The 66271-nt window shown below is 42.2% G+C and overlaps 2 protein-coding genes across 4 annotated transcripts in view; one reads left to right on the forward strand and one right to left on the reverse strand.

The window, feature by feature from the left end:
• Positions 1 to 6894, forward strand: part of ARID5B (AT-rich interaction domain 5B) — a 235607-nt gene extending 228713 nt beyond the window's left edge. For all 3 annotated transcript variants that reach the window (XM_044420400.1, XM_044420399.1, XM_044420402.1), the window contains one exon: positions 1 to 6894. This exon is cut by the window's left edge and continues 1367 nt beyond it. In XM_044420400.1, coding sequence (XP_044276335.1) covers positions 1 to 775 — 775 coding nt within the window. In that variant the 3' untranslated portion in view covers positions 776 to 6894.
• Positions 6895 to 16853: 9959 nt separating this feature from the next.
• Positions 16854 to 57810, reverse strand: RTKN2 (rhotekin 2). Its single transcript, XM_044420068.1, has 14 exons — positions 57757 to 57810; positions 52665 to 52864; positions 50013 to 50071; positions 45573 to 45626; positions 44387 to 44504; positions 42700 to 42903; positions 38753 to 38847; positions 37457 to 37563; positions 34082 to 34213; positions 27685 to 27850; positions 26826 to 26933; positions 23794 to 24313; positions 18916 to 18949; positions 16854 to 17012 (listed from the first exon to the last, which is right to left on the reverse strand). Exons 1-14 carry the CDS (start codon positions 57808 to 57810, stop codon positions 16854 to 16856), a joined length of 2010 nt encoding a protein of 669 aa, XP_044276003.1.
• Positions 57811 to 66271: the final 8461 nt, after the last annotated feature.

The following is a 66271-nucleotide window of genomic DNA, read 5'->3' on the forward strand; positions in this document are numbered from 1 at the left end:
CCTCTTGCATGCTTCAGTGGGACAGCCAGAGAGCAAAACCCTTTCCCAGTTCCAGACCTTGACCGGCACCCCTCTAAGCTTAGACTGTCACCCCAAAGCTTGCCGTGTTTCTCCCATGACGGTGGCAGCCCCCAAGAAGCATGGCGAGTCCCTTGTAAGGTCCAGCAAGCAGCAGAGCCTGAGGAAGATGGAAGGCATGGTCCACCCCATCCTAAGCCACAAAAACAACGCTCAGACTGTTGGGGCAGCTCGGCCTCTGAAGCGCAGCCTGGAGGATTTGGACAAAACCATGTCAGAAAAGAAGATCCGTGCTGTCTCGCCCCTTCGCTTGCCAAAGGAAGCCCCTGCGAAAGACAAGAGCCTCGAGCAAGAGGCAGAGGGCAGCAAGCCGGTGCCTGGCCTGCCCCCCGGGGGCATGCTGGAAGGCCACAAATTCCCCCTCTCAAGCCCCATCTTCACAGGGTTGTACCCAGGGACTTTGTGCAACCGCATCCCCACCGGGTACTCTCATCCTTTGCAGTACTTGAAAAACCAGACTGTGCTTTCTCCGCTCATGCAGCCTTTGGCTCTCCATTCATTCGTGGTGCAAAGACAATTTCTAACGTCCCCTGGAAATTCACAGCAGCTTTACAGGCATTTAGCTGCGGCAACCCCTGTAGGTAGTTCGTACGGTGATCTTTTGCACAACAATATTTATCCTTTGGCTGCTCTCAATCCTCAGGCTGCTTTCCCACCTTCTCAGCTGTCTTCTGTACATCCAAGCACAAAACTGTAGACCCTCCCCAATGACAACAAACAAACTACATTCCTTTAGCCTGTGGCGTCTTGCAAAATTTAACGCAAACACAAAATCTTTGTGCTAACCAATAAGCAGTTTAGTCCCTCATTGGTGAATGCTTCAGCTGTGAGTGAGATGAGACTGTGGTTCAGCTGGGCTTTGTATTTCACTTATGGCTCCCCGTCTACTCCTTCCAGGGCCATCTTGCATGAAAGGGTTTTGAAAGGACCCGTATCTTCCCAAAAAGAAATGTCAGAGCAGGTCAGGAGGCAAGTCAGGCTTTGTTGCTGGCCTCCCCTACCCCTATCACAAACATTGTGCGTTCTGGAGCACTTCAGACTGAAAAAGAAGCAGGTCTGAGGAAAAAGAAGGTAGGACATCCCATGCTCTTTAGATGTTACTTTTTCAAGTACCATTCTGGTTCCCGACTTTTCAGAATTCAGATCAATGCAGTGTACAGTGAAACTGCATCGTTTTAGCTTAACACTATCAAAACAGAAAAAATAAAGTTAACTTAGATGGTACATATCTACTTCAGAAACAAAACAAAATTGATTTGTGTCAAGTTCATCCAGTTCTGTTCTGGTGTAAGTTCTTGTTTCCAACTTGTCCCATGTGCTGTTTTTTATTTTAAAGAGGCTCTATTCATCTGCTACATCTTTTTCCTGAAAGAAAAAAGGGTTCTGGCTGTTGAGGGGCTTTTAAAATTTGCATCTAAGGTTGCTGTTCTTTTCATTGCTGTTTATTTTTAAGAGCAGCTTCTTGGAGTGGGGACAATGTCATTGTTTACAAAGCAAACACATCCATTCTCAGTGAACCTTTCTGATGGATAGACGCATACTGTAAATTGTGCGATGGTGCAGCTAGGCCTGACATCAGCTCCTTCTCCAGCAGCCGGATCCTGAAAGGTGCTGAACCCTTTGCCTTACCCATCTGAACGGTTCCCTTGTCGTACGGACGTTGCTGTTTTCCAGGCTGCTGAGATTTGCCTTTCCTGTCTCATGGGCTGTGAATTTGTTAAGAATTGTACTTAACCTTATCTAGGCTGTGAAACTGTCCTACATACCAGAGAGGGAACATGTTGAGGTCTGCACTGGCAACAAGTTACTCAATAACATTGGCGTCTAGAGGACCTTTCATGTGGGCTCTGAAGCTATTTCAAGAATGTCAGCCATCAGAAGAGAAAGGGAGGGCAGTATTTTAGTTAGAGGGGGCCTGTGCTGACGCTCGAGGATGGCTGCCCTTCAAGAGAAGTTGAACGACACGGGACAGTGCCGAATCGGTAGAGCTGATCAGGGGCAGCTTTGGCCTTGAGAACCGCTTGCGCTCTTCGGCTGGTGGTTCCCTGCAGTATGTCTGTCCCACAAAGCCTTTGAGCTTCTCATGTCATCCCCACAACCTCCTTTAAATGTGTGGTTTAGTATTAAACATAATGGCAGCTTAATCGACAAGCCACTTAAGCCAGAGTAATTAGCTTTTGACTCAACCAATGTTCCAGAACAATCATTTTCATTATTACTGTCATTACATTACATTTCTATCCCTCTTTTTTCCCCTCTTGCAAGGGACCCAGGGGAACTTTTAAGCCTGAGCATCCTTGCAGGCTCTGATGAGAGTTTTCCTGCTGAAAGCTCAAATGGTCTTGAGACCGTTATTTCACTGGAACAGCCTTGAGCACTCAGTTCATTGCAGGATCAGGACCAGCTACTGAATTTGAAGGAGACTCTAAAGCAAAGCCTTCGGTGGGGGTGGGGGGGGGGACCAAGCAGACTTACTGGCCTATTCCCCTTTCACATGGAGAAAGGGCACTTTTACCAAGTGCATGCGCACACACACACACAGTGTGAACTGTAGGAGTTAGGAGCCCTCAATTTTTTTGGATCTCAGCCGGCTTCTCTCTCTCAGTTGCTGTTGTCTTGACTTGTGCATGAACACCTAAACTGCAGAAAGGGAGATTTTTTTGCCCCCTCTGGGGTGGCAGTAGTGTGGGAGAGGAGCTCAAGCAATGGCTGGCAGATCCGTCTGCTTCACAGTCAGTCTTAGTTTTGCATGTGTTCATTCATAAGGCATGTCTGTTCCATTCCGGCATTGAATTGATTAAAAAAGACCTGTAAAAAAATTAAATACATATTTTTAAACACATTTTGTCAGAAAATACGCATTTTTCCCAAAGTGCACTCCTCTAAAGCCCTTTTATCCACAAATATGCCTTTTGTATGTATTGCTTGAGCCAAGAACTGCATCACAAAAATTGGAGAAGCAGGATAACAGTGTTCTAATCCGCACATCTGCCCACAAGATGCGGATCAGGTCAGTTCAGATTGGACTTTGGAGAGAATGGATTCCTCTGGCAACCCTCGGTCAAAGAGCTCTTGGCCTGTGCTCTGGAGTAAACAGCTGACAGCATAATCAGAGGATGCTTCTGCTGAACCATTTTGTGTTGCCCACAGTGGGGAGAGGAATATTGGGTCCTCGTGCCAATAAGAGAAAATGGCTGAGTGCACAGAGGTAAATCAGAGTTGCAGTTAGGGGCTCTTTTGGAGGCCACGGAGGAAGTGCCCACTTCCAAAAAAGAAAAGGAAATTCCCTGGGACCATGTTCAGCCCCCATACCATGGGTTCATTTACTGTCATGTAATGCGAAGGTAGGTAGAAGTTAGATCTCCAGAGATGTTGGACTTCAGCTCCCAGAGGCCCCTGCCAGCATGGCCAATGAGCAGGACTGCTGGGAGACTGCAGTCTAAAATGCCTGGAGATCGGCTGTTCGCCCACCCTTGTTAGGGTGCACCAGTACAATGGGCATTTCCGATCAGATTCCCATTGTGTTGACACAGTTGAGAGCTCAAGTCAAAGAAACAGCAGCAGCTTGCCCTGGCAGTAACCTGATACAGAGCGTGAAGAAACGGGACGTGTCAATGGAGGCTGTAGATGCTGGTCTCTCAGAGCATCCAAGGCCACCTGGTGTGCGCAGGCCGCCTTGGTCCCGGAGGCCCTTGTGGCTGGCCATGCAACATGGTTGTGAACTGCTGGTGCAGGGTAAACCCAGCTCAGCAGGAGTTGTGTGGGCGTTTACAAGAGGCTGAAATGGACCCCCTTTCCCCACCCACTTGCCAAAGCAAAAAGTCCCACGGAAAAACCATGCTGTGAGGGTGTGATTTTTATTTCTTTTGAGGGACTTCTCCGCCAGGGGCCTTGAAATATGGACAGGTACCCAGAGAGAGGCTGAACTTCGAAGCTTTACAATGTGAACATTGGTTATGATCTGAACCCATCCTAGATTGCAATTCAAATCATCAAAACTACTGGAAACAAGTGGAAACTACTTAATAACACCATGCATGCATGCCAGATAACCTATATTAAAATTTCCTGTGATATGAAGCCAATTGCAATATATAATGTAACCTATTTAATATACAAATCTGGTGAAAATCCAGAATAATAGACATCTACTGTTAAAGATCAATGTTATCTTCAATTAAATGCTTTTATGTTCTCGTGGTAAAACGATATTTACTGATGACGCATAAGCAGGCTAGTAGAATTTAGAGCATAAATGTGCCAATGGAGATCGTGTTTTTCTGCTGTGCTCCAAACATCAAACAAAAGAACAGTCACAATCCCAGTTGCTCAGATGCCACAGAAGGCATTGTTAGCAAAATTGCACTAAACCTGGCTGATGTAATCGTCAAGATTGGGGAGCGGGGGAATGGATGTTGGCAGGATTCTAGCAGCCTGCTTGCCCATGAACAGGATCACGTGCAGGGTACCAGGGAATGCGGTGCATCCCTGCTTCAGTCAGGATAATCTGCATGTAGGGTTGTCTGATACCTCTTGTCTGATGGGATATTCCTTGTTTTAAAAGGACTGTCCCTTGTTTTAGAACAGCACAGCTCCATAAAGCCTACACACCCTTACCAAGCAATCCGCTGGTTTCTTCGGAGAGGTACGCTGACCATCTACCCACTTCCCCTTCTCTGGAGAGGCTAGCATTGTGCAGCCCCTTTGCCCCCAATCCACCAAAATCACCAGCTTGATGTGCAGATGAGGGGGCGGGACTAGAATGAGCCTTATTTTTACAAGTTTGTTCTGGTATCTCATAATCCGTTAAGTCTTAACCTCATGTATTTATTTTGCACAAGTCCCATTTCAATTTTATTGCTTTGCTTAGGAAATGGTTAAGACTGTCCTAAAACATCACAATGCAGGGGTAATTAATTTTTCCCTTCCTTTGTTCCATAGAAATCTAGACTTTTTAAAAGAGAAAGTTCGTGATAAACTGGTCAAGTTGAGGGCAGATGAAGAGCAATGAGGCCAAAAAAAACCCACCACCAAAAACTAGGGGGCTGAGTATCTAAGAACTTCCTTTTTTAAAAGAAAGATCCATGATTTCCATTAAGGATAAAATTTTCCACTGGCCGATAACTATTTTCAATGTCTGAAATGGGGCTTTGTTTGAGTTCAAGGGGCCTTATTATTGAATGAAATTGCACAAGTTTTTCTTTGTGCAATCAAGCTATTGTTATTGGTAGGTTGGTAAAGGAAACGGTGGAATCTAATTGGCAACAGAGTAATAAATCTATTTACCAAGAGCTGGTTCCAAGAAATGTTGCAATTCCAACTCACTCTGTTCAGGATTTATTAAAGATTCTGAAGGCTGGGGAGATTAAAGACAAAGAAAACCATTTTTCATATAATGTCTTGTTAGAAAATACTCACTTTGGTGGCAATGGGGGCGATTGTGGGGGTTTTGCAGCTGGATTCTCACTTCAATCCTCAGAACAGATAAAGGAATTTGCTGTTTTAATCAAAGCCCCAAATGAAGTTAAGACACTTCCCCAGCTTATGAACTGCTGCATGAATCGTTAAACATGCAGGGCACAAGCCAGCAACCACGACCCAGGGCCTGTGTAATGCTTTATCTGGAGTAATGTGTTGGTTGCTGCCACATCACTCAGGGCCGTGTCTTCATGGACAAGAGGATCCAAGAAGCGTTTGTTGTGATTTTGGCCCTGTTTTGATCTGATTTGGATAGCAGGGTAGCATGGTTGCAGCTACATTACTCAGAAAGCACTGGCCTGTAGGTTAACAGGGGTGTCCTGGAATGCATAATCTTGTACAATCCAGACTGACTCAGTGGACGTCACTGGACGTCATAGGTATGACTTGAGAGCCACGCTGCCCCATGCCAGCGAAAAGGGGGAGCAAGCCCCTTCTAAAATCTCCTTGGAGAACGTCTTCAGCTCAGATTCTGTCCTATGCTGATATGTAGGCTAATGGAAGCTGGCATGTGGCTTCAGAAACGCTGGGGATTAGATCCAGATATAGTCATACATTGAATAGACCCATTGGCATCAGGGGGGTTTAAGTTAGCCATGGCAACTGAAGCCCCATTGATTCCAGTGGGTCTGCTCTCAGTGCGGTGAAATGCACATTCAGCCTTTGATGTGAGGTGTGCCTTTAAAGGGAGAGGGCGATTTTTTTACACCTTCAGTGTTTCACCTTGTTGGAGGGGTGGCTGTGAGCATGCTGAAACCGGGGCCCATTTCACAATGTGTGTCGCTTGTAGTGGGAAAATATTTCACTGACATGAGATGCACAGTATTTAAATTATCATCATAAGGCACTTCTGTGGTGTTTGCTGTAAATGTATTGGATATTCTACATGTATTCCCTCCCCTCCCATAGTTTTACATATGGTCTAACAAATGCCGCATAATCTACTAGCTGTTTATACTTTGTTTGGAAAGTTCCTTTGTTGTAAATAGTGTATACATTCTTGTGATTCAAGTTATTGTAGGTTATATGCTCTGTAAGGTGATTATTTGTATATAGAAAAAATGGCCCAGTAATATTATATAGTTTCCCATTTTTAAAAAAAAATAAAGGGTTATTGAGTAACCTTTCACATTAAATAAGTTTAAACACTACCAGAAAAAAAAGAAAAGCTGAGCCGACTATAAACACTCAATTTTTGTATGTTTTCCAAATTGTATGTATTAATGCTTTTGATACTGTATTATGTGCCAGTAGTTTCCCAATCACATAGCAAGCAAAAGATATTTTGTACTTTTTGATCCACTGTAATATTTAATAAAAAAAAAGTTACTATCTGTCCTCTTTTGTTCTTAATTTTTCCATCAACCCTCTGTTCACCCCATCAAAGGCAAATTCCCTGGACAGAAGCTTTCTCCCCGTGTGCACCTGTACGAAAGAAACGTAACTTCGCACTTTACCACAAGGGAGAATCAGTCTACTTGCTTACACGCAGTTGTCCCTCAGAGGAACAATGAGGACGGCAGGATCCACAGCTTAAAAAAAAATATTGGCCAAGAGAACGCCAATCCTGTGACCAGAAGAATTTTGCATCCTGTATGAATTATGAAAATGTATGTGGGTTTTGTTTTTGTTGCAAAATCTATTATGTACGTCTACTATCTTGCATAGTCTGTCCTACTCATGGCAGCCCAGTCTGCTTGCTTGAGTAGCCAGGGATGCGAAAAAGAGCTTCAGTACTTGCTGTGGACAAGGATAGGCTAGATAGCCTGATTTTGTTGGAGGCATCTTCCTGCCAGTTTCTCACCAGGCACAGCCGACACTTTTTCAAACTAAGAGCACAGTCGTAAGTGTGGTTAGAAAAGAAAAGCGGACAATTCCCAGCATGCCCCAGCAAGCGTGGGTTTGTGCCTGTCTAAAGACACACAGGATTGTGCCATACCTTGCACTGCTGTTGTCTGAAGCAGCATTTCAGGGTTAATCCCCTGTGCTGCCATTCTGCAGACTCTCGGTTCACAATCCCTGTTTTTAAAAAGCAAGCCCCCATTTCCATGTAGAGAAGATTCCTCCCTTCGCATTGACAGGATGAGTTTGCCCATTACTAGATAAAATTGTAGTGTGAAGAGAGGGAGTAGCCTAGGCATGGTTTTCTCAGATGGAATCTAGTAGATGGCATAGATATTATTATTATTATTATTATTATTAATATTATTATTATTAGAACATTTCTATGCCGCCCCTTGCCGAAGCCTCGGGGCGGCTTACAACACAATAAAATACAATACAATACAAAAATAACAATATAAAATTAAAATTAATAATATATATATATATATATATACACACACACACACACACACACACACACACACACACACGATATAAAAGAAGTTATAAAAGAAAAGTTATAAAAGAAAAGAAAAGAAGTCGCCCTGGCCAGATAAATAGAAAGTGATCGGCATTGAGAACATTCGACTGGATAACCAACAAGCAGTTCACAACCCTGGAGGAGTCGACTCATTCTGGGATGGCTCTTGGAGAACATCAGAAGCAACAGATCTCGTTCTAAGATGGAGCTGGCTGCATCCATCGGGTAGAGGGGGCTACGTGTCCACTGCAGTGTGGGCCCTGTGAGGGCGCGCCAGTTTTTCCTGAAGAGCAGCCAAGCGACGGTGACACCAATTCTCCACAATTTCTGTGCAGCAACGTGCCAGTTGCCTGTTGAAATCCAGACGGGGCATTGTGCTTGTGTAGCCCCTGCTCTCCCAAGCTCTGAAATAATGTAGTCAGTCTTGAAAGGGCACTGCAGGCAGTAGGACTGAAGCGGGAGTCCTCTTGATCCACCAGTGATGAAGTCGGGGTTACATAAAAGAGAGAACTGCCTCACACCATGAGCAATCGATGTGCTACATAAAAGAAGATTGGCCAGAATGACGGTCCACTGTCAGATGGCCGTCTAAAATCAAATCCTGCCTTGATCGTAGGCCTTAACAAAAACACATTATTAAAAGTATGAGTTTAAAAGAAATACAACAAAAACCATTCCAACATCTGTAAAATTCAATCAAGAATCACAATAGAGCTTTCTGTTACTATTATGATCATCTGCAACATACCTTTTGATATATTTGTCCGATGCTTTTTCATTTATAAACTATCCCGAAAATGGTTTACAAGATCAGAATAGAAGCCTCTCTGATGAAAAGCAACAGCATCCCATGATACTTCAACAACACTTAGCCATACAATAAGCGTTTCAGTAGGCCAGTAAAATACTTCAGTGCATTCGATGCTATACTACAATTGAACAATCCACTAGGATGTTTAGCTTGCACAGGTTGTCCATGCGAATCATCCCTTGCTTGTGCTTGGCTATGACTATTTAGCATATTTTCTTTACAGATTGTATTGGCAACCTGTATTTCCTCCAAGGAGCTAGATTTGTTAACCTCCCCCATTTTATCTTCACAACAACCCTGTGAGGATGAGAGAGAGTGACTAGGCTCATGTTGCTCAGTGAGCTTCCCGGCAGGTTGCTGAACTGAATCCCTCGCACGGTCGTTCCATTGCTACATGATCCTGAGTCACTGTTTAACTACTGCCCGGTGCTTGCAGAAGAAGAAGAGGCAAAGGAACCATCTTCTGAACACTGCAATGGCGTAATGCCACCCTGGTGGACGCTCTGGGAACAATGAAAGTGGATGTGCTTCTGCAGGCGGTCTCTGTCGGATCATGGCCACTGTACCATGTTAAAAGCCGGCAAAGATAAGCTAGCATGTTTTTGGTGCCTTTCTTTACAAGAGAAAATGCAAACATTTTGCCACAAGATGGCATCGTGTGTGCCCTGTGGACAAAAAAAACAACAGAACAAACCACCTTTGCAAAAAGATTTTGCTTCCTTTGTGAAGCCTATCATTTTTTTTCGGGGACATTTAATTCCCCAGACACATTTTGAAATGTAAAAGATGTCTCCGTCTGGCAAGGACAGTCCGTGTGCAAAAGCAGCAAATGTGTACACATAGCTGCACAACTGTAGATGCACTCCCAAGCCGTGTCTTTCAGGCTTCATTGACCTGAATGGATGCACATTGCCATGCAGAGTGACTTGTTCTGCCCACATCTGGAGCTGGCTTGCAGCCAGAGCCCTTTAAGATCCTTGAATGATAAAAGCCCATCTGAGTTTCCATTAAGGACTAAAAGGCCGCATGCTTGCATTTAAAAGCAGCATTGGAGTGATGCACATACTTTAAAAAGAAACCAAACTCATTTATCTGCCCTGATAATTTTAACAAACCTGTTAAAAAAAAATACTCGGATGGGAGAAAGTTGCTCTTTAAAAATCACAAGCTGTTTGTAGAAAAAGAGGTTGTTTAAGGACCTTGAATGGAATAGAGAGAGAGGTCCTCACTCTGCCTCACACCCACACCTTTGTGGCTACTTAGAAGGAGAGAGATGGTTGGCATTTCTGTTTCGGTAGCTGTTCTCCTGTCCCTAGCCAGGACCTTCAGCGTGTGTCCCCTTCCATGCACTAATTTCAAGATAAAATTCCTGGTCAGTGTTGTTTGGCAACAGAGTGCTATGAATAAGTGAACGTGTGTTCAAGGACCAGCAGCTCCTAATGACAGCATGACAGCCAGAAACCTCTCTTTGTCGACCAGCAGCTCCCAAATGGAGAATGATAATAATTAAAAAAATCTACAACCAGAAACTGCTACAAGTGCAGTTTTGCAAGAGAAAGTCTCCTTTGCCACAGGTTAGGAGCTGACCTAAGATTTCTGCATCAGAAACGCACACAACACCCTCACTGGATTTCAACATTGCAACATGCTTTTGCTGCAGGATTCTGCAAGAAAACTGAGAATGGCCTTGGGCTGGTAACTGTCATTAGGAAAATACATTTTTTAAATTATTCAGTGTAAAAATCTTGGCATTTGGACACTTTGTGCACTAGAACATTCAGTAGCAGAAACAATGTATGTTGGTTGCCACAGTTGTTCTTGCTGCATAAACAAACTCCTTGGAGTCCAAACACTCTGCTGCTGAACCCTCGCTCGCACCACAAAATCAGTTAAGCTCTGAAGCGACAGATAACACTGCAGGCTTCAGGGGCTTGCAGCTGGCCTGTAAATCCTGACATTCGTTTTTTGCAAGCGTTTACCAGTAAATATCAGTTAATGCAAGTAGCCCTGCTTAAGTCCAAGGAGTCATGTGTTTGCTTGAGTCTAACATGGCTCTTAGTATGTCATACTGACCATTGATGGTCTTTCATCTTATAAACATGGATTTAAGCTTGGTTGGAGGGATGCGTAATGCACCCATCACTGTTTTTGTTCTTGGTCAGCAAATGCGCCTGTAAAAGATTTCAAGATTATAGCCAACTCCTGAGAAGGAAGGACTCACTGGAGAAGAGCCTGATGCTGGGAACGATTGACAGCAAAAGGAGAAGGGGACAGCAGAGGATGAGGTGGCTGGACGGAGTCACTGGGGCAGTGAGCGTGGGCTTGGGTGGACTCCGAGCGATGGTGGAGGACAGGAGAACCTGGAGCAATGTTGTCCATGGGGTTGCGATGGGTCGGGCACATCTTTATGACTAGCAACAAATAGCCAACCCCACCCCACCCCACCCCTGGTTGTTTGAGAAATGGGAGGTAGGAATCCCTGGTACCCCAGTAGCAGAACTGGGGCTGCTACTGAAGAAGTATAAAGTGAAGTATTTATGGGCATTTGGGAGGGTGTTCAGAACCCTCCCCTGGAAACTGTTTTTTGAAATCATGGGGAGCGAAGTAACAGTGAGAGAAGGATTTGGTTTCTTTTCACATCTTCCCCTTATGCACAATAAATTGCCTACTCATGAGAACACAAGAAGAGTTCTGCTGGATCGGGTCACAGGCTTGCTTCCAGGAGTATGAAGGGGAGTTGTTCCACATCTTCCAAATAGTACACATCTTTCCATGTTCCTCACCTTACATAAGCATTTTTTAAGGCAGAAAACGCCTGGCATTGTACCCTCTCCTCTTCACAGAATCACTGGTTACGTTAGTTGCCCTCTTCTGTAGTTTTCCAACACTGTAGTGTCTTTTTGAAGATGTGGTGACTGGAACTGTCCACAGTTGGGCTGTTGACTTATATGTATAAGGGTCTTGTGATAATGACAGTGTTTTTTATTGTTGTTTCTTTCCAATGACCCAAGAGATGCAAACAAGTTGGCTGGAAACCACAGCCCTTGCTGTATGCATTGAAGGGGCCGCAAAGAGCTCAGGAATAGCAGAATGAGAGGAAGTGCCGTCCACCCATCATATTGCGTGGTCAGCTGTTCCTGGCAGGGATGGCACGTTGCTTCAGCAGATGCGGAAGGAGACAACTTTCCAGCCAACCCAATGGCTACTCCTTGTTTCAAAGAGGGAGAAATGCAAAATCTTGTATCTGTGGGCTTCTTTACAAAGACTTGGAAAGCAAATGGAGCAGCTTCAAGATTGATAAAAGTCCACTGATGTGGTATAAGCTTAGGTATAAGCAGATGTGAAAAGAAGCCAGATTAACACTGGTTTATCCATCCCTAGTGAAACCTGCTGACAGTTTCAGGATGTCAGTCTGAAGGATGGGCCATAGATCTTGGTATGTTCACGTTCAGCTGTTCAGCCGTGTCCAACCATAAGCGATCCTATGGGCCAAATCTCGCCACATTTGCCCGTCCCGTGGCACCTCTTTCGCTGAACTATGCTCTGGCCCGCACCCTCTTTGATGGCGTCCAACCAGCTCGCTCTTTGGCGGCCCGGTCTTCTTGTGCCACTGAGCATTCCAGGCATTATCTCTTTTTTCTAATGAGCTTGATTGCATGACATGGCCAAAATAAACGAGCCTCAGCTTGCTGCCCTGGGATGTGCCTGGTTCAATATGCTCCAACACCTGCTTGTCCATCACCCCTGCCGTCCACGGAATGCTCAGGAGCCTCCGCCAACTCCACAGCTCGAATCAGTCAGTAAATAAAAGTCACCCCGGATGATCGACAGGGTTAGACATGCAGATATTTCTCAGGGTACACAAGAGACCTACATAAAACAATGGATGTGAAACACGCTTCCTAGGAAGTAAACATCAGAGAACCTACTTCAATACTTGCAGGTAAACATGTCTAATATCAGACTATGTATGTATCAATTAAAGAGCAAGGTTATTTATATACCACAATTCCTTAAAGCACTTGTCTTTCGCTTTCTATTTTCAGGTAACATTTAAAACTATCATATGATTCCAGGTCAATTAACTCAACCACTTGATATGTGCATTGCAGGGGAAGGATTATTTTCTCTGTCATGTAAAGGCCGATGTTGTATTGAGACGTGATGGCATTTCAAGCACATCTTTATGTGGCTCAGACACTGCAATCAAATCAGGCGGATGCTCCTTAAGTACTTTGAAGATCTCAATCAAGAAAATATGGAGGAGAGTGCAGCGGCGGCGGTGGGGGGGGGGTGTGGAATGTTGCTTGACAAACTGCGTCTTGAAATACTTCCTTGTTCAAAGGAAGTATTAGCAATTAAGCAGCAAACCATGCTCTCTCCAGAGGAGGTGGCTGTCAAAAATTTCCTAAAACAAATGCTTGCTTCTTCACTGCAGCCTCGTTTTAGTGAAATATTGTAAACAGAGAAATGGGAAAGAGGCGCATACTTTATAAAACACTGCAGACTTTCAGAAGGAAACAAACCCAGGAAATGTTACATGTAGAGTTATTGGTGTCCCTCTGGCACAAGTAATTAATCCAGAAGGGACTTGTGTGTGTTGACAAAGTACAGTAAGAACTTCACCTGAAAGGAATAAAGTCCTAAGCAAGCATGCATGGAATTGTACTGTAGGCTAATTTCTCATAATTGTTACAATTTGTGGGAAGTAACGCCATCAAGGCTTTTGTGGAAGGGCTGCAGCCATGTGTCATTCCACTAGCATAAAGCTTCTGCTGATGTTTCCGTCCTTGCACAAGGATCAAATCCAATAGATTGGTTCCAGTTGCACAACAGACGCCATTGCACAAAGCTGTTGCACAATCCAGGTACAAGCCAAACTGCAGAGGAGTCATGCCAGTTCGTCACACTAGATGCTGATTGGGCCAATTCTGAGTCTTATCGAACGCTGTGCTAGTGCAAAAGAAACACACGTGTGGGTACTGTTCTGCTAGCAACCGCGATCTAACCTTGCACAATCCCTGCAGGACCACCAGAGAGAGGTGGCTGCCAAAGTGTGTGCACGCTGGTGTGAGCTGGGGAGCAGTGTCCTGTCTTTGGGGGGGGTGTACCCCGAAGCCTGCCCAGCACCTCGTGTGTGTACCCCGAAGCCTGCCCAGCCTGTTGACCTGCATCCAACAGAGGACAAATTCCTGGAGAAAGAGTCTATCCATGGCTACTGTTCTTGAAGGTTTAGTGCCACCTCCAGTATCAGAGCAAACACAGGTGGGAAGGTGCTGTTGCAGCTTGTGCTTCCCAGGATGACTGCTGTGTGAACAAGAATGCCAGAAAAGATGAACCCTTGCTCTGCTCCAGCGGGGTTATGTCCCTACAATGGCCTGTTCTCAGACCGTAGCAACCTGTGAGCCCACTGCCCTTCTGCTTGCTTTCTGGACAGCAAACGGCAGTCACCTTCTAACTTTTGGCTTCTGGCTGTGGGCAAATCCACCAAGGGGTTCGACAAGACTGGAGGTTTTGGCTGGCATTGTTCACCTCTTTCTGGATAAAATTAACCTGCTGATCTTGGGGTTGCCTTTGGCCAAGTTCTATCATGGACTGAGGGGTGGTGGAAGCTCTGAGTAAAGGACGCACACTGCAGCCCCCCCCCCCCCCCAGGAAGAAGGGCATGCGCCCCCCCCCACCCCCCCCCCCCCCACTTTTGTCTGCTGAACATGCAGCTTCTTAACCACCTGGTCTGCCCTTTGAATGCAGCTGTGAAAAAAGAAAACTGATCAGAGCCACCTGATAGCTTTGGAAGGAACGCAGGTGAGATACAATGCAGTGGCTGGGCTCACTTGTCCTGCCCAGCAACCCTGTGTGGCTGCCACAGTTCACAGTTCGTTCCATCCATCCATCCATCCATCCATCCATCCATCCATCCTGCCTGTGTACCTGACAATCAGGCCCAGAGTAGCGCTTCCTCCTTCCCACCTTCTCATTCCTTCTCAGACACAAGGAGACAACAGAAAGGTGTCCAAGGGCACCCCGGAGCCTGCAACTACTTCATTACCTCTCTCTGATTGTGGCAGACCAGACCAGACCAAACCACCCGAGGCATCACAGGGTGAGGACTGTATCCTGTCTGTATCAGACTGAATGGCGGTGATTCAGCCAGTTCTAGCTGCTAGCCAGAAAAGGGAGATCAAGGTATTTGATGGAGTATGTCAACGAATATGTCCGTGCCCATTTCCATGCCTTGCGCTATTTACCTCTCAACAGACTCAATTTCAGCTTGCCACCAGGGCTTCAACAAAGGACAAATGCATCCCAAATCCACTAGCACAACCTTCGTATAAACAGAATGAAACAAGGTTTGAGTGAAGTGGCAGGTGAAGGAGGGAAAAGTTATTTCAAGGCATGTTGTTTTGTTCATGCACGAATGGCCATTTAGGGATGTGTGTATGGAATGCATGTTTAACAGGCCGGGATGACGACATGAGGGCACAAGCCAGTCAGCTACAGACGCCACCAACTTCAGCTTGAACATTCAAAGTAGCCTCTCACACCCTTTGCAACCCATCATGGGTTATTTGTGACTCATCCAAAAGAGGACACCAGAGATCACTGGTTTGAGTAACCTTTGCACATGCTGACTTCTATGTATATATGCAAATCCAGGAAGAATCTGGGTAATTCCAGGAGAAAGAGCATCTTACCACAATGTGGAAGGGGCAACTGTGGCCGGGCGACTGTGGTGCCTTGCTCAGCCACTGGTCCAAGCGCTGTTGATGGGCAACATCAAGTATCTTCTGATGGGCCTTTCCACCGGCCAAGGCAGTCCCTTCTAAAGGAGAACACGTGGCCACCATAAGAACAATACCAGGGCTTTCTCTTGTTCCCCCGTCCTTTGTTTCAGGGCTAATGGGATCCTTCGGCAGGCTGTCTGCTGCATGTCACATCATGTCTGCACCATTGTGACATCACAACTGCCCGTGCTGTTGCTGTGGCTACCCCAAGCGCCACCCCCCCACATCTCAGCTGTCCCCCTTGGGCAATGGCTCTGACCCACCGCTGGAGGTTTAGCTGGCAGTGGCTGAATGACAACCAAGCAACGCCATCCCCTCAAGGTGTTTTCTAGTGCCCAAAGGACAACATTCTGCTCTGTTTATATGGAGGACTGGTTTTCTTCACAGCCCTGGCTGTATTCTTGCTGTTTGCACCCATGCACAGAGCTTGCCTGAAGCATGAATGTGGCAAGCTCTTCCGTTGGAAGGAATTGTGGTCCGGGCTCTGTATACACTGCTGGATTTCAAAGTAAGTTTGACAAGAACTCAAATGAATTCAGCAGCCCTCCACAACTGGTAGCACTTAAATATGTGCTACACCATGCAGTTTTCATAATAATGTGAAACTTTCTGGTCCAAATAGGCCCAGACAGCAGCTGACAATAAAAGCACTAAAATATAATTAAAGCAAAGCGCCAAGGAACCAGGAAGGAGTAATCAGGAAGAACACAGGTGCGCCTTGACAATACCTGTAGGAAAAATAATTTGGTCAAACCCTTGCTCTACAGTAGAGGCAGCCTGCAACTTCGCGGTGTGTTCAGCTTCAATTGCCCTTGCAGAATTCAAATGCAGCTGTAACATGGCTCCTTGCAGATCTTACTTTGATTTTTATCTCACTGTATCGCAAGACTTGGAGAACAGTAAAGCACCGACTGCAAAGTGTGCATGCAACTTAGAACATTGGCAACTCACATAAAATGTATGTATGCTTTATGTGCACAGTATAACCTATAGACAGCTTTCATCTGATCAGTTCTTAACAGGCAGTTGGGTCTTTTTCTATAGGGTTCTAAATGTTGACTGGAACCCGTCTTCCACTACAGCTTGTAAGGTATCATGCAGGAAAGAACTTTTCAGCACAACAGGTATAGGGAACAGGCATTCAAAGCATCCAATGAGGGATCAGGGCATGGTTAGCTTTTAAGAAATGACATTTCAAAACCCTTTTAGGTATTCTGACACTGTAATATAGTGTAAACCCTTAAAATTTACATCACTCAGTGTAGAAATTTAATTTGGTTTTCAAATGAAGGCAGGGAATGTGAAAATTCTACTTTGTATATGGTAAAAGCTTGAGTTACAAACTATGATCAATTGCAGTGATATCAGCATTAGCTTCATAGATTGTTGCCAGTGGAAGCCATTCTGTTTGTGGAGCCAGGACGGGGTCAGCCCCTTCACCTAGTAACCCCCTCAGGCCCTGCAAAGTTTTCTCTGTAGCAAGCAGCACGGAGGGCTACAAGGGGAGAGGAAAATGTCCCTCTGGGCTCATAGACTTCCACTACTGTGACCTTGGCTTTAATTCTATGCAGGGCACCTTCTATGCATGCTTGTACCCTTCCTTCTGCAGGTGGGGTTGACCAGATCAGAGTCTGGCCTAATGGGATAAATTGAAGTCCATAATGGCTGTTGAGGATGTTGAATAGGTTCAGTAGAAAAAGACTCATGGTGAACCTGCATCTATGCCTGCTTTGGGTCTTTTACCAGAGACAAACCACAGAAAGAAGCTAGTTCCTCACAGCCTGCTCGCATGTTGTAGGGTTAACAACTGCCCCCTACTGAATTCCAAAGTTGCGTTGCTTTCTGTCGTAAAGTCGCCCCTATCCCGTTTGCTCCCACAACCCATTCCAGGAGCTCAGGACAAGTAGTCATAGCTTTGGAAAACACTTTAAATAGTAGTGTTTTGGAATATGGTGCATCAGGTCAACTTGAAAGATCAGCAGACTTAGTGCCCTCGTTGATATAGTTATAGACACTATGATTGCTGTCTTGAAAAATGTTTAATGATCACTTTCTGTGGACTACAGCCAATGTATTTTGATGTTCTGCAGACAAACTTTAACATACATTTGTGCTACACGTATGGGAGATCTCAATATAACCATTTGGTAGTGGTTCTATTAAGATATTATCCTATCTTGTTTCAGTATAATCCCTTGAAGCAAAACTGCTGCAACTTTGACTGCAATGGGATTTTCATTAAATCATTCATCTGCACTGCCTTCCAAAGCACCATATCCAAAAGAGGAAAATAAAAAACCCATCATACTTCAGCATTCTTCATAAACTCATAAAAAAAACCCAGTTTTCCTCAGTCTGAAGTATCTGCCAGACTTCTTGTAATAGTTTATTACAGTTAGTTGATGATAATTGGTGCATCGTATACCATGGTCTGTTTCTTGCCTTTAAGAAGCAAAGGCACTTGCAGTATTTCATAGAGCAAACTGTTTCTGCTCCCTGAGCCCAAGAAAACAGACTGCTTTAAGATAGATCTGTTCATAACTCCCTGTATGGAGGATGCCTAGTTTAGGCAGCAATTGCATTTCCCGTGGTTAAACAAGCTTAGCATGGCAAAATTTTGTAGTATTAATTTTTAAAATGTATTCCTTTAAACAGCCATGTGTGTATATTTGGGGATCCTGACTAAGGATCCTATGATATGCAATAAAACTCAGCGTATGGTGCTATTATCTGAGGTACAATTGTCAAAAGATGAAGTACCCCAAATAATAGCTGTTTTGCTTTTTCAGTAAAAAAATCACTCAGAGGCAAACCCGCTATCTCCGGGGATATGTGAGCACATATACACACACGGTTAAGCCATTTAACCACCCAATGGTAGCTACTCTGAATCGCAAAATACTTTTAAAAAACCCATTGGCTAAATTATATGAACTGCTTATTTGTTCAGGGCCCCTTTACATACCTTGGAGAATTCAAAAGACAACAGCACAGTTGGAGAATATTGTGCTCAGTGAAGTATGTTAAAATGAGATGAATGTCAGTTTATATAGTATGTCCAATTACTTTTATGAATATTTCCTTTTTTAGTGCCATTATAGCTACAGACAGGCTATTAGGGCTGTAATTAACATTCACTATTGGATAGCTTTATCTTTTTGCCTTGTTGTTAGAGTGAGGCCAACATACGGTTTACTCTGCAGTTTTAGCCCAGGGGATCCACCCAGCAGATTGGAGAGTTTACGAAATTAGCTAAGCCTAAAATAGTTTCTTTATTTCACAGAGGTCAAGGAAGCATCGTGTATAATTCTAAAAACACACTTGAAAAAATATAGATAAGAACTAAAACTGAAATAGTTTGTTGGGTCAGGCTGCATTGACTGGGAAAACTGGGATACTTTAACATGCAAAAAGCTTTGCTTGTCCAGCACAGTCAAGTGTGCCAAGAAGAAATCACCATTTCGGACCTTCCTGTTCCCTCTTTCTTGGAGACTAGTACAGCAATAACTCCTGTAACGCATATGAAAGTTTATTGTCTAATAACCTATTCATACCACAGTATACAATATTCAAGTTTAACCATTTGTTGACAGGTTTTAGAATGACAAACAATACACATGCTAGCAGCAAACCCAATGTCTACTTGGTTATCAACAGGCATTTCAGGCTAAATTGCTCACTTAGCTTGAGGAATACATAAAAATACATTAATCCCTAATGTAATTTAAAAATGTAAACAGACTAAAGGTTAAAACACACGTGTGCAAACAGAAGTTAAAACAGAGTACCCATGCCAGGAGGTTAGTTATAGTTTATAGCTATAAAAAGTCACTTCATTCGTTCCAAGTTTCAAGGCAGTTCCCCTACACAGCTAATGTGGTTTCCTCTCTTCTTCATTTAGTGAGACCAAAGGGGCATATTGACCCTAAGCAAACCCCAGAGAACTCTCTCACATCCCCTCAGACAAGTGCACTTTTTAATGGAGTTAACCTTTCTCATGTTCTGTCATCCAGTAATAAGCCATGGAAGGACATGATTATGGGAGACGGGCATGCATATGTAACTCATCCCGTAAAAGCTCAATCAAAACGAGGTGCGTGCATGCGTGCATGTGTGTGAGTGTATACACCTTTGATTCAGTAGGGAAATTTCAATATTATCACGGATCATTTTTATCCCATCCTTCCTCCCATCAGTCTACCGTGATGTAACTTAAAATCCCATTTCATCCTCACAAATAGGCTCGTGCAGATGGACTGGGAGGAGATTATTGGTCTTAAAGTTGTCCAGTGAGCTTTGTGGACTAGGATTAGTTTGAATGATCCTAGATCTTTTGCACATGAGTAAAATCTTTCCCAGAACTAATTACAGTGAGGCCATACTCACTCTAAGTTTGAACTACAGGTATTAGCTTTTTAGAAAAGCAAGTGGCAAAGAAATTATGAGATAAACCTAAAGGACCCTGGTTGGCAAACATACAAAGGGAGAAAAATACCCTCTCTCTCTTCTAGGTAAAACTATATCACAATTTTTCAATTTGTATGTGACTCCTGGTAATTAAGTGCTTTGTTTTCTGTTCTGTTCTCCATGATGCTTTGAGAACCATACACGAACTTCAGACTATCCTTCCCCTTGCACTCTTGGTGCTGCTGAAAGGATACAGAAACCTTATTGTAGCTGCAGCAGAGATAACAAAGATGCACGAGAAGCTCCAGGAAAGGAAATTCTTGCAGCCATACTACCTAGCACTTTGAGGGTCAGCAGTAAGACCTGCAACAGCACCTGGACACACCTCGTCCTGAGTGACGAACACAAAAGTTGTCCTTTACAGTCTTAAAGGTGTGTGAGCAATCAGGCAGAACTGAGTCCCACTGCAGCCTAAATTATTTGAAGGAACACTGAAGGCACAACCCAGGCTGGACATCCATTTTCCCCTGTTAATACTACCACTTGAGTTTTCCTCTGGTAATATTTCAGAACCAAACTACACATGCTGTTATAGAAAAGTTTGCCCCCTCAAGTTTTAAAGTTGAGTAGTGGTGTAATTTAAAGCCTCCCCCTAGAAGTCCCTACCAACTAGATTTACTTCTGGTTTTGGGAGTCCAGCTAGGAGGTAACATAACTCAGGATCAAATGGACCGGGTTCAGATAACGCAGTCACCCATCTTTCAACAGCAGCTCACAGATGGCCAACAGATTTCATCCATCCTATACTCAGCCTGGTGTAGGTTTCTGTGGACAGTTGTTCAACTATGTTATTATTGAAACATGGGATATAGTGTTGTCTGAGCCCAGCTGAAGTAACAAACCATGGTCACACTTCACAGGTTGTTTGTGGTTAACAAGCCATGGCTTGTTAGTGCAGTCAGGTTCAGAGAACACCATAACCCACATTTCAGCAATAATCTACAGTTCAGGGACAACCTGCACTCGATTGTTGAGTGTGTGTTACTGTGTTGCCAGAGCTCAGTCACTGTGAGCTTAGGAGTGACAAGGACAGGCAAAGTTCGGGACCTCCCATCATCCTGTGTAGCTCTTTATATTACACACTGTACCTCATCCTGCCCATATGGATGCTGCAGACACTTGTAACCTGGGTCCTGCATGCGTCTCAGAAACTAATCAAGCGTCAGGAATTTCAGTGAAACTTGTGGTACTATTGCAAGATCACGGTTTTGTTTAAATTGTGCCGGACTGCACCAGATTGTTCCCCGACTATATAATGGGGCTGGCTGCTTCATTATCAAAATGTGTACACGAGTGTCTCAGAAGCTACTGCTTGGATGGAGACGGTGCACTTGTTCAGCCACGTAAGAAGAATACAGCCTCCCCTCCACCTCCCATTCAGCTGTGTTTTGACATTCTGGCAATACAGTAAAAAGCAACCATGATCCCTCTGCCCCCTACACAGGGTTTTTTCTACCATTTCTGAATGTAGGCTGCACATAGATAGGTCCCCTGATGGGAAGATTCAATAGTTTGACTATGTGGATGAAAATACAATATAATTAACTTCAGAGGATAAACTCTGTGGCTAAGAGCTGCCTTACAAGTTCAGTCGGAGTTGCAAATGCTTTAGAACTGCATTTGCTAAAGCAAGGCTTCCTCTATGGACATATTTCATGGAGATTCACTGCGCTATTGCGGCTTGCTAATCAAATAAAGATGTAGGAATTTGGAATGCTTTGCACATTGCTAATCTGTAGTTCAAGGCATGGAATAAAAGCAAATATCAATAAGCTCAGCATATTCCGGAGAGTCTTAAAATTGAGAAGATTGCTTAATTGGCACTCCCTACTGCTAACAGAAATATGCCAATTAAAAGGATTCTACTATACTCATTAAGGGATTAGAGAGCATTAATGTCATGCTAACCCTCTGCTACATTATCTTTATTCTGCTCTGTAAGAATACTTTAAAAAAGCAGGTGAACATGAGATCACAGTTCCTCCAGTTCCTCCTAACAATATCATATACCTTGTACATTATAAATGGTATTTGGCATCATAAGAAACTAATACATAGACTAAAACCGTACCTGATCAAATTTCATTAAGACATTTTTCATATAGTAAAACTTGCATTCCAGGCAACATCACCCATATTTACTGCCCATGATTAGGAAACAAAAATGTAACATGTTGCCATTTCCTTGTAAAACCCAGACACTTGCCAGAGAAAACACCAGCATTGTATCCATGCCTGATCACCAGCAAGCAGAATGGAAATGATTGGCAGAGCGATTTCTCCTCCTGTGCGCCCACCAAATTTGCACCAGGGAGCTTCTGTGGCAGATTTGGGAAGCATGAGCTGAGGAGGAGGGTGAGCGGAAGTCTACTCATACACTTATCTGGAATTAGGAATTTCAAACGGGCCAAAATAGTACCTTTAACAAAACACTTGTATGTTACCTGTCTCAATCAGTGCTCTGAAGAGGCTGCAATTTTATTTGAAAATATATATGGGCACTTCTTATAATCCAGTTCTGCAGGAATCTATTTTCCTGCAGATAAATGTGTCCTATTTTCTACTGTTGATTGTATAGATGGTTTCACATAAGGACAGACATTTATTCCCATACCACACCCTGACACTTAAGAATTAAGAATCCTGTTGCTGACCTTTAAGGATATGGGGGGAAATGTTTGCAGGCCAGAGCGGCATGTGGTGCCCTTGAACAGCCTGCCACTTGGCTCCACCCACCGCATCATGCATATGCAGCTACCACCTACGCAAAATTCCTGCTGCACAAAGGATATCAGGACAATGAACACATTATGTAAATTAGTCAGTTATTCTAAGAGGCTGAATAGGTAAATAAAAGTCCAGAAGTTTTTTTAAATGAAGGACTTGAAAACTATACCCAGGCTTAATTTAACGGGTAAGCTGAGGTACGGAATTTGGGAAGTCTTGGCACCCTAGGACCGCAGCGGAAGGCCCTGGAGGAACAGGAGTGACAAGTGCATAAATTTTGTGGCAGAGATCTCTGCAGGGCTCTCAGATCTCATCTGACATTGCTCAGTGCGCTTTGGAAGCCCTGTGGCAAAATCAACCCCAGCTGCATGGCACTGGAGCTGGACGAATGGGAGGGTTAGAACAAAGCGGCTGGATGGGGCAGCGGAACAGTAGCCAAGCCGGCCTGCAGGCATCTAACTTCCCCTGCTTAGGTGACTCGCGTTCAATGAGAGCGACAGCGGAGCATCTCAGATAAGACAAAGGTGGTGGCAGCCTGTGGATGGTCCCGCAAACTTTCATGGGCAAAGCCAACCAAGATGTGACTAATTCTGGTAAAAGAGTTAAGTACCTTGTTCAGTAACTAAGCAGAAAAATTCTTGTTCAAAACATTTTGGCAAATTTCAGACTGCACATTTGAAATGCAGGCTGGGGGAAAGGTAAGTGTTGAAGTACAACCATCTTATAAAAATGGTACAGTCACTTTGGAGTTGTTTTAAGGCTTTCCTTAGGATGTTCATTTTTAAAAGTCACAGATTTATACCTTGCTAAAGAATTTTTTTACAACAGTGGTAATGGCAAGCAGAACAGAATTTTTCAGGGTAGTGGTGGTCCCTATTTCCTATCATTTCTACTATCTTGAACTTTGACTGCATGTTGCAAAGAAATATTTGAAATACTTCAGGAAGTCTGGTGAAAGATTTTGGTTAGTGATAAAATTGTAAACATGGATAATGAAACATCCCCCCTGCCTCCTCGTTCTCTCACTCTGAAGAAACCCAAGCGTCGGTACAGCTGATGGGATCTGGGATCAGCCATCAGTCTCTCTGATCAATTTCTGCCTCAGTGCAGGGATGGGTTTGTCACCACAAGCAGCTTTTCTGGCTGAAGGGGCAGGGCCTTCCCTGTCAGCGGAGGTACCTTTTTGACAAGAAACTGGTTTGTGAGCAGCTGCCAGAGGTTGCTTGAAGAAAAGCACAGAAGATAAACAGGAATCAGGAGAATTCTTCCTACACAGGAGAGGAGAATTATTCCAGATGTTTTCCTTGCCCTGCTGATTTGATGTCTGCTTTGCTAAGGTATATGGCGACTTATCAGAGGGTGGAAGGGGTGCTCTCCTCTTTTTGCCCTTCCCTTCATGAAGGTTCACATCCTCCTCATTTGCTCCTGAAAGCCTGTTTTTCTCCACACGCATCTGGTGAGAACCATCAAATATTGCAGCCCACGAGGGAGGTGCGTCTTCTTCTTCTTCTTCTTCGCCAATTAGCAACCCCCCACTGGCTTCCTCAGTTTTTTGTTGCATGATGTTAATTACTGCTTCATGTTTTGCTGGGGAATCGATGCCTATCACATTTAAAAGACAACATGAAGTGCTTATTAAAGCGATTCTTAGTTACAACGGTGATCGCAATTTTTATATGTTGCACCCAAAAAATGCACACTTGCATGAAAAAAAAGAATTGTCAAAAGCAGTAGAAATTCTTCTGTTTCCACACAACTATACTATGGCAATCTGAGCAAGAAAAATGTATAGTATTATGAATACAGCTCATTATATTTTTACTGTCCAATTGTTAAGTGGAATACTTTACCTTGTAAAACCAGCAGCAGGAAGTTAAACTACTGTGAATTTTCATTAATGTTTTAATGCATTTGTATCACTGAGCAGGGAAAGGGAGAGACTATATTGAATGCCAATATTTCACATGAAGTTCCTTTCATTTTGATGAGCATAAATGTGGATTAGTCAGTTTCTTTACACATTATAACACAGCATCCAGACAGCACAATCCCAGTTCATGGTTGGCCGCTAATTTACTTTTTAGCCAATTCAAATATTAGACCCAATTCAAATATTGTTCTGCTTAGACTCCATAACGTATCAGTTCCTCCCCACACACCCGCCCAATATCCTCAGAAGCAAGGATAACCAATATGTATCTTCTAGTAAACAGATATAATATCTAGTTTCACCACAATGTTGCCCAGAGCAGTAAGGGAGCAATCACATGGCCCTTAGACAGCATCTTAAGGCCTGTGGGATATTTTGGATTCCCTGGGCCAAGCCTGGATACAGTGAGGAATCAGAGGGTCAGCCCTGTCTGCCTCTCAGACAGTATGGAAAGAACCTTGTTGGAACTTGATCCCAGAGAAGGGGGTGCTTTAGTGGGTGGGGAGGGAAGACCGGAGAGGCCAGGATGCAAGCTATTCTCGGGCTCCCTGGCCTCCTTTTCTCCCTTCTTGATGCATCCTAGTTCCACGGGCAGCAACAATGCACAGTGGGAAGCATGGGGAGATGAAGATCGCTTCTGCTGCTTTTCCCACCCAGCAGAGGATGCTCATAAGCTTCCAAGGGCCAAATCTTCCTCTTTGGTGCTTTCTTTGTGTTGGAAATTGCACTCAAACACTAAGCAATATGTACAGAGAAACATTCAGGTATTTATTGTTAAGAAGTTGGCATGTTTTAAAATCCTGGTCCATGTTTCTGGTCTTGTTGATATGTGCCATCTAGTCATCTCTGACATGTGGCGACCCCATGAATGAAAGCCCCCCCAAAATGTCCTGTCCATGACAGCACTGCTCAGCTCTTTTGCACACCAATGAAAAAGAGATTAGAAGTTTTCCAAAACCTGTCCTTTAGAGGGAGAACTGATGCTTTTCAGTCTCTAGTAAATGGCCCAGAGGTCCATGGCCAATCGAAATAGACAACAGAGGGATAGATGGGCCAACATCTATCCCACAGAAAACTCAGAGCTTCTATCCTGTGTGGAAACAAACTTTCTTAAGAGTCTAGCTTTTGAGGAGTGATGCTAAGATGGCACTAAAACTCCCTGGCCCCTGTGTGTGCAAGTGCGTGTATGTGTCGGTGTTTTCAGTAGTAAACCACTAGCCAATGTGAGTTCTGTTTATAAAAAGAGCAAACTTCTCTTGACAGCACAACAGCAAAGACAAAATGTTCACATACACAAAGGAGCTGGGTAAAAGGCACTTGGAATCTGGAACCATTAGGAACTCTCTTGAACCAACTGTTCAATGTTCATATGGTACACCTGCCTTGAAAGCACATTCTTTATGACCAGCTGTAATTCTTACAAAATGGGAAATTATTTTGTGGAAGACTGCTAAGAGCATCATTAGCATGTTATCACAGGCGTTTTGAAAACTTCAGTCAGAGTCCTATTATATCCACCAAATGCAATGATCAACACATTTGGCAAAACCACATGGGAGAGTTTCTGAGACTGTTACTGCTTTAGAATTCAGGGATGTGCATGTTTTCTTGAATGTTTATTACTATGAAAGGTCCCCACACAGAGATTTATAACATATTAAGGAGAAGCACAGGCTATTGCTCAGAGGCAGTTTTCTGTGTGCAAGGTCTCCTTTCCTTTAAACAAGGCGCATTTTTTAAAAATAATTTTTTTTCACTCGAAGTGGTATATTCCCCAACGTACTCTATCATGCAATATTGCTACATATACACTTTGGTTCTTAATCTGCCCTGAAAGTGTTTTAACAACTGGTCCTGTAAAATTATTCAACATTTTCATACCACTACTCCCACCAAAACATTCCCCCCATCCTCGTTTTCTAGCAGTTCCTTATTCGAATTCACAATGAATCTGATCAAAAGATGTGTTACATCAGTCATTAAACTTCAATTGCTTTTCTCTGTGATGCCCAAGAAAAGAAAGGTATTTGGACCCAGACAAAAGGAGCAAGCCTGCCTAAGCTGCATGGAAAAAAATGGGAGCTATGCAAGAGCAGAAATGGATGCAACCCCACAGAAATTATATATCGGGCTCAACAGGCTGTGTCCAGCATTGCTTTAAACACCCTGCTATCTACCACTTACTCATATCTTGGTAAACTGAAGTGGCCTCTTTTGTCAAGAACAATGGCTGTTTCCGTGGTGACATAATCTCAACTTTCATGAATTCTTCGCAACAGTGTTTCCATTGACCTGAAAAGAAATCAGAAAGCAATGAGGAGAACTCACAACACTCTGCTTTTAAAAATAATGCTAGAATTATATGCAGTTGCAAATTACTGCCAAATAATAGGCAGTTGTTCCCTAAGTACAGTATCTCAGCTTTTGCAGTCCCTCCAGATTATTTGCCAACCAACAGCTGAATGCTCAATAGTGCTACAATCTTGAGCAAAGAAAATGTCTTTAATGTCAACAGTGGTGAACTAAGCTCCGATTTCTGTTTTCCAATGCTAGATTTCAAATATTAATACTCACAGCATGACCAACTGCCCATCTTTACAAAGTATACCTTCGTGTTATTAGTCCGAGGCATTTCAGTTAGAGGTAAATATTCATTAATTTATTGTACGTCCCTGCAAGAGGTTGGAAGGTGGGGTAAAGGGAGGTGCCCCAGCCTGACCGGAAGCCTCTAAACAGCAGCCGATCTGGTTATGAGACTTATTTGTAAAACAAATTAAACCCTGACTTTATGCCACTCTGCTAATAAAAATTCATTGGGAAGGTTCCTTTCCGAGCCTCCAAAATATCAAGACCAAGAGCAGAAATGAAGGATCACATTATACATATTTTCCTGGTCCTTCCTCTGTAGAACATACTACATGTTGTGCTGTGTAAGAGAGGCCTTTCCCCATTCTGTCCTTGCAAATGAAAGCATTGCTATGCTGTGTCTGTTCATCATGTTCCATGCATTCTGTGAACATACATGGGAGATGGAACTACTTACTGAAATCATAGAAATGCTGCCAGAACGCTTCCATCCACTTATAAAAGTCTTCCTGGCTTTCAACTGCAAAAAGTTGATACATAGCTTCACCAGCCCCAGGACTGATAACAGAAAAGGTACTGTTTTTGTTCTGGGTGTTTTTATCCGCAGCGTGAATTCTGGTTTCCTAAACAGTATATAAAATAATGAAGTAATAAAATTACCTCTCTCTCCTTCCTTCTCTTGCTCACGTACACACATGAACTTTAATCAAATATAAAATCATAGACTGCTTGATCATTGTCATCCAGAGAGGTATTTAGTCCAAAGGTAACCATTTTCAAGGTTATCATACTGTCATAAATTCTACTTTACAGAAGTATAACTGAAATAAAGCAGTTTTGTATTGCATGAAGCACAGAGAAAGAACAGCTCATGTAAAGAAAGAACTAGATGCTGCTAAACAGAATTACTGATCAGTTGCTGAGCTTCATAAAATGGAGGCATGCTTCCTTTCCCATTGTTAAAAGAATGGGTCAAGGAAATGGACTCATTGGCCATTCTGCAATAGAGCTGATTACATCATATGGACCAACCTTCCAGCGAATCCAATACCATGTTCCCATCTGCTACACTGGCATGTCAAACTACTGTGTCCCCATGGGATGAACATTTTTAAGAACACTAAACAACACTATTGTTGTAAGCCGCCCCGAGGCTTCGGCGAATGGGGCGGCATAAAAATGTTTTAATAAATAAATAAAATAAATAATTTCAGTTTCATCCTCCCTGTCAGGACTCCAATCATACGTGATTACAGATAACAAGGTGATTTTTTAAAAAATCCTGACTCTGTCTAGAGAGGAACATACAGTAGAACCTCATTTGTATGATACGATTTTATGGAATTGATGCATCTCATCTCATATCTGGTCTTCCTCTTCTGCCTTCAACTTTTCCTGGCAAGAATGTGTTCTCCAGTAAATCTTGCCTTGTCATGATGTTCCTGAAGTAATACCGACTCAGTTTTGTCATTTTTGCTTCTAGAAAAAGTTCTGGTTTGATTTGACCTAGGATTCACTTGATCATCCTTCTGCCATCTTTACCGTCCACCTTTCACACCCACACATAGCGACCATACAATAGTGGGGATGAGTTTGGTCTTGGTCTCCAGTGACTCTATATTAACCACAGAATCATCGTTGGAAGAGGACAAAAGGCCACTGGGTCCAATTCCCTACTCGGTGCAGGAGTCCAGGTTAAACCACCCCACTCAGATGGCTGTCCAGTTGCATCTTGAATGTCTCTAGTGAGGGAGAGCCCATCACCTCCCAGGGTCATCGGTTCCGTTGTCATACTGCTCTAACAGTCGGGAAGTTCTTCCTGATGTTCAGCTGGAACCAGGCTTCCTGTAACTTGAACCCATTATTCTGTTACTGATCTTTTCTTGTTCCTTCACTGTTGCCCTTCCAAATTTTACACCTTTTTAAATATTTTTGGCTGCAGTCTCCATTTGAATTAACGACTGATACGAGGTATGCAAAATCTTTAAAAATCTCCATTTCTTAAATGTTACACATACAATGTTATGAGCATATACAATGTTAAAGTTGCATAATTCTTCTGTGGTCCATGGTTTTTTCAATTGTTCAGCTGCAGTCCTGCATTTGCACTTTCGTCTTCCGTGTTCATCAGGACTTATTCCAATGCACTGCTGCTTTGTCAGTAATATTGTATCCTCTGCATAAATTATTGATGTACCTGCCATGTATTTTCACTCCTGATCTTAATCCAGCTTTCATCATGACATGTTCTGCATAGACTTGAGGGAGACAAAATACATCTTGGTTTGATCCTTTTGCCTATAGAAAATGATTCTGTTTCTCCACGTTACGTCCCAAGAGCAGATTCTTGTCCACAGTACAGGCAACACATCAGGACAAATGCTGAGGTACACGCATCTTCTCCAGGACCATCCATACTGTCTCATGATCCGCAGTCACAGGCTTTGCTGTAGTCTATAAAGCATGAACAGATCTTCTGAAATTCTTTGGGATGCTCCAGTAGTCAACATACATTTGCAATATGATTTCAAATATGATTTGAATATGTGTCTCCTCTTTTTCTGAATCCAGCTTGAACATTAGGCATTTCTTACTCCATACTGGGTAAAAGCCTTTGTTGCAACACCATAAGCATCACTTTTTTTGCTGGGAAATTAGTGCAATGATCCTAGAGTTGCTGCACTTATTAACAGGACCATCTGGATACCAGATCATGATTTTTTGTTGATTTGTGTCCCAAATGTGCAGGAGGGATTCTGGTTTCATTCCTTTTTGCTATGTGCCACTATTTTGAAGGCTTCAGAGGAAAAAAAAAAAGAATCTGGAAGACTATCCTTTTGGCAAGCTGACCAGTAGACAATGTTCCCCCAACACTGGCTGTCAGAAGCCATTCAAAGAAGGAAGAAGGGGTTACCCCCCACAAGTTCTGAAAGTCCCCAAGATCTGTAGCTTGCCCCCTAAACAGCCATACAGCATTACTCAAGTAACCTTGATTTAGAAAATTAGCTATAAAACACTGCTCCAGTAAACAATGGGGTAAGTCATATATCATCTTATCTGCATGAGAGACACATTTGCTTGAATGACTTCTTTGCAACCAAATCGTATCTTGGGAAAAGCTGTTTATAGCCTAGAACCAGTTTATCCCAAGCTATTTCCTGCCGCATGAATCTGCCTTCGCTGAGGGTTTTTTGCCAGTCCCACTACTGTTGAAGGCAAGGCAGCTAAAACCCATAGTACGACCTTTCGTTGGTAGTGTCCCACCTTTTCTACATTTGCATTCTGGGAACTTGCCTGACAATGAGTCCTGTCCTTTCAGGACACAACAAAGACTTTATTTTTTCAGATTTTTTGATTTTTTTTTTTAAAAACAGCACATTTAATTGTACCTGGCTGTTTCACCATCCTTCTATGTTTTAATTAGGTCCTATATTTGTATTTGTACTGTTTAAAATGTTGAGTTGTAAGCTGCTTTGGATTTAAGAAAAGCACAGAAATATATGAATTAAACAATCAAGGAACCCCAATCACATGGGCTGAGGCTGATAATGTAGGTCCCAGACACAGAATCTGCACTGATTCTACGTATGGGCCGGACCTATGTGATTGGTTCTCGCATGCATACATTATTTCATATTCAGAGAAGCTTGTCCTCTATATACAAAAAGCAAGTCCTCTATGCAGTGTGTGGTACTTTTACATTCCATTAACAACCCACCTTGAAAAAGCTGCATTTATTCTGATTGATTAGTGTATGTTTTAGACCAATTAAGGATTAAACTGCAATCCCCATATATGCTTACATGTGCCCAGTATCCCACTGTTATCCATACCAATTCATCCACAATTGAATTTAACAGAACTACAATATCATTCTCTCAGGTCTTATTTGATTTTTCACTTTATTCAACAATTTCACTGAGCAAGGACTAAAAAGAAACTATTGTCTTGTTCAGCACAGGAAGAGAACCAGTAAACCCACCTCATCTATAAGCCCCAATCATGCTAGTTATATAGATAGGAAGCTTCTCTGTTCTTACTTAATCCTGTTTCACTTCAAACACACATCAACATTTTCCCTTTTCTACTGCATGTCAGCTCACACCAGCAAAGATTAAATATGTAACTATAAAAAGTAAGTTATATATATTGTCATGGGGGAAGAGCTCAAGGATTGACAGTCTTTGAAAAACTGCAAAATATCCTTAAGAGGGTACATTTTTAAACAGGCATTACTGGAGGAGCTGTTTGAAATACAAACACAGCTGTTTGTAGCATATCTGATGAATTTGCTCATTTAAATTTTTCATTCTAAAAATAGGAGATTAAGTAATTCATCCATAAATGCTGTGTCCTATTAATGCAGGTAACCATAGATACCAGTATAAAATTAAGTCAAATAGATTTACATTTGACAGGTTAGAACTTCAAGCAACCCAGTGACATAAGTTTATATAGTGTTTGCTCTGTATCTTAAGCCACAAAAGCTTTATAAAACAAAAGCGATTCTCCAGTAAGAGACATTTTATACCTCATTTGATTATTTAAGTGATAGAAGATGCTAACTTAGCAGTAATAGGCTGATATGTTTCCGAAGCACTAATACATTATGCAACAGATGGGATGTATCCAAGGAACCGCATATTAAGCATACTATTCAACATGCTCACCACCTCTCTAGCATAACACACACGTTTTAAGTGTGCTACCAAAGCCTGATAACCACAGGAGGCTGCACCTCTACCCAGTTCTCCGGCGCAATGCTGTCCCCCAGTACCGTGAGCTCTACTGATCAAATTAGTCCCTCGCAGACTTAACAAATACTTTGGTTTTGGTGGGGTGATGCCAGGCCTTTCAATTAAGTCTGGACTGAGGCTGCAGTTCTAAGCACACTTACTGAGGAGAAAACCACACTGAACACAGTGAGACTTACTTCTGAGTAAATGTGCACTAGATTGCACTGCATGGGATAGAACACTCCCTCAGTCCTGGTTACCAAACAACTCATTTACCCATTGGATTAAAAAAATTTTAAGATGTGCACCTATGGCTTAATTATCTGCACCGGTTTGCAGTCCCCAGAAGGATTTCATGGCACTGTGTTTCAAATGATGCCAACTCAATGCTGCAAGGCTGCTCTTTTTAGGCTCTGCTCAAACATCTGGCAGTGGGAGTTCTTTACGGCAACATCTTCCAGCACTGGAAAGTTTGGATTACATGCGGACCAAGTATGTAGTTCATTCCCACAATGATGTAGGAAGGAAGCATGTAATTGACCCTATCCATAGGGTTCCTGTGACCAAACAGTCTCTGCCAGATGCGTACAGGTAGATTTGTATGAAGCCTTCTAGCATCTTGCTGGCTGCTGCTGGTGTGCTATTTGGGTCAAAGACTAGCTTGTGAATTGAACAGTTTAGCGCATGGGATAAGGAGACAATCTTCTTCATTCTTCACTCAATTATCCTTTTTATGCAAATAGCTGAATAAAATTTCTGGAGGGTTTAATTTTTCAAAATGCACTACTGATCAAAACAGCCAAAATATATACCATTTGTACATCAAGGGTGGTTTTTTAAAAATCACCTTCACATGAGCTGCAGCAAAGCACAGCGCTTAACTGTTTAAAAGGGCTACAATTATTGACAACTGGAACAGAAGTAGAGTTTGATTGCCCATGCTTTCTGCCACTGGACATAATCTGAGCATAACTACTGGATATACTGTATTTATTTTAATGTGTTATTTTGTTATATATTATGCATTATTGTTTTCAGCCTCTGAAAAGCCTCTTATTGACCTCTGACTGACTGATGCTGTAGTTTAATAATAATCTACTGATAACAGGAAAAAGAAAGAATTTTATCGCACTTTGCAACTAGCTTTGGGTAGATCTAGAAAAAAAGAGAATTACACCTTTAAAAAAAACTAAAGAAGAAACCTAGCTGTGATCTATTTAGAGGTGTTATTCCAGAGGTGTTATAGTATAAAATTATGGTTTATTAAGCCAAGAATAAGCCCTGGGCATGCTCATTGCCCCCTTGCCTCTTTCCCTTTGTGGCAGCTTTATCACTTTAATTTTGGCCTCTTTAAACCAAAGTTCCTCTACTTTGGTTACAATAGGAAACTGTGCCGTAAGCACCAGAATCGAAGCACCAGAATCAGTGTGCAGGGGGAGTGAGGATGATGAGGGACATGCTGGCCTGACGTTCATTCAAACCTGAACAAACTATGGCTTATTAAATCAGGAATAGTGCCTCCAAACTGGCCCCATTTCTATTTGCAATTGGCTTGGAATATTATCATGTACCTCAAGCATATTTTCAAGGCTTGATGCATTATAAATTGTAGACTGGTTATGAGTTTCCCCATGTATTCTGAAGCACTAATATTTCTACTATTAATATTTTATAATACATGCCTCTAATCACACACTCTGTAGAATATACTTACATGTAAGCATAATGCAGAGCTTAGATGATCAGTCTGGAAACATGGGTAGGGGGTGCTGTTGCTATTTTGGCCACTGATTTGCTACTGCTCCAGGCAAATCACTTCATCCCCCCTCTTTATCTGGTTCCTTTAGGGTCATTTTACTTGCACCGTTCTTAAGTTCAACAGTTCTTCAGTTTAAGTGCTTAAGTTCAAAATTTACTAGGTTCCAGAAATGCAGTCTTCTTAGCCTCCCATACAATACTGCACTTAACATCCATAACCTGGAGGAAGTAGCCTATGGAAATCCCCATAACTCTAAGCACAAACAGCATTTAACAAACTAGGTGACCCATATGAAATGAACATCATCTTCAAGAGTTGCAAGATTTAGCTTCAGCTAACTAGGTCAAGTTACAGCTTACCTTGTTGACAGAAACAGTCAAAGTTGGTTCCACCCTAGCTTCTGTTTCTTCTGGGGTACAGTAGCAAAGCAGTTTGCCACCTCTTAACACACAGTATAGCCTCTGCCAGCTAGTCAGGTTCCCTACTGTTTGCTACAAGAAGATGAGCTATGGTCAGAAATCATGAGTATCAGTTTTCTTTTCCAATGACTAACATTTCTAGGGGAGGGGATAGTAAACACTTCATAATACACAGACGAAAGACCACTTTCTCAGCTAATCAGGCAATACAGTTGCTTTCAAAACAATGTTATGGCCCTTTCATAAAAAGTATTTAATATGTTTCAAATAAAAATTATGGCCCTTTGAAAACAAGATGTCATAATTAAAGATTTACCTGGCTAGTTTTTAATGCATCATTAATCTTAGCAACAACACAAATGATGCTCTATTACTATTTATGGCATGATTTTTTAAAAATTTACACTGCCAAGTCCTTTCCATTTCTTCTCCTGCCTTGTTTGCCTGCTCCAATGGCTATTCATATTGAATTTTGCTAGCTAGAAATTATTTATTATCCAGAAAACACACTGATAGATTAACAGTAATATTCCTTCAAGACACAAAGTTGGGATAACATAAAAAATGGAAAAGCAAGGAAGTGTAAAATTTGTAATTCCTGCTTGCAGTGGTGCACATTACTTGTTGCAACAAGTAACACTAAAAATGACAGACATCTTTGTAAATAGTCCCATAAAGCATTCATTAATTGAAAATCATATTAAGATTATTTAGACTAAAACCTATTTACTCAAGTTTCCTAGAGAGCCAAAGCTCCTTTGCAAAATAAAAAATAAAATAAAAAATCCTTCACTATGCAGGTGATGGGGCTGCTGCTGGGGCTAACTATATTACTAGGCATTACATAAATGCATGGAAACCTAAGTACTAGCAGTCTTTACTGAATGGTAAGTTAAGGGGACACAGGCTAGATTTCCAGTGTGCTAGAAAAAAAAAAGATGCATGTTTTGAAAGTGAGAGACTTGATTCATTTGTAGGTGGTAAAAAGAGGTGCAAAGTCATCTTGCATTTTGCAAAGGTGTTCCTTTTGCATAAGTTTCTGCTGGAGATACAGGCATCTTTCGCTCCAAGCTGAGCTTTGCACAAACTTTGTACTACTTTTGCAATTTAAAGCCTCTTAAGGTGCAATCTAATGGCCTCCTGATGTTGGCTGAATTATTCAGAATCAGTTATTCAGTTCCTCAGTCCCATAACCTTAGATCTGGGAGTTCAAATGTAGAGCCCCTATCCACTCAGAGCTGATGCAGAAAGAGCCGTGTTGGCTGCCTCTACAAGACCAGAAATCAGCCGTGGAGAGGGCAAAAGGAGCATGTTGGGAAAGCAGGGAGGAGCTTGTGCCATATCCAAAGGCATCCCAGCCTCCTTCTCTCACTTCATTTAGGAAGTGATGCGTCCTGCATGACATGTGGGTAAATCTGTATTCAGAGGTCCGTGTGCTTCCAGGAGCCTCACTCATTCCCTTAGTCTATTTGTCCTGCCTGAAATCAAAGATTCCTGCTTTCTAGACACTTGTCCCTTCTTAAGACTGCAACTCCATAGACACGTCTGGTCCCGTTTCATTCAAATTTATTTACTTTTGAGCCACTGACATGGTAACCATACAGCGTTAGGGGAGTGTTAATGCAGGCCGAAGGAGTGTTAATGCTTTCTTTTTTAAATCAATGCCAAAGCCAAGAATCCGAGGAATCCTAAATCGGCCCCTGCCCATGCTCCAAACGAACGGAAATTACACTAGCTTTGAGAATAATCTAATTGATTTCTCATTTTGGTGCAGGTGGGAAGAATGGCTTTGGACAGAACAGACTCTCCAAAATAAGAGTGCTCCATCATTTGGAGTTCTGGTCCATAGGACTGCACTGTAAATGAGCCTTTACTCTATAGCTGCTTTTATTACTGCCTAAAAACTGTTGCTTTGATTGCTTTTTGATGTACTGCTATTAGCATGGGAGCTGCTACTTTGTGCTGAGATTCCATTGCTAAGGTAAACATCTAAAAGCAGGTAACATGGGTATGGGAAATCATACAATTTTCCCGCACTTTACTGTTTCCCCTCCAAGGGTGTAGTTACTGGTTTGGACGAAGACATACAATTTGTTCTGCACTTTACAAAAAAGAAAAAAGCAAGGAGGCAATACACTTTCAACAGTATTTTTATAATAAGAATTATGCAGCTTCAACTTGAAATTGGTACTAGACATTACAAGACTATTTAGCAAAAACTTAACACTATATTTTAATTTTTTTACCTAACACATGATAGCAAAACTTAACACAAATGCTGTCTGTTCTTAAATATTCAGCAGCAGCTGTTACTAAATCTTATACTAAGCAGATATAAGGGAAAGAAGAGACATCCCTAAAATCAGTCTACACTCCTTTAATGCAGGGTGAAAAACCTTAGGCTGGTTCCAGCCTTCCAAGGTCCTCCAGAAGGTCACACACCCTTCCCCTGAGCCCAGCCCTTCTCCCCTGCCTGGTGATCCTGGTTTTGCACAGGCTTTCCTTCATTCTGAAAAGGTGAAATAAATGTCTGTCCAAAGGCTTAGTTACTGGCAATAAGAACTTTAAGCTAACGTATACTTTTTATTCTTATTTTGACTTTGGCCCTGCACACACTTGAACTCAAGAACTTCTCAAACTGAACTCAAAAACTGAATTCAGTCCTCAAGCTGAAAGTGTTAAATACCCCTGACATAAAGCTTAACTGGAATGTACTGGACTAGCAATAACTCTCAAACATATTTTGCTATGGCTGTTGTTAAAGGGGTTCATCTTTCAGTACATCCGAACTCCCAGATCCACTGGCTGGAAGGGTTCAAGAAAGGGCGGAGTAGCTCTGCCAGGGAGTGACATATCCAGAGACCCAGATGAAAGCAGATGAAAGCTTCAGTTATTGCTCTACCACCAGTAGTGTTCTGCTGGCAACTGGCAGTGCTAGATCCTGAAACAGGGTATTCAAGACCCCAAGCCTGGGCCTCTTACCTACACTCTCCTCAGATGTATGTAGGCATTTTCCCTGCCACTAATCTCAATGCAAGAGAAAAAAGAACTGAGAACAGCAGAGAACTCCATCCCCAAAACTGCCCTGATGACCTGCCAAGGGTGGGATGCCACAGAGGCTCTGCAGCAGATCTCCTCTTTTACCTCACTTCTGACTACTCTGCTTCTCACTTCTGACTACTCTGCATATGTATTGGTGTACCAAAGCAACAGTGTTCTTCAGACCAAGAAGAAAAGTCACCAGGGCTGTATACATTACATCAGCCAATAAAATATGTTGTTTAATAAATAAATAATTAAAAAATCAAAACATACCTGATGATTAAGAAATCCAGTCATCATATCCCTGGTCATGCAGGATGGCTGAGCAACCAAACGACAACACATGCTGCCATACAGTGGAATCCAAAAAGATGATTCCTCTACAAAGGAAGTCATAGAAATAACATATTGTTAGATTATCTGGTAAGAACGATTTTTGCCAAAAGCTGGCTTCAAGTCATGGAATAAGTTTGGAATTCTTTGACTCAAACCCTGTTTGGACAATTGGTCTTGTGACTCAAGAATTTACGTCAGGAAGAGATCTCTGTAACACATGATGACTGGAGGGAACCAAACAGTAACTGACCTCTTGGGCACCACAGGGTCCAAAATTTCAAGGACCAGTGGTCAAGTAACTAGACCATCCACCTACCTGACAAACCTACACACTCAAATCTATCTTCAGTTCTGAACCACAGTTTATTGTCTCATCTCTTGGCATTATCAAGAGAAATCATTGCCTCTTCGTACATTACCTTTACAAAATGGGTTCTTGTTCTTTTTCCCACACACGCAAAGGGCAGCTTGAGTGAAGTGTTAGTGTGCACAGTTATGCAGTTAGCCACCGCATGGAGAACTTGTCTGACCTATGCCACAGTAACCACCTCCACCACCAAAAGGGAAACAGTTATCTGCAGCCTGCGTAGTGCAATACATTAGAAGGGTACTACTATTCTATTCCACAGAGTAGAGTGCGGTTAAATGTATTCCCAATTGTTCCAAGACTGTGAGTCAAAATGCACATGGGTATATTAAATTTGCAATTAAACTGTCATCCAATATATATGACAACAGTTATTAGTGTTTGAAGAAACACAGAAACATGTTTCATCAAATGTAGATGTCTGATTCTAGATTTAAAAGTATTAGGGAAATTGGCATCCTCTGCCCCATGTACGATTTTGCTTGAACTATGTGTTCCAGCTTGCAGTCTTTATTCTCACTTGCCAAAGGCTGCAATTCTATGTCTACTTACTTGAGAATAAGCCCCATTGAGCAAAGTGGGGGTTATTTCTAAGTAAACATGTACAGGATAAGGGCTTGACAGACTACAAAAGCATTACAAATAACAGCATGGGGGGCACTATGGAACGAATTATGTTCTCCCAACTTGTCCAAGTTATTTCCTGTCAGATGCTGTTAATGTAGCAGAGAGAAAAGCTTCCTTAATACACTCTGCAGGGTTCTGCAGAACTTACAGTGAGAAAGAGGAAAGCCACTTCTGCTTACTAAGAAACCAAGGTGGAATATTCTATTCATTCATTGCCAGTGTATTCAGTATGAACTTACCGTTTCCCACAACAGTAAGGCTGTGGGTTTTGAAATTGTCCTCAACATTCTCCAGCCCCAAAGATGTATGTGCCAGCAAATTGTATTTTGCACCACTAGTGAGGACAGATAAAGTACGCTTATGTCAGTATTGTGAACAGATTAGCAAGTTCAGCATCAAAGTTCAGTTAATTCAAAGGCATTTTAGTTTTGTCCTTTGCTGTTTATAATGTCATCAAAAAGCGTTCAAAGAATTTATGTCAAAGCTAAGCTGCATATCTTTTTCTTCGTTCCTGTCTGGGGTAAGTGGCCTTCTTTCATAACAACTGAGAAAGCTCTGCTTCCTTGTCTGGTGGCCTGCTGCATTCTGGTTTCCTGATCACCAAACACTTCACATTAAAACAATCTTATATTCTATTCATGTTATCATAGCAGAGTGATCCTTTGGTCTCTGGACAGTATCTGGAGGGCCATAGGATGTTTTGGATTCACAGCTCTCAAGTCAGAAAAGATCTCCAACCTCCTTCCCTTGCAGCTGGTGTAGAAAGCAGCGCTCTAGCTGCTTCTCTGAAATGGTAAAAATGACTTGCGGGTGGGGGGGGGGGGGGTCTGAGCGGATATCTTTGTGGCACTCCGGCTCCCTTCCCTTCTCACCCAAAGCATTGCAGCTAGATGTCTGAAACTGGCGGTCTAAATGTTTTGCAGAACTGAAGGAATGGAAAGGTGAAGACTGCTTCCACATCCCTCCTATTCTGCATAGGATACCTGTAATCCTCCAAGTTTGGAAGTTCCCCAGTAGCCCCTTTGGATTGTGCCCTTAAGTGAATATTGACTATAATATGGGCTGCAGTCGCTGAATTATTTAACAAGGGAAGATCTGGTAACAGGATGAAGATAATATTGAGGCTTCCCCTTATCTGAGAAGACAGTGATTATAGCCAGCACTTTTCAACCACTGTTGCTTTAGGAGAGGGATGGAGTAATTTTCCCTTTTTCTGTTAAAAAACCCCTAATGCTTCCTGGCTCACCAACATCAAGGAGTCATTTATTATTTAAACTAAAACTAATCATTCAACTTTTGCAATGTATGAACTTCAGTTTCCTTAAATAAAGCTAATTTTGTAGTAGCAACCGAAGAAAGGGGTGATCTGGGAGTGCTCCTAGGGTGGCCACTGAACTCTGTCTTTGATCAAGCATCAATAAGACAGTTATTTTAAAAATTATACATCTTATGAGCTTTTCTTTTTTTAAGCATAAGCTATTTACACTTGGTAACCTAATCAACATGAAGCCTTCTTTTCTCATTATGTATCTTTACAGAGAGGCTATGGTATATTCATAGTACTTTGCAGCTTGTCCCAGCAACAGCTGAGCACACTCCACTTTCTCTGAACAGTTCAGTCACTTTTATTTGTACCTCTCTCCCCCATGCCAAGAGTTGTTATCATAGGATAATGATTACATTTATTTCACTCGTTACACAGGATAAATACCATTGCTGTGCAATTTCCATTAGCACACCAAGAGAAAAAGCTCAGAACAGCTGAAAGCAAGGTGTTGGTTATAAATCGATTCCAACCAAAAGATTTTCAATCACTAGACAAACATATAAAAGCCATCCGTAATTAAACATTTTTGTTCCATTTTAAATAGCTGCATTTTTTACAGATGAAAATCTTTTTGTGCTGAATGTTCAAGTTAGAGATCTTTACTATTTATAGTGCACAGTTTGCCAAAGAAAACAAACTACTTCACTATTGAAATGTTTCACAGTAACATTTTCCTTCTAAAACATGAGATTCTCTCTTTTTTTGGCTACTTTCAGTATCTCATTTCTAAAATTGTTATCAGTTGTCAGTTTCTTGGTCTTTTAAATCTTTATCATTTTTTCACATTTAACAGGCTAATTAGCAGTGCTAGCAATGTTTTCCCTAAATGTTTGAATTAGATTATTGCCTTAAATGGAAGTATCTTTGTAGAAACAGGGCAACCAAACTGGCTAAGGTTGGAACCGTATTTTGCATTGCCATAGCCCTTTTTATGAGCTGCATCTTTCAAAAATTTTGTACTGTCTATACACTAACATTCATAGTAGCTTTGGGGCTGTGTCTTCAGGGGAATGACAGTATGCTGTATCAGTACAGCTGATACAATGGCTCAACCAGTCCAGATAGTACCATCTGCTGCATATTTGGGAGTGGTACAGAGGTATTCCTGCTAAAAAAACAAAAAGCTGCATCAGAATACTCCCTTACTGTTGTACTGTCAAGAATTATTGTTTCATCCAACTAAGTTTCATAAATTTGTGGACATTTTGCAGAACTCTTCATTTAGCATATAATAGATCATATCAAAAATCACAAAGCATGATGTGGTTGGCATTGCACAATATTACATAACTATACTAGACTATCCTACTGAAAGCTTTTAAGACAGGGATGCCAGGATGTCATGCTATCATCATTGTCATTGGGGTACAACAAATGCTATCATCCTTAACCTTTTACAAGTATTTGGATTAAAAAATCTATGTAATATAACATAATATAAATTAAATCTATGTAATATAACATAAATCAAATTAAGCATACTTTAATTCCACCCCCCAAAAAATTCTGGTCAAATAGTTGTGGTATATTGGAACTAAAAATGACATGGAATTCTTCTTGTAAGCTTACAAATACAAGTAAAATAAACATGCTAAATTAGAGCTCTCTCTAGGGAATAAGAATACTTTCCAACTCAAACTGAAAATTTTGCTATGCAAATGACCTCAATATAATAACAGAAATAACAATGCAAAACTTTCCAATACAAACTGAAAATTTTCTGAAAAACACAGATCACTGGAGGTACAACATATCCTGGGCCTAAGACAGAGTAATAACATACAGTATGTACTGGTGTATAAGATGACCCTTGAAATTGGAAATAGTGAGGCAAAAATATGCCAGGTGAGAAATTTTCATCATACAGTAGGGCCCTCATATCTGCAGAGGATAGCTTTTGAGTCCCCCAATGATTGTCTGAAACTACAGGACCCCTGCAGAAGTGGGAAAACCATGAATATCTTAGGGACACCATTTGGGGACACCATGCTCTTTCATCTTGACATTAGTCAGTCTGACTGACATGTTTCGTCTCTCAGTGGATGCAAATACTATACAGATAGTTGCAGTTTTTTCCTCAAGTTATTTGCTGTTTTCTCCTAGAGATATACCCATATATACCAGCATATAAGAGTACCATTGAAACAGAAATGGCAAAGCAAAAACTGGAGGTCATCTTTTATGCTTGGCATATGACAAACTCTAGAAAAACAGTCCAAAATATCAACCTTGTCTTATACGCAAGTTGTCTTATACACTGATATATATGGTATTTTCCTAAGGGATAGGATTAGTTCATCTGAAAATAGTTCTTTGGCCTCCTAAGTCCCTACTCTTCCTGTTCTGGGGAGAGAGACCACAGGTGAGTGGCAGAGCATTACCTGCAGGCACTCCCAGGTGCAGTGCCTGGCACCTCCATGTAGAAGGATCAGGCAGCAGGTGACAGGACCAACTCCTGCCTGAGATCTGATATAAGACAGGTTTCCTATGCAGCTTTCTCAGCCTCATTACCTGATGAATGAGAAAACAGTCACGACAGGGAGCAACACTAGACTATCCAGGATACCTTCAGATGGCAGACAGGTCAAGAAGTGGCAGAGATTAATCCCTGTATCACTTCTAGACAAATCAGGCACAACTTGCCTGGGCAAATAGAAAACAGGCATCCTCTCACATTGCAAGACTGGGTCTCTGCCTCACCACCATAATTAGCAGTGGGAATGTTGGGTTTTTTTAGGAAGTAGTGTTTACAATGCCAATCTACAAACTTTATTGGAAGAATCCTTTGTCAGACACTTTAAAAAACCAACCCCACCTCTCCAAAAAGTCTGGAATTAAATTAGGGGATAATTTACTCACAGGACAATTGTGTCAGTGAGCAACAAGGATTCAAGGTTGCCATCATCTAATGTAGAATTCAGCTTCTTCCCAGTAGCTTTCCCAATTGAGGTTTTCAGTTTCTTAACAAGCTTCTTGGGTGTATTCACTATAGTTGAAAGTTCTTCAGTACAACAGCAGCTGTAAACTTCAACCTTTAGTTGGAAGTCTGGTCCAGCTTCCTCACTAGAAAGAATGGTTTCACAACTTTAGAAGAAGTACAATTGCTTAACTACTACAAAAAAATAAAGTAAAATTACGCCTACATAGTTATCTATGTGATGGATTAGCTGTTCTTCAGTGCAGGTCTCTAAATACAATTCAAATCAATACAATAAATTCTCCATATTAAAAGAATAGGAGAACCCACTCCCAAATCAAAAGAATTCAGTGGGTGGTGGGTAGATTGGACTTAGGAGATCCAGGTCTAGTTTCCCATTTGGCCATGGAGCTCATTGGGTGATTCTGGCCCAGTCACTGACTCTTGCCTCACTGGATTGTTATGAGGATAAAGCAGAAAAGAGGATAATATAAGCCATCTTGGTTTCCCTTTCAGGAAAAAAGAGGGATGTAAAGATAATAAATACATAAATAAAACAGATGATGAAATGTGCTAGAATGTCTGGGCATTTTTAAATTGCCCAATACTGAAAATACATCAACACTGACATTAGAAAAACTTATTTCGAGACAGTATTCTGAATAAGTAGATCTTCAACCCCAAAACCCTTCTCTCTTGTTACCATTTACCCAGCCTCAACTACATGGAGGAAGGCTTGTGATAATGAATGGTCTGGGCAGGCTCAGAATAGCCGTCCATCTCATATCAGATAAGACAAATAGCAAGTCATTTTTAACAGTTTAACTCCACATCTGAGACTGAAACTTTCAGAATAAGTTATTTTGTACAGTGGAAAATACAACAGTGGCTGTCTAAAAATATAACCATTGACAAGGTTCACATATTCACTGCAGCTCATCATAGCATATTTAAGTCATGAGGAATGGTTGCATCGAGGCGCTATCCTGAAAATTCAAACTGCAGTTGTGGTTTGAATATTTAAAATGACTGCCAGCACATGTCACAGTCCATCATGGCTGAATAATTGTATCTATCAAGATTCAACACAAGGGCTTTTGTCAATACAGTGCAGGATGCTACAGCTGTAGAATTAATTAAGTAATGATTAGAATAATACTTCCAGTAAATATGTGAAGTATGTGTTACATTTTAGTCTTCATAAAAAAGACATTTGGACACCTGTGCATATTTAATCTACATTGATATGCCTGTATGTACATGCAATTACACCCAGGGTGCAAGCTTTAAACAAGTCAGAAGAAAGAAGAGAGTGTCAAAAATCCTCAGTAATGTCAGGTTCCTGTTGGTCGTTTATGCACATGGGCAAAACTTTGGCATGAAGTGCTGCCAAGGATCCTGTTCTAGCTTTGGCCAGACTTCTATCTTCTCAGTCATCCAGCAGTGCGCAGGATGTATTACTCTCCTGTGTTCCAAGTAGCATTCATAATGTTTGATTTGACAACACTTGATGTTTTAATTTTCCTATTTCATCTTTCATGCAATGAAAAGTGAATGGGGTAAGATGCCACAGATGGCTGTCACATTTTTAAAAATGAAAAAGCACTGTACTGATCCAGAGATACTTACAAGATGGTCACACTTTCAAAGCATATGTCTGTGACTGCTTTATCCACAATCACCAAGTCTGTATCAAAAACCTGAGTTCCAATCTTGAATAAGCAAAAAACAGAGTAACGCTGGGTTCCTGCAAAAAAGCCAAAAGAAATCATTTGAAAGATATGCTACTTAAAAGATATGTTAGGCCTCTTTCAAAAATATTTTCATATTTAAAAGATATAACATATAACATGTCTTTTAAATATGAATATATTTTTGAAAGAGGCCTAAGCAGCACAAGATGGATATGTTAGGGCACAATCTATTCTGTATCCTACACAGACTATCAGTCGTGTGTAGCTCTCTGTGTGCTAAAAAGGCCAGAAGAGGGAAATTTCACATGCGAGAACTCTATGCACAAGAGGAGAGGATTCATCAGGTAACTGTATTATGTCCTTAGTGTCTATGCAACTATAAATTCAGCAAAACTTCTACGTGGCTCATGAACTCAAAAGTTTACATAACCTTGCAAAAAGAATATAATAATTTAGCAATATCTATACTGCTGCATTACTAATACATTATATTTGCATCTTCAAAATTTATGAGAATAATTTTGTCCAAGTGGACTACATTTTTTAAAAAGAGAAAGCCATTAAAACACCTTGAGCACATATACTGTATTATGAATGCATAATGAAGGATTAGAGTATTTTGTTGTGCTGAGCCTCTCTGACCTTACAGAAATTCAAAGTTAAATCAATGGATGTGGGGAGTGGAGTGGGGAGACAGTTACAAAAGACTCAGTGTTAATCTCCATGACACAGCAAACTGCATGCATTTGCAAAGGCAAGCCAATAATCCATTCAAAAGAAAACAAACTTTTGTTTCGGCAGTACATTTCAGTGTTTGAACTGCCAGGACTAGTTTCAATATCTTCCTCTGATGTTTCAACACTCCTGTAGTCCAACATGTGGAAAGACTTACACACTTCTGCCACTCTACACTTTTTTCAAACAGCACATGTTAAGAACTGTATATTTCTAATAAGCCTATTTCAATTAATTGTAATCAACATCACCATGGTAAATCTTAGGTCACATAATATGTCAACTGAGAAGTAATTCTGCACAATGTTTTCTGCTGAACTACTAAGAAAGAGAGGGAACTTCCCTGCTTATTTTAACATAACCATTTAAAAAACAAACATACGTACTGTCTTTGCTGCTGAAGTGATCAGAGTCTTTCCACATCAATGGAATTCGGAGGTCTAAAGCAAACAGGAAAATAACTTTGGGAGATATGCTGTGGTCCCAATACAATTCAAAAATTCAAAATTGCTTTTCTTTTCATCCTTACCTGGAACTAAATCAGGCACACTCTATTGCAACAGACAGTCTAATCAATCAACATCAATTACACAGTTCCCTTTGGCAGCATTTTACAACAGTTAACTGACAAGACACTTGTGTTGAACAGAAGTTTAGAATCTTACATGAAACTAAAAATACTTAGAAGGGAACACTGATGTATTGAAGCTTAAGTCCATATTCAACCAAAAAGTGGTGTTAGCTTAGGAGCATATCCATTTAGAGACAAAATGCACAGATCAATTACAGCTATTTAATATATAAAATCCAAAGATCTGTTAAGGGTCCAAGGCCATCAGGAGCAGACAATACTGGGTGAAAAGGACCAATAGTCTGACTCAGTATAAAGATCCATAAACGCACTTGCAAGCCCTCTTTATTCTGGTGGGGCCCCTCAGCATCTCACAAACCTGATGCTGAACCATGGAGAAGACTGACACGCTGTGAGATGTCTTACTGTTTGGCAAGCATCTCCTCAGTCTGGGATAAGACCTAGACTGGATTCTCCTATTCCAAGCCTGAAAAGGGGTAGAAGAAATCTGACTTGTGCTGAGATGCAAAGCTGTGAGTTAGATCCAACAGCCTTGCAAATTTCTGCACAGCTCAGTGTCTGCAGTTCACAACTCGGAGAAGAGAGTAGATTTCTGAGACAACGGCAGTGGCTTAAAAGGCACAGGGGTACTTCTAAAATACAGTGTGACACCAAAGGGAAGGGGCAGGGTTGGTGGTAACAACAAATTTTGGCCTCCTAGCCAGGTCAGCTGAAGTTTGGGAACACATGTGAATGGCATTGCTTACTATATTGAAGGAAAACACCCCCCCCCCCACTATTTTGAAATCATGGGAGCATTTTGCATGGAATATTTTATTTATGCTTTGCCAACTAATAAGCAATATTATTTAAAGACCACAGCAAGCAGATACTACAAAACACTGTCATGTTGCATGGTTTTCATACACCTTTGGAAGAAAAATTGGGGTAAACTTGATTTTAAGATGAAGAGACACATCCAATAATCACAAAAAGAGTTGAGATGATACGTTTTATACTGCTAGTTAAAACTAAACCTGCAGTTTATTATATTCATTTGTTTCCATTTAAGAGTAAAAATCAAAGTAACTTGGCCTTAGAATGACAAACATACAGGGAAATGTGGGCTGGCAGAAGTGAACAGCTTTATGTCAAAAGAGATTAGGCCTCAGTCAAATTCATCAGCAGACTTCTTTGGCCTATAGAGCACATTATCGAAACCTCTTATTTCTGCAACGAATCCCTTTGCCAATGTATTCTCATGAGTCTCTGCTTCAAAGCTTCCTTAGCATTTAATTAGACAACAGGCTACCCTTTTCTTGGAGTCATATTAAGGTAACAAAAGCCCACGTTGAGGTAAGATTAAGATGAGGCTTAAACTAAACAGATAAAAGTGAGCAAATGTATAGATTTATCCTTTTTTTAAAGACTGATGGTTATTTTCTTTACAACTTCACATGAAAATCGCTGGGCAGGTTTTGTATTTCAGGCAGACAAGATTGTAAGTTAGGACTATTATTTATATAGTACCATCTTCCCTTTACGATTCCCTTCATGCCTTATATTGCCATTATTCTGCCCTTATTCAGTTTTCCTCGTAACTCTCTGATTGTTATTTGAATGTTTCTATAGATGGAATCAACCCTGACTGCTCTTTAGAAGGCCAGATACTGAAGATGAAACTCAAATACTTTGGCCACCTAATGAGAAGGAAGGACTCCCTGGAGAAGAGCCTAATGCTGGGAACAATAGATGGCAAAAGGAGAGGGGGACGGCAGAGGATGAGGTGGCTGGATGGAGTCACTGGGGCAGTGGGTGTGGGCTTGGGTGGACTCTGGGGGATGGCGGAGGACAGGAAGGCCTGGAGGAATGTTGTCCATGGGGTCGTGATGGGTTGGGCACGACTTTGCGACTAACTTAACATAACATAGATGGAAACTGACCTCCTCCTCCTTGATTTCTCAGCAGATCTTGATTCCACTGACTATGTCCTCCTAGACCAGTGATGGCAAACCTTTTAGAGACCAAGTGCCCAAACTGCAACCCAAAACCCACTTATGTATCGCAAAGTGCCAACACTACAATAAAACCTGAAAACTGAGGTTTTAGTTTAGAAAAAACAACTCAAAGCCAGTCCAAGCAAATCTATCTATCTATCTATCCTTGGCAGTGCACTGACTGGCCATGCGAAAGCTTAGATGAGTCGCAGCTAACGAGTCGTGGCTCGTGACACCATTGCCTGGCGCCGCTACTCCTTTCCGAGCATGCGCATGGCCCCTATGTGCACTGTTATCCGATGCTCGACTGCTGGGGCGGTGCTGAGGCGACTTGGCTCATGCGCTGACAGAGAGGACTCTGCGTGCCCACTGTGGCACGTGTGCCATAGGTTTGCCACCACTGTCCTAGTCTAACTCTGGGCAGTTGCAGCAAGAGGCTCGGTATTGCACTGGTTCCACTCTGACCGTAGAGTTGCTTCCAGGGAATGATTTTGGGAGATTGTGACTTGGTTCTTTGAGAAAAGGGCTGCGGGTAGAAAAGGATGCTAGCCTGTCACCAGGTTTTTTTACAAAATTATGTGAATTGTTGAATATGATCAGTAAGGGATTCTGGACCAGGTGCCACCAGGATGCAGATGACAGCCAACCAAATGAAACTGAAACCTAGTAAAATGAAGGCTCTGTGGGTGGGTAATTCCTTGGTTTGGGAGTTGAACAATATATCTGTTCTGAGTGGGCTTGCACTCTCCCTCAGGGGCAGATACACAGGCCTAGATTGCTTTAAGATTCTTCTCTGTCAGTGTAGGCCAAACGGGCCTTGTTGGCAAAGGGTGGATATTAGCAGTTTTGACTGCCATGACACCTATGATAATTCCTGGACAGGAATTTCCTGGCCACATGGATAACCTCAGCATCGAACAATGTAATGCACAAAATGTGGGGATCTCTTGAGATTGGTTCAGAAGACTCTTTCTATAATTGGCTGGAGAAACGGGACTTGGCGTAAATTTAGAGATGTTTTTCAAACTATGATAAATTAATTTGAATTTGATATTAGAATGTTAAAAAATACGTAGTAGGAGGCTGACTCAGTGAATCCAATGTTTGTTATGTTTGATTTTTTTTTTTTAGTGTTAGTTTAAAATTTTTAATTTTTATATAAATAGATAGATAGATAGATAGATAGATAGAGATTGGTTCAGAAGGTGCAACTAATGCAAAGTAGCCCAGTGGAGTTCCCTTTACTGCACTAGTGCTTCCTATGCTGAATGCTCTGTACTGGCACTATTGAGATAGAAACAACACATTTCAAGATGTTGCTATGGTTTATAAAGCACAAAACAGCTCAGGATCAGGGTACCTACTAAACAAACACCTGAGATAACACCTGTGTTATCCCATATAAACAGTCCTAGTCTATACATTATAGGGGAAGGCCTTGCTTTTCATATCATGGTAGACTTATGCTTTCCTGGTACAGAGAAGGACCTTTTCTATCATGGCACCTCTCATACAGAGTAATCTCACTGAGATCAGGTGAGCTCCTAATGTGAATTGTTTCCTCAGATAAATAAAACTGTTTATCTGAGTGTTTTCCTGACCACCTGCATTGCCAGATACCGTTTTTTGTTTTAGTGCATTGTTCTGCTGTTTTACTTATCAATTTTTTTATATTTTAATCATCATTTTACTTGGTGAACTACTTTGGATTTTTAATAAAATACTGAAAACTGGCTGTTAATTTTCTTGAAATGCATAATATTTTAATAACAACAACAATGCTCAGGCAAGTGTGCTTTACATTATGTTTGGGCCTTACTTTCAAGGACATGTGTTTAGACCTGAGGTACAGAAGCAATATTTGGAATGCAAGACTTTTTTTTTTTTTTTTGCCTTTATTGTACCAGAAATAATTATCCAAACTGGAGAAACACCTCTGTTTGGTTCTTAAGCAAAGTGACATATTTCAGTTAAAGGACCCAAAATGTAAAACCCTTTACTTTTTACAGGGTGATCACACGATTTAGGTGCCAAAGCTTTGACTATTAGCTTAAATATAATGAATTAATTTATTAATTTGGATTTGGTAACAGAGACACCCAAGTTCAGTCATTTCACAAAGGTATGAAGATGGAACAAACATTTCAGTGAAAAGACACTCTTTTACAATTTAGAGTAGAAGTTTGGCAAAATTTCTAGCATGCCTATGGTTTTGAACCATAGGCTTTCAGGAGAAGGAGAAGGAGAAAAAGGCATACCTGATATGGCAACTTTGCCTCTGCAAGCTACACGGTCTTTAGCTGCAAGATCTGAGCAACTAACAAAATAAAGCAAACGTTTTAATTAGTTAAAGTAATAAACTTCTATCTTCTTATATGAACTTTCCCTCCTTTTTTCAAGATAAACTTGCCTGGGCTTAGTTTAATGGGTGTTCAATTATGTTTTATAAGCATCCACATAAAAATATTGTAACTCTACCCGACTCATTAAAATGATACACGTTTTTGGTACTTTCTAGAACACTAGTAGTGCATTCATTACATTAAACACATTAAATAATAACAAACATTCCAGTGGATTTTGTTGGCTCGTTTCTGCAAGTCTTCTTGGAACAAAAGCAAACTTTACCAAAAACCAAACCACAGCTGTGCTCTCTCTAACTTCCTCTTTTCCAAAGACTTCTGTGCATATGAACTTCTTAAAAGATTGTGCCTTCCATGAGTTTTTCTAAGTATCCACCTTATTGTTGATAAAAATATATGTGGTTAGCTATTTCATAATTCATACTAGAAAGACCAAAATATTTGAACCTAGAAACACTGGGAGGTTAATAAGATCATTGCACTTTAATGTTTAAATCACACAGAGAGCTATACTGCTGTCTTTCAGCCCAGAGCTTGTAGGGGAGTGTGCTGGAATAGCTAAATGAGAGGAAATGGGAAATTGTCGTCACTCTCAGCTTTTGGTAAAAGAAATGGCCTAAAAGGTAAACAGTATGAAGAAGGTTCAATTTGTTTTATATATTTCTGCCATCCATTACGCCTTCCATACTGTTCAGAGCATCCACACACATGGCTGCTTGATATGTGCTGCCACATCATTACTGTAGCAACTCCTAGGAAATGTTATGGGGCATTGCTCCAAGGAAACCTGGTAATGTAGTTTTATGACCCGCCTAGAAATTTATGACAGAATTCTTAACACCTATATACAGCTGCAGTGCTCTGGTTTCATGGTAGAAACCATGACAGTTAAGCCACTCAATTTTTTCTACAACAGTGACTCAAAGATCTCACACTCTCAAAGACTCCACCTCTGCCCTTGATTTCTCGTATGCTTGAAGCACTTCAGTAGAAACCCTACACTGTGCAATCACTTCCCATTCATTCAGTCTCTCCTCAAAATCCATACTTTATAAAATATTTTTGCTAAACTGTGCCTACTGCTACAAAGGGCTTGAAGGATGTGCAATTGTATGTGATCACAGTCACGCCAAGGCATCTCTGCCTTTCCCTCCCTGTCCTCTTGTCTTACTGCACAATTTCAGACTGCAAGCTCATGGGGGCTGGGACCCGATGTGAGTTTCTTGGATATTTGGGCCTTATACTTCCATGTCCCATGAACACCCAAAGTACTATATACATAATAGTTGAGTCTGCAGAGACACTATTTCCCTCTACTGAGGAAAATCTATGCAAGCAGTTAGCAACTGTACTCACTTACATAGGAGAACTGATGCAAAACTGTGTATAGCCACATTGTTTAATTCTTCTAACTATAAATTACAGCTTCAAAATAGTCATTTAAAAACACTGCAAAGAAATTATTATGTACTGTCAAAAGTAATTAAGAAAAGTGAGTGATTGAAACTACAATGTAGTGCAATCACCTTCAAATAGAACTATTTAAAACCTAAACCGCTTTGGCTCTATAACAGGTATTTATTTTTCAGGCTCTGGGGTTGATGCAGTTAACAAAGCTGACCAGCAGATGGCACCAATTAATCATGTTTTTAGAAGAAAAATTGAAAAATGACAGATACTATAAATCTATGTTTTCCAATGCCTTCAAATGCTTAATGTGACCTCTCTTTACAAAGTCTGTAATGAGACTCAAAACAGTTCACAACTAAGCCAGCCCTAACAATATCCCATTGCTTACAAAAAACACTGTACCTCACCATCTATTCCCTCCCATGCTTCCTCATGAGAAGCCAGCAGTTCAGAACGGGGTGGCCAAACCGAGGCTCAGGAGCGGCATGGAGCTCTTGGAGTTTATTTTGTGGCTTGCCACTCGCAGCCATGGGCGCCCATCGGCACCCGTTTGCCACTCACTCCCTGCTGCCACTGCCTGTGGGTGCCTGCCTGTGGTTCTCAAACATCCGGCATTTACCCTGTGTGGCTCTTCCATTGAGCAAGCCTGGCTGCCCCTGGTGTAGATGAAGTTTTCCTGAGAGCACAGGCTAGGTTCCCCCACCCCTAAGTGCCTTCTGTACAGCTGGAGGTGAGCATAAGCCATAAGGGAAAGCAATTTCCTCATCAGGGGCTGTGCATTTCGTCCCTGTCCATACAGTTAAGAATTATCCCAGCTGCGTAGGAGCCTCTTTTAGGAGAAAGCATTGACATTTTAATCAGCTCAAACAAATCTGTTTCTCTCATAGTAGCAGCATTTGTGCATCTCCTTTAGCATTTGGAGCATCTGTGAACATTCTGTGGCATCACAGCAGTTTAGTCAGAAATATTTCCATATTTACCAAGAACGTTCAAAAGCCTGGGGGATTATATACAGATGTACAAGTTGTAATATAGTTAGTCTGTGCGGAAGTGCTAGCTATTATTGTAGTGACAAGCTTTGGATTTGTAAATGTTAAACATTTGAGGTATGCTTGCAAAAAACCTGAAATTACTGACTGCTCTGTAGTTCTGTTCATTGTTGACTCTTCTGTCTTCCTCAGCAGCTTTGTCCTGTAGGCCAGTATACGAGCATTGCAAACCATCAAGTTTTTAGTTGCATGCAATATTTGTTCTTTTTGTGTGCTCACAGCAAGTAATTTGCAAATTCCTTCTCGCATTCGCATTTCAAAATCAATTTTTTCTTGAATGCTGCAGTCCTAAAATCAAAACATAAGATTTTGTCAGATAAAGAAAAGATTGCAAAAATATAATAAAATGGCACTATCACACATAAAGTTTGTTTGAACTGTTTCATTAAGTGGGGGAGAATCAATGAATTTTATTAGATAATTGTAATAATTATGTCAGAAGTTGAACTTGTTGATATTGTAGCATTGGAAACTGCACATTTTTGTAAATATACAGTGAATGCTTTATATATGAATGCTAGTGAATGCAAATGTCCATCCTGAGAGAAGCAGAGGACTCTTTCCTCATGACATTTATTTATTTATATTTATTTCCTTATTGCTCCAAGGTCTTGCAGCCCTGGTGCTGGGACTCTAAACGCTGAGCCTCTGTTCCTCTCCCCTTGCAGCCTGTGCAAAAAGAACTGCACCAGCTCTCCCTGCTCTGCCCCCTGGAATAAATTAGCCCAGGAGAAGGAAAAGGGGAGTGCTGAGGGATGGGAAGGGGGAAGGCTGGGGCCAGTGGCTTATGCTGTTTCTAAACAGTATGCAGCTTCTTCCCCTTCCTTCTGCAGAGATCCATCTAGATGCCTGAAAATGGCCCTGTAGATGCAATGTAGGTTCATTGCATTTGCCACTGCCACATCACACACTGGCTGAATGTAAGCCATTTTATTTGGACACTTATGTGCAACCAGAGTGCATGGCACTGGATTGCACCCTCCATTATTTAAGATCTTTGTATACTACTTGATATCCTAAAATATTTAAGGGCACAGTCCAGTGGGTATGTTTGTAAGCCCTTGAACTTGGAGGATTACAGGCAACCTATGGAAGGCAGAAGGAGCTCAGAGGTGACCGCTGCTTCCACATTCACCCTCCCTGCAGCTCAGCTAGACAGCAGACTTTGGCCGTCCAGCTGAGTTACTCTGCATGGGGCAGGAAGGTGGCTGGGAAAACCCCAGGCCACACTGTACCCTGGCAACCCCAGTCTCTTCCCTTCTTTGCCTCACCCTATCTCCAGAGCTACTCTTAAGACCTTGAAGATGCAGCCAGCACAGTTCTTTCTGCACTGGCAGCAAGGTACAGAAAGGGTGGTCCAAGCATGGAGTTCCAGGTTCAAGAGTCTCTGTCCAGGGGACACAGAATTGCTCTGCAAGTGATTTACATAAAATGAATATAATACAAAGTAAAAACATATAATGCATTAAAAACATGACAACAAAAATAGTAACACAGGGCAATGTCATGGCCAATTACAAGTCAATGGAAGTCCAAGTAAACAGATGCATTGTCAAGACTCCTTTAGAGCTGGTCACAGTTTCCATTTCTCATACTGCTTGCAGGAGAGCATTCCAGAGTGTGGGTGCTACCACTGAGAAGGCCTGCTTACGTGCCATTACCTGGCAACACACAGTTGAACATGGGAGGACCAACAGGACCTCTTCTGAAGATCTCAGAGGTCCATTTACTTCCTACCTACATTTATATCTCACTTTTTCAGATGCAGTCTTTAAAGAGGCTGACAATATTTATAAAACACATCAAGAATCACATTCCCAAGAAATCAAACTGAGTAACACAACCAGTTCCACCTGGGCAGGAGCCAGCATTAGATTTTTCTTCCCAGAGGGCAGTTGATGCCAGATGGCCTGTGGGGGAGGCAGTCCAACTAGAACAAGCCTCCATTGTTCTCTTTTCCTGCTTCTGTCCTCCCACCCCCAGCTCCTCCCTTTATTCCTACAATGAAATAATCAATTTCTCAAGGCTTGTATTTGTTGGGGGGTGGGGGGAAGCTTCTGATTTCCCACATTTTTCCTAGAGAGATTATCTCTTTCAAAAAAATATTACATCTTAAGCAGCCCTTAGGCTCTAAACTAAAATGGGGTAACAACCAAGCTCATCTGAAACTCTTTATAGGGAACTCTTTATAGGCATAAAAATGCTTTAAATAAAATAAAATAAATACGTTGATAGACACCTTCTCTTTTTTATGTACGTCTCCTGCATTCTCCTTTCTGCCTTTTTCACCATCACTCTTTATTTTTCTTTTCTAATTATAGAGAGAATTACTAAATGCTGAAATAACAAGGCCATTTACTAAGAAAAAAATTGCTTTTTAAAACAGTGCTTCTTACATGAGATACCCAGTTGTGTGTCCTAACATATTAGCTTAAGACCAATGGTTTTTTTTTTCCGTATAGTCAATTCAAGAGACCCAGAAAGAGGCAGCCCTTTCTGACATTACTCCTCTAACACAAAAAGGCTCACATTCCCAAATTATTCATAACTGGAGGCTTTCTTTATGAAGTGGAAGAAGAGGCACACATCCAAATACCACATATACTTGCCCTGCTTCCCTTAACACAAGAAAGCCATCGTTGTTTGTTTTTGTAATGACACATACACTGGGTACATCTGTGACTCCCAAACTGCATGCTGCAACAGAGCCTCAAGTGCAGCTTAAAAAGTTAAGCTCCCGTGCTAAATATATTCAGCACTCTTTGCCCACTGGAACAAAGAAGCCTAGTTCAACATTAATCTCTCCTCTCTCTGTCAGTATAAAGCGGTGATATCATCATCACCATGAGGGAGAGAGTAAAGATAGCAGGATTTCGGGATACAGTCCAAGTTACAGTTGGCAGTCACTGCCAAGCTTTGAAATAAAAGGGACAAATCTTTAAAAGTGACTGGTCCCAGGGGTTCCCCTCCACAGAGCAGTTCCAGGGGTTATCAGGGAATGTAAGGTGAGGTGGTGGGAAATTGGCAAAGAGCACCTCTGTTTTGCCAGGGAAATGTTCCACTGGATCAGAAGCATTCCACAGGCACAAGATACGCTTGGATCTACAGATTCGAGAACCAAGCCAATGCAACACACGCAGCTTACAAGGGGCAGTGTTGAAAAGAAAGCCTGGGTTTGCACAGCATGACAGGCAATCCTGCGCAGTCTGCACTGTGCATGTTTTCAGGATGGATGTGCCTGAAAGATGATCAGGTCATCACTGTAACTCTCCTCCTGCCCACAATTTGCTTCCCTTTCAGTCCTCTGGACAGTATCTCAGGAAGCACTGAGGGAAGAACGAGGCCTCTCGGTTTGACCACCGAGATTACAAGCTGCATTCAGCTTGCACAGCTGTCAAGCAGTCTCTGCTTTGCAAACAGGGCTCATGCCCTGAAGCACAGCAGAGAGGATAAGAACTAGTCAGGCACTCTCCCCTCCTGCTTTGCCTGATCCACTCTGAGGCAAAAGGTTGGGAAACTAGGTGGGGAACTCTGGAGAAAGGAGCTGTACCCCCCTTCACAATGCCTGAGTAGAGCCCCTCCTGTGCATGGACAGTAGAGGCCAGAAGCAGCTGGGTGACAGCAGTGAGAGAGGTGCCCCTGATCCCCCCCCCCGCCCGCTTCTTACTCTGACTTGCCAAAGAGGCATTCAGGTGCTGCTTCAGGGAAACCTCTCTGGAAAACCAGAGCAAGAAAGGGTGGCGGCAGGCAAAACTCCTCAGCACAGCCTCCAACTCAGTACCGTGGCTGCCACCCAGCTGCTTCTTGCCCTGCTGCTCACACACTGCCCAGTGGATTCTTGCTGTGACAGGGGACTCAGATGAGCGACGCTGCTCTTCCCCCAGCACTGTCCACCTGATTCCCTGCTATTCACACAAAGACCTTTAGAGGAGGAGGGAAGGGCAGGGTGCCTCTGACAGTATCACCAATGGCAACTTGGCAGTGGTGCTGTCTCATCAGGTGCTCGGCAAAAGCAGTAACAGGCTCTCTGTGACAGTACCATGAGTATTCTGCAGATGCTCAGAGGTGCCCTCTTCCTTCTTTGACAACAGCTATTCCACTCAGCCACAGTGTGAACTTCTAAGGTGTGGTTAGCATCAGTTTGTCTTCTCTAACGCAGCTTTCCCCAACCTACTACCCTCCAGATGTTTCCATTGGCCACTCACAGCATTCTCAATAGGCCTCGCTTGGCTGGGAATGATGGGAACTGATGTCCAAAACATCTGGAGAGCACCTGGTTCAGGAAGGCTAAGACTAAGGGCATAGTCAGTTCCAGAGTAAAGCAACTGGAAATTCTGCACTAGAAGAGCTTGGGAAGCCCAAACATAATAGCATCTGACCATGAGAAACAAAACGTTGTTCTCTTATCTCCTCAGTGAAAGTAGAGCTTTGCTGACATTTTAGGACTGATAAAAAGATTGTTTACAAATTTATAACCTTTAATAAATTTACAAAAATATGGAATTAATGAAGACATTCACACAGAACATTCATAGGGGAATCATAGCTGTTATAACACTACATTATATACAAAGTAAGAACAGTTTCTTTTGAGCTTTTTTGGATGCAAACTTATCAATTAGATCATTAAAATCAGTAAGTCACAGTTTATCATTTTCTTTGCAAAGAATGCTTAGATCAGATCTTTGGACACTGTTGACCATAGATCATTTTTTATCCTTTCTAGCTTAGAGAATGATCTTTCACCTGTGTATGCTCCTGACTCTTATTTTTACAAATGAAATAAAATAAATGGTTTTTTTTTAATTGGCATGAGGCCGAACCACTCCTTGATTATGAGGCTCTGGACTGCAGCCCCCATGTAAATGGCACTTGGTGCAGTCCTGCGCAAATTTAAACAAAATAAAGGTCTACAACTCCCAGCATGCCCCAGCCAGCATAGTTGGCTGGGGCATGCTGGGAGTGGTAGGCCTTTCGTCCTGTCAACACTTGCATAGGATCGTGCCCCGTGGGGTCAGGATCCAGCCCGCCACCCCCGCCCGCAACTGAGGGCGCAGAGACGAGCACGAAAAGGCTCTGCCGAGCTCGTCGTGCGTCGGAGGCGGCCGCCCCGGGAGAAAGGCGCCGCTCCCCGCGGCCGAGCGGGACGACAAGCAGCTCCCTCCCGCCTGGGGACTCACCGGGTCCTTCGCCCGCCCTAGGTCGGCGCGGCCGCCGTCCCGACACCGCCTCATAGCCGCGCCTTGGCCGCGGCCGCCGCCTCAGGGCCGCCGCCGTTCAAACTTCCCGCGCCGCCTCCGGCGCCGCCCGCAGCGCGCGGCCCCAACGGCAGCCGCGGCCCCGCCCCCGCCTGCTCCTCCCCCGGCCGAGCCGCCCGGGCGGTGGAGCCTCCCGGCCGCGACGGGACGGATGGCGGGAGAGTCGCGGGGTGGCCCTGGCGGGAGGGCCGCTGGGCTGAAGAGCCCTCGGGCGCCTGGCCTGGGAACGACGCGGCGCGCCCGTTCAGAGCCCGGTCTCCCTCAGGTTGGGTCCGACCGGAGCGCGGGTCGAGTTTCAGTGCTCCGGGACATCGGTGAAGCGCCCCGAAGAACGAAGAGAGCAGGAATTAAAAAGCAGCGTAAAAACAATGCCAGGAGTTGAGAGGTTACGGCAGTCCGATGCATGCTTACGCTTAGCATCTCAACTTCTCCTGGGAGTGTTTCCTTAATGCTGCCTTATATATTTCTACTTTTTGGGGTGTTTTATTGGTCCAGCGTGACCCTCCTATTAGCGAGAATGAGCAGGTGCAGAAGGCAGCAAGGCGAGCCTCCTGGCTGTACCTCACCAACATGCTGGCTCCTTCCTGTCTTGCAAGATGCCACACAATTAGATCTGCCCTCCCCTCAAAAAATTCGGCTGTTACCACAGATAGGTGGATTAAAATCATTTTTAAAAAATCAACTTTGGCCCCTGAATTTGAGGTCCTACATCTGCACCATGCACTTTCCTGGAGATGTATCCTTGTAAACTTAATGAGCTGCATTGAGTAGACATATAAGAGTGTGTTGTGAAATATTTCAATTTCAGACAGGGGTGGGGAATTTTTTTCACCCATTGGCCACCGGGTCTCTGGGCAAGTACATGGGGCCACAACCCAAGTGGCCAGGGCTGTCCCACTGGTGGCGTGCATGGACATAACCATCACCCCTCTGCCACTGCAATCAGGCTTTTAAAAAGGAGTTGCAGTTTTGGGGAGCAGGGGCTTGCCCCTGGAAAGGTCTCTGCACACATGCCCCAAATAATATAGGAGTAAGGAGCAAAATCTCTTGATCAGCCAGCAGGGATGTAACCACAGCTTAGAGCAGCAGTTTTCAACCTTTTCACAGCTGGGAACTGGCAAAAACAGGAAAGCCACCTAGGGGACCACTGAGGCAGAAACAAAAAGCACTGAACACATAATACAGTATTCTGTGTATGAGTTTCCAAACACAATACCACCAAAATGAAAATTTTCCAAAGCATCCAGAAACTGAGCTACAAAAATTGCCAACAAAAGAACAAACTGCCGAAATCAGCACAGCTTGGCTCACAGCCAGCTCCCACGGAGCCATCTCCCCTCCCTGCTCCCCTGGCCGAACTGGCACACCCACCGCGAATGTGTTGCCAACCAAGGAAGAGGTGGGGGAGCACAGCCAGCCCCTGCCACGGACTGGCAGGAAATCGCCTGCAGACCAGCATCGGTCCCTGGACTGGTTGAAAACCAGTGTCCTACAGGAAGCTTCCTTCAGGCCCCTCAGACTCTTCCAGGAGTACACAAATACAAATGTGTGATGTGTCTAGTTTTACAAGTGCAATAATAATTTCTGTTTGTTGAGCGGCTGTTAAAAATAGTAAAGAACAGTAAGGAAAAACGTTGACAATTTCATCGGTGCGAGCTAACATACTGCCTTCATACTGAAGAGTTCAACATGGAGACCTCAAAAGCTTTCCAGTACTTTTAAGGCTGCAACCCTAACATACCATAATCCCTGATATTATTACTTATAATAATATTGAATTCAATGTGATTTACTTCCAAATACATATTCATAACAGAGTTCATTAAAGCCAGGATGACATAGAAAACTTACAGATATCACATACACTTACAGATGCATTAAGTGATTCCAATTATGAAAACAGTATATATACATTTTCCTAGCAAACGGACCCAGCTGTGCATAGGCCAGAATATACATTCATAAAGCCTTCAAGCAAACAGCTGTCAAGAGTTGGGTATGTTGTGTCTGACCCCTGTTGAGTGAAGCCACGCTGGTTGACACCACTAGGTACATCCCCTCCCTGATGTATTCCTAAAATTGGGGCAGGGCATTGCACAGTAAACCGTTTTGCTGTTGAGTTTTTCACCCCAGTCAAAGATACTGTGGTGTTAAATGTTGAAGTATGTGTATATAATAAAAATGATCCTGTGAAATGAAGTGATTCTGTGAAAAGGAAAAATGAATACAGTTAAGAAGACACTTTGTTAACTATATAACAAGCAAGAAATGGCACTGAAGAATAATAATTGCATACTTTTTGTCAGCAACACACACTTTTGAAAATTGTTTGGTATGTAAAATAAATAATTGTAGATAAATTGTAAGCATGCTTAGACCAAAAAAAAAAAAAAAAAAAAAGCCTACAACTCCCAGCATGCCCTAACCAGCTTAGTTGGCTAGGGCATTCTGGGAATTTCCTGTCTAAATTTGCATAGGATTGTACCCCCAGTCACTCACAATTAAATATTTGATCATGTTCAGGCAGATAAAAAAAGCTTTCTCATCACTGGTCTTGGCTGTGCTGATGTGAGGATAGGAAACCAGTACTTTTAATAACAGAACAAAAGATGGAATTTCAGTGGACACAGATTTTCTCACCTTTCTCCTTGACAAATACCGCTTGTCAAATGTCATTCTTTGCACAACTATTAAAAACATAAGAGCTTCATGCTCCATTGCATCTGTTCACCTTATACAAGGCCAATGCATCTGCCAGTAATCCCCCCATCCTCAATCCTAAACATTGTGCTTAAGTTCTGTTCAAAGAATGGGATGGCTAAAATAATTTATGTCCATTAAATACAGATAACTGGAGTTGGTTCAAGGCCATTATTTGATGTAAATTCCATACATCTCGATCAATGCAGCCTTCTTAATCTGGTGCCTGCCAGATTTGTTGGAGTATAACCACCACCATCCCCAGCAGGCATGGCCATTGTTGGCTGCAGATGATGGAATGATGGAAGTTAGCCCCACATCTGGAGGCACCAAGTTCAGGGCACCTGAATAAAACAATTCTCAACATTTTGAGAACTGGTTAGAAAAGATCAGCCATTTCATATGAGAGGAAATGTCAAGAGAAGAGAAACGGGCAAGCATAACTATGTGGGTATGATTGAAAATTTGTCAAAGAGAAGTCATAAATCATTACTAAAGATTTTTTTAATGATCACGACAGCCATATGTACATGGAAATTTATTTTCTCATTATTAATCCATCAGTACTCAATCAGGCAAACTTTCATTGCCTTGTATTTTCCCGAGGGTACATTTATCTGGAAGCTGTTGAGAAGCTGTCAGAAGATAGAAATACTATAGTGAAAACCAGTATTAAAATTAAAAAACCGTTTATTTTCTAGCTGAAAGGTTCCTGATTTCTGCATTTTTTTAAAATTTCATTTTATTTATTTATTTTTGCATCCTGCTACATTAAAGTGCCACAGGGCCATTCTTTTGCTACTGTTCTGATATTTGTAGTAAAAAAAGGTGCAATATGCACATTTTCCTCTGATTAGTGGTGGGAGTGTCATGGAGAGACAAAATAATCCCCCGAACTGAACATACAATGCCAGGTCTTATTAGAAGAATATTAACTGTGCTGTTGTATTTCAATTGCATGTTTACTCAGAAGTAACTCCTATGGAATTCAATGGGACTAACTTCCAGGTACATGTTTACAGAAGTGCAATCTATTACACATTTTCCCAAGTAAATGGATTTAGGATCAAGCTTTTAATTGTAAAAGTACACTGGTATATCTGAAGGGACGGCATGTTAGTTGTCCTATATTGAATAAAAACAATTGCCTGAATGATGCTGGTTTTGCTCTGTGCCATCAGGACATCTCTAACTTATGGTTACCCTATGAATGAATGCCCTCCATTTTGTATTGTCCTTGAGTGCCCTGCTCAGCTCTGATAAACCCAAGGTTGTGGCTTCTTTTATGGGGTCAATCTCATATTGGATCTTTCTCTACTTCTTCTGCCTTGGACGTCCGCTAGCATGGCTATTTTATGTATTTTGTTTAGAAATATATTTATGTATTGGAAGCCACCTCGAGGCTTATGCGAATGGGGTGGCATACAAGTAGTCCAAACAAACAAACAAATTTATTCCCCAGTGAAGCTTGCCTTTTCAGGATATGCCAAGGTATGACAACTTCAGTTTTGTCATTTTTGCATCTGGGGAAAGTTCTGGCTCGACTCACTTGTCCAGCTTAGTCTTCTTCATAATCTATTTGCACACATTTGCAAAAAGATTATACATACAGGTCTTCATTTGCATAGATACAACATAGCATAGCCTATTCAGAGACAGCATTAAATGAGTTAATGATGAAGCTAGTTACCTACAGGAACTCTTCACTCTAGTTTTCTGTCATTCCTCGTACTTGTCTTCCTGAGCTGGAGCTGTTCAAAGTGCTGACTAGGTCAGGAACTGGCAATCCTAGGAATGTGAACATTAATAGCAAAAAAGAGAAACATTTCAATATCCTTTTTAACGTTTCCCCCACCTCTGACCCTTGCATATCTTTTAGAACTGAGATGGTTTCTTATAATGTAACATATATATCCTGCTTCATTTCAAGGACTTAGGGTGGCTAATATTCATAATAAAATCCTAAATGCAAAATATTAAACCAGATCTTTGTCTTATTCCTCCCTATCTGTGATCACCAACAAGCATTTTGAATAATGGTGTGTTATACTAGTTCCAGAACATGGCCATGGTCAAGTTCTGCTGAATCTCCAGAGGAACAGAATCACAAAGTTGAAGGATACATACAAAAATGCCTTTACCCTTATGATCCTGGCTTAGTGCAGGATGAACGATCATTCTCAATTGATATTAGAGGTCATGTTGGAACATAGGGGTGGAAATAGGTCAAACTTTTAGTCTAAGTTCGGTCATGTCACTAACTGGGAGAATATTTTTCAGGACAATCTGGACTAGTCTAGTTGAAATAGCTGAAATTCCTAATTCTGTCAATTTAGATAAAGCATGGATCCAAACCCAAGCAAAGAACTATTCTTTTGCCAGTATGACTCCTAGGCTTCTAGAATATTTATTTTATTTTATTTATTAAAACATTTTTATGCTGCCCCATTCGCCGAAGCCTCGGGGCGGCTTACAACAATAAATTAAAATAACATTTTAAAATATATACATTAAAATACAAATATATGATATAAAACATACAATATAAAACAAGCCGCCCTGGCCAGATAAAATTCAATAATATTAACATTTAAAATACTGCTTAAATAAAAAGGTCTTCGCCTGGCGCCGAAAAACAAATAACAACGGCGCCAGGCGGACCTCTCTGGGGAGCGCATTCCATAACTTCATTGGATCTTGTTTCTGGGGTGCACCAACTGTAGCGACATGGTTCCACCCACTAAGGTCTTTTTAGGGTTCCAATGGGCCAAAGAAGTCAATCAGGGGTTGCTTTGCTCTCCCATGACTCCATGCTGATCTGACTGATGCATCTGGACAAAACTTCTCCTTCTTGGAATGAAGAAGTCAATCAGAAGCAGCTCCTCACATTCAGGTTGGAGCTTGTCTTTCTTCTTGGCATTCAGTTCCATCATAGACTGTACCTTTGCTATCTTCAATCCTGTGCCTGCTTCTTCCACCATTCTTGGCTTTTCCTCAAATGCCTTACTCTTAGCTCCAAAAATTGGTAGGCGAAGCTTCCTCTGTCTTCCCTAAATCTCTACATACAAGGTGCCCATCTACTCTGTAGATCCCCTCAGCTAACCCTAACTTAGTACTCTGAAAGCAGGCTGTAGGGCCAGATTTAGCCTTTTGTAGATTTTCTAAGGGCTTCACCCACTCCTGAAGAAGCAGCTCCCTGGCATGCTTCCATTAATACTGGCTGGGTCTGAGGTCCTCTTTTCAAATTGCTTCAAGGTCCTTGTTAAGCCACTGCAAGGCATCCATGTCCTGAAACTACAAGTATTTCTGCAACTTTCTCAGTTCTTGCTCACTTACACCAGTTCACAGCTTCTCTCAAAGGAAACGCAATCCCACTTCAAATACCAGCATTATGCATGTTTCATTTCCCTGAGCAGTGAGATGTTCCTGGCCTTGGATTCCTGTGGAAGGAGAGATCACTGAAGAGTGACTTAAAGATGTTTATGTAATATTTGAATTGAATTTCAAATATACAAGATGAACATAGGTGGGGGAACATAGCCAGATATTCCTACCAAACAACAAATCCACCATGTCAAATCCTTGGATTAGATGTGCTCTCATGCCGCTCGGCCCTACTTTGACAAACCATCATTAGTCAGACTGGAAACTTTACATTTTAACCGGGACAGAGTGTATTACAGTCATCTGGCCTTGAAGACATGAATAAATTATGGTGATGGCACATCCCAAAAGTTGATGCTTCACCTGTCACCATGTACAACTGGGGGTTAGTTGCCCCCAAGCAGGGAAGGCCCTATCATTAGGTAGAGTGAGCCAGCCAGCCAGGTATTGCAGGAGAGAGCTCATATGGCTCAGGACCTATTGTCATATGGCCTATTGTGATGCGTGAAACAGGTCATACGATGGAGCACTGTGACCAGTATGGTTGGACCTGCCCAAGGTATAATGCTAACATGGAAACCTGGCATGGCAGCAGTTAGGGATGTGCAAAGAATCCATTTGGGGGTGGGAATTCCCTGGGATTGGCTCCCTGGATTCTGGCCCCCTTTTCAGGGGCCCTGAGTCCAAGTTTCTGGCTCATGCTCCCGGTGCTCGTCCAGAAACAAGCCCCATGAACTATGCAGACAGTGCCCCCCCTTCATATGTGGCACTGCTACTGCTGGCTGCACCAGGCAGAGAAGGAGGTTGGTTCTTGGGAAAGGTGCCACTCACAGTACCCCTCGCCTGTGGTTTCCCTTTGATGGGCAGCTGATGGGCAAGGTTGCTGGTTGCGCAACTGAGGGTCCACACATTTTCATGGACTTCCTCTTGGCACAGCTCACTTTGTAGGACCAGGCCAAACATTAGAGGAAGGGCGCAGATGTTATAAGAGAGAACTGGGCATGTTTAGCCTTGAGAAGAGAAGACTTGAGAAGAGAAGACTGAGGGGGAGGGGGCATGGTATCCCTCTAGAAGTACCTCAAAGGCTGTCACAAGGAGGAAGGTCAATATCTCCTCTTGCTGATGCCAGAGTGTAGGACACGGAATAATCAATTCAAGTGGTGACAACCCAGATTCAGGCTGGACATCAGGAGAAGCTTCCTCGCTGTCAAAGCAATTCAACAGTGGAACCAGCTGCCTGGAGAGGTGGTGGGCTCTCCCACACTGGAGACATTTAGAAAGAAACTGGACAGCCATCTGAGTGGGATGGTGTGACTTGGTGCCCTGCAACAGCAGGGGGTTGGACTTGATGGCCTTCATGGCCCCTTCCAACTCTATTATTCTAAGATTCTATAAGGACTGATTCCAGAATGGTTTGTTCCAACCCTAGAAATGATACTCTGCTGTAAGCTACTCATTCATCTTAGTAACTATGTCAGGATGTTGAACCTCTTTCAGCTTGAGGGCCAAATTCAATTTTGCTGACATTTTTGGGAACCAAATTCCAGTGGGTGGAGCTGAAGCAAAACATGGTAGAGGCAAAACCAAACAGGGCAAGGATAAAATTCCAGCATAAAGCTCTTCCTTCTGGTAATTAAGCCTTAGAGAGGTATTGCAATACTTTAGGATGTAGAAAAAACAGCACAAAACCCAGGAAATTAACATTGTGCTAGTTGGGAGAAATGGATGAGGTCGGGGAAAGAGGCATGGCTGTCTGGCAAGCCCCAGAGGGCTGGATTTGGACCTGAACCCTGAGGTTTTACATCCCTGGCCTATAAGTTACAGACTTCTGTAACACGCTTTACGTGGGACTACCCTTGAAGACAGTCCGGATACTTCAATTGGTGCAGAATAGAGCTGCCAGGTTGCTGACGGGGACTGGGTGTTGTGCTCACATAACTCCAGTCCTCCGTCAGCTTCACTGGCTCCCCATTGAAGTCCGGGCCCAATTCAAGGTGTTGGTTATCACCTATAAAGCCCTTAACGGCTTGGGTCCTGGTTACCTAAAGGAGTGCTTATGTCCATACGTGCCCTCCTGCCCCTTGAGATTGGTGGCAGAGGCCCTTCTCCGAGAGCCCTCCGTGAAGGACATTAGGAGGGTGAGCACCCGGAGGAGGGCTTTCTCTGCGGTGGCATCCCACCTATGGAATGCGCTCCCCAGAGAGGTCTGCCTGGCACCGTCATTATTTGCTTTTCGGCGCCAGGCCAAGACCTTTTTATTTAAACATCATTTTAATTGTTGATTTTATTTATTGATTTTAACAACCTTGGCCAGGATGTCTCCTGCTGTATTTTATTGTATTAATGATATTTA

Source organism: Varanus komodoensis, unplaced genomic scaffold, assembly GCF_004798865.1.
Source record: "Varanus komodoensis strain SLA01 unplaced genomic scaffold, ASM479886v1 scaffold11, whole genome shotgun sequence".
NCBI classification, from domain to species: domain Eukaryota; kingdom Metazoa; phylum Chordata; class Lepidosauria; order Squamata; family Varanidae; genus Varanus; species Varanus komodoensis.

Bases quoted from the DNA above. Each gene is read 5' to 3' on its own strand.
- RTKN2 (XM_044420068.1), bottom strand. From the start codon at position 57,810: ATGAGGCGGTGTCGGGACGGCGGCCGCGCCGACCTAGGGCGGGCGAAG. The intron at 38,848-42,699 runs GTGAGTAAATTA...TGTCCTCACTAG, and splicing joins CTCACTGACACAATTGTCCT to TGGTGCAAAATACAATTTGC. The intron at 37,564-38,752 runs GTAAGTTCATAC...CTTCCTTTGTAG, and splicing joins CCTTACTGTTGTGGGAAACG to AGGAATCATCTTTTTGGATT.